The following is a 72,089-nucleotide window of genomic DNA, read 5'->3' on the forward strand; positions in this document are numbered from 1 at the left end:
TATTAAAGTGTAAGACTAGATCTGGCTAACATATTAAATGTATCACTATGCGTTTTAGGTAAAAATAAAAAAGTGACACACTTAGAATAGTGCCTGTTTTTTATTTTTAAAATACTCTTTTAACACATTTTGTTGAGTCATGGATTCCCTGAGGATGCTCGGTGCTAAACATTGTCAACGACTCCTTTGGGCCAACTGAATGCATTTAAATATATAAGTCGATCAAGGACAAGAGGGTTAACAGCAATAAGCCACTAATCATCATGGCAGGCGAGCAGATAAATAGAGTTATGCAAATGGACAAAAAATATACAAAGTCAAAGACTTTTTCCTCAGCACTGTCAGACATTCATTTCCCACTCCTCCTCTACCAGCGAGGTTGCCAGCAAAAAAGCCAACAACCACTAATTACTCTTCTTAGCAGCCTCCATCCTTCAGAGTAGTTCCATGTCAGATATTAAAGAAGAGCCAAGTTTGAATCTAAGTAAGCCTCTAACGGTTTCTTTAGAGAGGGTGCTTATGATCAAAGGCGCATGGAGGGTTTTGTTTTTAGCAATGTCCATGGACATGAGCTAGCTCTTCTTCAAGATCGCTGAGATAGAGATAGCTCCTTCTGCTTTTCTTATCAAAATAAGACAGAGTTGTATATATCAAGACTACTAATGATCATAAAGTTGATTAATCAAGAACTGCTGAAGCAAGAAAGACAAAAGGATGAAGCTTTTGTCAAGGCTAAGCAAGGGTTACAATAGGATTAAGTAGTACTTGTAATATTTGTATTTCTATTCCTTGTAAAGTTTCTTTTCTCTATAAAAATCAGCATTCCAACACTTCACTTGTATTGCTTGTATGTTCAAGAATATATTTCACTTAGCACAGTCTCCTCAGCGAATAAGGGGGGTTGTTGTGTCATGGATTCACTGAGGAAACTTAACGCTGAACGTTGTCAGCGACTTCTCAGTGATAACGAATATCTTGAAGAGTTTAAGGATAAGTTCAATGACTCACCACCAAAGCTTGTAAGTCAAATATAGGTGGAAAAATGAAGATAAGAAGATTGGTTCCCAAGGACACATGACAATAAAATGTGACCTTGTACCAAAATGGTACCTTAGTGTTTCTTTCTTATATATACTCGCTTTGGAAACAAACAAGATGAAGACACAGATGCCCACGTATAGGTCTTACACACCAACAGATGATCGACAACCTTTCTAGTGTCAACATCATATGGGTTAGTTGACCTAGCTGCATTCATGTTGGTGTGTTCCACAATTACACTAAGTGTGTGTGTGTGTGTTTTTTAACATCTATTGTAACATTGTTAAGTTTTTTGTGTGTCAAAAAGTTAACAATTATTTCTCTTTTCTTTCTTTAAACTACGATCATGTATTCACTGTTTAATCAATAAAATATATGATTAAACTTAGTTACATTCATGTTCTTTACATTTAAGTAATTTACATTAGTTGTTAATTACATTACCTTGTAAACTTAGGACTTTCACATTCTTTTTGCCTCACTGGTTTTGGCATCATACATTTTCCATGGCAACTTAATTATATTATTAGTATAATTCCTAGCAAACTACCAAAAGATCACTCCGTAAGCCAAGTTCTTTACAACCAAACTCCCGCTTAAAAGCACTTACGGGTATTGGGATGTCTTTGCTCTATCCTTTTTTTCCCCCTCGTCTATTATCCAAAAATTTCAACCTTGATCTATACCTAGCTTGCGTATAGTAGTACTCTTGGTTTAGTTGGTTATCTATTAGATCACCATGGTTACAAATGTTACGATATTGATCATTTACATTAATTTGTAAGTTTAGGGAGTCATCTTGCACGCTACAAAATTGTACAGTAAATTATTTAATTAGTCTGTTGATGATGTTCATTAGTTAAATAGATTACATTACAAGGGGCAAATTACTCCAGTGGATGACATGCAAGATCCATAAAGACCGCGCATCAATGATCATATATATATATATATATGAGTTAAATGTAAGAATGGTCCCCGTGGTTTCTCAATTTTTGCAACGGCAGTCCCTCTCTTAATTTTTTTGCAACCGTGGTCTTTAAAGATATGTTTCAGTTGCAACGGCGGTCCCTCACTAACAGAATCATTAGTTAGTGTCGTTAAGTTTTCATGTGAGTAGCACCAGTGGCAAAGCTAGAAATTTTTGAGTGGGGGATCGGGATCTAAATTTTTTTTCCTAACGTTATTTTTGAAGTAATATGTTCGGGTCAGTGATTCGATTTGGGTCGGGTAAAAAATTAGATACTATTATTATAAAAAAAAAGTTTCAATCAACAAAACTAAACATTTGTTCAAGACAAGTAAACATTAAAAAGAAGACAAACGGTTGGTAACTGGTTCGATTCACTGAAAAAATTAGAGTTCAGTCTTTCGACCTTTAAGAACCTTGAATTCAGTGGGCTAAGTTTTTCTTTAAGTAATGAGTTTTAGTTTGGGCTAAGTAATTTTGTTGGCTTATGTAAAATGTAATGGATCAAGTTTATTGCTTAGTATATAAAAAAAATTTCACAATTAAGATGGGGGTCGAAACCGAGTATATCGAAATTTTTATACACGAAAACAATATCCCGTAGATCGCAAAAAAAAAATTTCGGGGGGTCGGGCGCCCCTCTCGGCCCCTATGTAGCTACGCCCTTGAGTAGCATATGAGGGGTATTAATGTCCTTCCACCTACACAAACATAGGGGTGTTCAAAAGTATTTGTATCCAAACACATTATTTAAAAATCTAATCCAGTATTATTTAAAATATCGGATATTCAAGTTTCGGTAAAGATTTTTGAAAACTTCGGATATTCGAATATCCAAAAGTCAGATATTCGACTAATTTCGGATATCTAAAAGGGATATTATGCCTAACTTATCTTGAAAATTTTAGATATTTCAGATATTCAAATCCATTATCCGAAATTTTGAATATATGAAATTTTGAATATCCAAAATTCGAATAGCCGAATCTTAAGAAAAAAAATGAGTATCCTAGAACAAAATATCTCAAGTATCTGAATTTTAGAAAAGAAAAAAATATCATAGATATTTTCATTTTCATATCATTAGATATTGAGACTAAAGTTTTGGATACTTTCGGATATTGAAACTAGGATTTTTCGATATCTTTTTACATATTTTCGAATTTTAAAAAAATGATATTGAAATTTAACAAAAAAAAAATCTAGATATTTTCAGATATTTAACTTTTCAAAAATCACTATCCGAGTTTGAATCCAAAATTTATTGTATTCAACTTTTCAAAGAAATTCAGATCGAATTTTGGATCATGGTTCAGATACGGATACTTTTGAACACCCCTCTGTTTATGTTGGAGGAAGGACATTTATACCTCTCATGTGCTACTCACATGAGAAACTTAACGACACTAACTAACGGCTTCGTTAGTGAGGGACCACCGTTGCAACTGAAACATATCTTCAAGGACCAAGGTTTCAAAAAAATCAAAAGAGGGACTGCGGTTGAAAAAGTAACAAACCACAGGGACCATTCTTGCATTTAAGTCTCTCTCTCTATATATATATATATATATATATATAGGGGTTGGGTATTGTTTAAAGTAAAACAAATAAGACAAGATCTTGACCATTAGATCATGGTTAGATTGATGCACGAAAATTCACGAAACAATTGATGCATAATGATTTTCGTAATGCACGGTGATCTTCAGTAAAGAAAAACCTATTGTTTTATTTGTTTTACTTTAATAGTTGTTTTATTTTACCTAAAATCTATATATATATATATATTACAGTACTAATAATTTACCTATATAATTATGTTAGACTTTCTCCTTCACATGCAGCAACTAGCCCCCATGTGTATAGCTTAAGAAAACTTATATAAGTATGAAACTTATATAAAAATATACTAGTACTAATGTACCTATATATTACTATTATTTTATTATAACCAAGTAGTTTACGAAATACAATGGATTGAGACTGCTAATCCTGCGGCTTGATGCTAGCTAATGTGATGTCATTCTTATGTTTACAGTGTGACCACTACTACAAACGTCATAGTAAAGTGATTGATACGTGATCCTTAATTAATTAGAGGTTATAGTGATTCTTCAATTATCTATACTATCTTATAAATCATTTTGCCCTTTTTGAAAATCTCAATTCATGATTTAAAGTACCTAAAATACCCTATCTTCTTTATTCACAAATTTAAACATCCTTAGTTAATATACCTATAATACCCTTAAATCTCAATCATTTATTTTTTTCTCTCCTCAAATCTCAACCACTCATTTTTTTCTGTCTCCTCCATAAATCATTTTTTTCCTTTAATTCATTCAAAATCTTTTATCTCAAAAACCGTATATCGATAAATATAAAATTTGTATGGGTGTTCATCAAATTGCATGCTCTTTCATTAGAGATGTCATTCGATATACTTTCGACGAATTTTTATATGCAAAGGCAAAACCCGTACGAATAAAGCATTTGGCTATCACATTCTATGACTTATCACCTATCACCCCTACCATCTCACCGCCGCAATGCGCGGACACTTTCCCTCGTATATAATCACGATGCATGTCTGCTTCATTGTCTTCTGATTCGCCAAAAAGATCCAATAATCAATGTTTCGTCTTGCCTGCTCGATCTTGCTCGTTTGTGGTTAACAAATCCAGTCTTTTCATACGTTGGATCAACATATATACATACCCAAGGGTTACTTAATACAAAAGAGACTAATGCATATGTTATGAATGTTTTTTAATTAATGCCAACCAAAAGATGCATTACGAAGATGTTGATCGCTTTTGAAGACAAAAGCAACCTGTTTAAATTAAATTTAAAAACAAAACTAGCTAACACTAACAATTATGAATATATAAATAGAGAAAAAGTAGAAAAAGTGTACGTTCATTCGTGATTTTCATGATGCCTTAATTACTAACGTCACTAGCAAAACAACCGTGACAGTCTACGAGTGTACAACTTGTAATATAATTAACTAGGCAGAAAGTAAATAACAAGAACAATAACAAGTTCAGATGCAAAGGATCTAAGCAAGTCTAATTATATGTATCATTGATTAAACGATAAATACATTATCGATATTACAACTTGACTTACAAGAATACAAATGAACTAAGTAATTGTTAAGTCTAGACACACTACAAACTTGAACAATTACAAGAAAAGTGACACACACTTTTTTGGTGACAAACACAAAGTGTTAATGGTGCGGCTGTGTTGCTTTATGTAGAGGAGGAATTAGGGCAACACAACCTTACAATAATTATGATAGAATTGTGGTTGTTGACGTCCCATTGGCCCAAAGTACTTGCATGTAGGAGCCTTTGTCTTCTTTACCAAACAGGGTATGAAAGAGAAAACACTTGTTTTGGTCCCAACTGTACCTTTGCCATACAAGGAAAAATACAGTTGGAAGAACCACCACGTAACGTCCTGTCTTCTTCTAGTTTGAAATCTTCCCGCCTTGATCAACAAATTGGGAAGCAAACCACCCGCTGAAGATAGTCACTGGACTCGCTGACGACACACATTAGCGACCAAGTCTAGTCAACGAATCCAAAACTCAACAACCCGTGAATATGCACGATAACAAAAACTAACGAGGAAGAAATATGAAAACAACATCAACTACCTAAGAAACCTGAAAACTAATTTTAACCTAATCCAGAAAAGCAATTAACTTTCTTGTAAAGTACAAGAAATTTTAAGGTCATATTTCAACCTAGTTATATAAAGCAGGGATAATATGATAATAGTATCATTCTTTTGATACAAATATTACTTAAATTTGTAAGTTAATGATTTTTACAATATGTGTGAGATTTTAATCGATAATCGATACAAATATTTCGTTTTAGATTTTGGGGTGTGCTGTGTGCATGCCTGCGTGGTACATTCTACTGTCAACGTTTTTCAAAAAGTTGGAAAATTTTACATGGTTTTCAATAAGTTGAAACGTTTTTTGAGGATATTTCCTTTTTAGAAAACACAAATTAAGTAGAGAGTTATTATTTTTATTACCAACAAAAAGTCATCCTAAGGCTGAAATACAAAGAAAATTAAAATAAATTACAAGTTATGTCCGTTGACTATCAACTAATAGGAGCAACAATTACAATATATACATTATATATATATAAGGGTGAGTTATTTTAAAAACTCGTAAAAAAAAAAAAAAAGTGAGAACAAATCTGGAAATTCATTTAAAGAACGTGCATCAATGATCAGATATAAAAATGTACTAGTACTAATGTACCTATTTATGTTGACTTTCTCCTTCACATGCAGCACCCCCATGTGTATAGCTTAAAAAACTTATACTATAAAGTATGAAACAAGGTCTTTCAATGTATTATTATTTTATTAGAACCAAGTAGTTTACGAAATACAATGGATTGAAAATACTAATACTGCGGCTTGAAGTTAATGTGATGTCATTCTTATGTTTACAAAGTGACCACTACTAGAAACGTCATAGTAAAGTGATTGATATATGATCCTTAAATAAAGCTTATAATAATACATCAACTATATTAGCTTTACTTCAACCAAGGAGATTTGGGTTTTCTCAATTATTTTCTAGGATTGGTGATTCCTTCAGTCCTTACCTTAAGGATCAGTCCGCTTACCGTTTTTTGATTGGCAAATTAAATTTCTTCACGCCCACTCTTCCTGATTTAGCCTTTGGGGTTCAGACTTTAAGCCGATTTATACATAAACAACAACATATATATTCATTTGGATGAGGTTCATCTTTTGCTAAGGTATCTCATGCGGTCATGGTATTTTGCTCAATTATACAAATCAACTCAATTATTGAAAATGAATGGTTCACATTTGTTCTCGCGTTCTTTTTTATATGAGAGTTCTTAAAATAACCCATCCCTATATATATAATGTATATATTGTAATTGTTGCTCCTATTAGTTGATAGCCAACGGACATAACTTGTAATTTATTTTAATTTTCTTTGTATTTCAGCCTTAGGATGACTTTTTTGTTGTAATAAAAATAATAACTCTCTACTTAATTTGTGTTTTCTAAAAAGGAAATATCCTCATAAAACGTTCCAACTTATTGAAAACCATGTAAAATTTTCCAACTTTTTGAAAAACGCTGACATTAGAATGTACCACGCAGGCATGCACATGGCACACCCCAAAATCCGAAACGAAATATTTGTATCGATTATCGATTAAAATCTCACACATATTGTAAAAATCATTAACTTACAAATTTAAGTAATATTTGTAAAAATCTGAAACGAAATATTTGTATCAATTACATGTTATGGATCTGATTCGAGGTAAATGACTTTTACTTTTATTGTTTAAAACAACTCTCTTTCGATTAATTACTCGGAATTACGAACTTGATTTATTTCCGCTAACTAACTTTTAAAAGCAACGTGACAACTCGGTCACAAAACCCCAAACAAATCTTAGAATTACTTAGTCTTACTTAGTTCTTAAGCATAGTCCCTGCGAACGAACCTGGTCTTACCTAATAGCTATATTACAAATGAACGGATCCACTGTCCGTGAGTGTGTGTTTAGTTTGGTATTTCATTGATTTTATAAATTTAAAACTTGACCGCTTTTCACTATACACAAACGGCACATTAACCAACAATGTAATTTTCTCTAATAACTATTAACTCGTTTTTTGAGAAAGAATAATAAATTGAATTATAAATTATTATTATTATTATTATTGACTAGTTAATTTAAAATATCCGATATATTAGAATAAATTAATTTAATTTTTTATATAATATAAAGGGATTTGCTAACTAGTGCTCCTAGTGCACTAGTTAAGAAGCATTTAATAAAGTATTTAATGAAGTCCAACTTTCCTAAAATATGAAAATATGTATTAATTGTTTATTTAAAAATAGAAATTGTTAGGTTGAATTAATACACATTAAATATAATTTTTGATTAATAAAGAAATAAAAAGTTTATTAAATGCTTCTTAACTAATGCACTAGGGGCACTAGTTAGCAAATCTCTTATGACAATTAGTTAACAATATTAGTTAATTTTGGTATCTAAAAATAGCATAAATAAAACACGTGTCGCTTAACTAAAAATGTCGAAGTGTCGATCATGTTATTAGTAGATACATAATAAGAATTATGTAAGATATTTTGTGAGATAGGTAAAAAAAAAAGTCCTTTTTGTGAGAGCTTTGGATTTGTATAGACCAGGTTCGAGTTAAGGGGTATGGTTGTTTCCTAATATATTGTCATGTCTTTGGACATATTATTTAGGGGATTTTTTCCTCTTATCTAGCATGAACCAAGTTAAAACAACATAGTCTAGATCCTCTCTTGTGATATTCGATTCGCACATGTGAAAAAAAAAGAAGTTAGAAAAATAGGGATTAAAATCTGTGAACGTAACTAACTATAGACGAATGTCCATAGTGTGCAAAAAAATTAAAGTCGCCTTCATTGTATGTAATAATTTTCAAATCTTGTTTATTGTATGTATTCGGGTATATGTATGAAGCATATAAAATGTCACTTATAAGTTTTATTTGATTGGGTGGATACAGAGAATAGACAAGATTTGAAAGTTATTACCAGAGGTGGCTCAACAGTACTATGGAACTAGGTGGTCGCTTTAAGCCCCCAAATTTTCGAGGCCTCAATATTTTCATATTCTGTATATTTGACTTATGCTTCATTCTCGAGTTTTTATTAAAAAAAAAAAGAAAGGAGAAGATTGGATAGTGGGAAGAAAGGATAGAAGAATACATTTAAAAAACCCATTCTTGAGTTTAAAAAGAAATTAAAAGAAAAAAAAAATCATAACTTCAATCACCACCTGCAACCAGTAACCACCACCAGCAACCACCCCTCTGCACCCACCACCTGCAACCATCCCTTCCACGCAACCACCACCTGCAACCACCCTTTCCACCACCTGCAACTACGTCCACCACGCAACCACCACCTGCAACCATCTCTTCCACCTGCAACCACCCTTTCCACGCAACCACCACCTGAAACCCGCTTTCCACCACCTGCACTTTCTTTTCCCTCCAAATCAGGCTAAATATGGCCAGAAAGTTTTGGGGTGAAAAAACCCTAAGTTTTCCTTCCCTACACTTTCTTTTCTTTTGTTAGAAAAACTCAAGAATGCAAAAAGGTGAAATTACTTATCTTTTCCTTTCTTTTCTTTAAAAAAAAAAAACTCAAGAATGGAGCCTTAATGTTTGGATTTTGGACTAACTACGATATATAATTTGCATTATAGTAACGCCCTTATTGGTTTTGGTATCAACATCCATATCTTTTCTATTACTAGTAGTTTATAATAATAAAAATCGAGTTACTTTTTTTTTTTACTTTTCTCTTTTACTTTAATTTATATGGTAATGAACTAGGCCTCAAAAATTGATACCGTTTGAGGCCTCAGAAAACCTTAAGCCGCCACTAGTTATTACACATACCATAAACACTGTTAAGTCTGGGATTCGCTGAAGAAGACTTGCTCGCTGACACATGTCGTCAGCAAGTCTTTAGCAGGTCATCAGCAGATGAAGAGATGTCTTCAGCAAGTTGAATACTCCAACATGGTGGTCATGGTGGGAAGAATTCAAATCAAATGCAGACAAAAAGGTCACATGGTGGTTAACCAACTGTAATATGCCTTGAATGGCAAAGATACATGTTGGGACCAAAGCAAGGGTTCTCTCTCTCTCTTACCCGATTTGATATAGAAGACAAGGGCACATGATTCAAGTACCATGAGCCAATTGGATGTCGACAACCACCATCAAGTCACAAATCAAAGCAGGCTGTGTTGCCCCAAGTCTTCTCCTATATAAAGCAACACAGCCACATTGTATCAAGTGTGTTAGTCACCTTGAAAGTGTGTATCACTTGTAATTGTTCAAGTTTTTAGTGTGTCTAGACTTAGCAATTACCATTGTTCTTTTGTATTCTTGTAAGTCAAGTGTGTAAGATCAACCATGTATTCATCGTTTAATCAATGATACATATGATTATCCTTGCATTGATGTACAACAATTGAACTTAATATTGTTCTTGTTATTTACTTGCTTACTTACTGTCTTGTCTAATTTAATTAAAACATAAGTTATGCATTCTTGGACCATCAAACACAATTTTGGTTTTTTCACAATATAGATATTCGTTTATAGTTAATTACATTCACAGATACCAATGCCAAAAATATAATACTCCCATCATCTCATTTTAAATATCGTATTTTGAGTTTTTGAGTTTTTTTTTTCTTTAAACTTTGACCAGAATTAGTATTTTGTGTCATATTATACTTAATGAATACAATATCATTAATGATTACACTTAAAACTCAAGTCAACTATATATTTTATATTAAATGTTAGCTATATATTTTATATTAAATGTTATATATTATATGAATATAAAATTTTTCGTTATCAAATGTGACAGGTAAAAGCTTAAAAATTTAAATTGGAATATTTAAATTGGAACGATGGGAATAATAGTTAACTCTAGACACCAAGGCAGGGTATTCTTGTAAGGAGACAACATTTGACGTGGAAACAGAAATAAAGATAGTACTTGTACAAAATCCATCCGGCCCATTGATAAAACTTGCATGGGGTCTATATATATCCATTATATATACATACATGTAACCAATGTACTAAAAACATTCAACCAGCGAAAGCCTCTTATTCGTTTGTATCAAACCAAAAATGACCAGCAATTTCAACGTGGTTCAGACAGAGAGCCTGGATAGCCAAGAAGCTTCTCAACCTGGAGGACCTGGTGTATCAGATTATGGTCGTGGTGTTGTCCGTTCATTCATTGACAACAATGACAATTATTTTACTCAACAGGATAGTAGTCCTGGTGTAGCAGATTATGGGCGTGGTGCTGTCCATTCAATCATCGACTATTCTTTTACGACTCAACAGGATAGTAGTCCTGATGTATCAGCTCATGGTCCTGGTGCCGTCCATTCAATCGTTGACAATTCTTTTACGACTCAACAGGATAGTAGTCCTGATGTATCAGCTCATGGTCCTGGTGCTGTCCATTCAATCGTTGACAACAATGTTCAAAATAATCAAATTCCGTGGGGGATGACCCCCACGGAATACATAGACGAGGAAGAAAATGACATTAGGTTTTGATTGATTTGATTATCAACTACTGGATTATCTATTTCAGTTTCATCATCAAACTTCATTTATGTCGTTTGTCTTTGAACTTCACACTTAATTTATGTCGTTGTCTTTGAATTTCTGTTATATGTAAACTTTCAAATTATTCAATAAATTGCATCTACTTTGATTAGATATGTGAGAAATTACCAACTCAATTTCTGGTTACGTTTGGTTATTAGTAATTTATTATTATATGAACAAAGATCGAGTTTTGGAGATATATAGACAAGTAGACATATGAAAATTTTATGAATTAATATTAACTAGCAGGTTAGCTAGTAATTAAATGAATTATAATTAACTAGCAGGTGGCAAGTTGGCATTAAATTAAATGAATTAAAATTACCTAGCAGGTGGTGGCAGCGCTATATATCATCGTTGTATATATGTGTGGTAGTGAACGTTGGGGAATAATACGTATGTATGTGAAAATGGAGTGGTTGAGCTTTAGCTCAATGGTTGAGTTTAAGTTTTGGGGAGGACATAAGAATTAAGTCTTTTTATAAGGGCTTGACTTGGGTATATCCAGGTTCAAGTGTGAAGGGGCAAAGTTTACCCCTATTAATCGTCGTGTCTTCGGGCGGATTAGTAGGGGGTTTTCCCCATCGGGTATTTAAAATAGACATTTCTATTTCAAGGGAGCTCTCTAGCGCGGACCCAGTTAAGACAACGTATGCTAGACCTTCCGCTGTCGAATGACGATACGAAGTTTCCAGCGAAATTCATCTTTCAAAAAAAAAATTAATTAGGGTTAATGTTGAATTAAAGTAGTTTTTTAGGATAGAGGTGTTATTAAGATTTTAAATTGGATTGTGTGAAATAGATAATAACTAACATAACACGTGAGATTTATACATTTTTTTTTTCATTAAAAACTTTTAATATATAAAAACAAATAACATCTATCTAATTTTTTCACCTCCGTTAATGAGACTTGCATTGTAAATTAAATTATTAATTTTGTTAATTACAGCCCATGAGACTGTGAGTATGAATTATTTAAACGCATTAAATTTGTAATTTGTTATGAAAAAATTGAAGTGATGATTTTATAAAATATAAGTTTTTATAAAAATTGAAGTGATAATTTTTAATATACCAAATATAAGTTTTTATGCATATAATACGCTACCATTATATTTTCCCTAAATTATACACCCACAATAGTCAAGTTCGCCGATCTTAACGCGTACCCGATTAATTAGATGCTCTTAATTTTATAATTCACTGATCCACATGTATCGACGATATATATGCTCTCACCAAAACGCGGGAAACTATCTCTTGCATGTTGTAAAAAGCATAACATATTGTCAACTTGATGTTAGAGCGTTTGAATCTCGGCCATGCATGTTCTCACTTCTCAGCTTCAATTTTAACTGTAAAAGTTTTCGAGATTATATATGAATATCAAGTTGACAATATTATAAAAAAACAAACATTTAATGTCACATGTGCTGATCAACTTCGATACACATTGTCGGGCTACTAATTAAAATGGGCCACTAGTTAGTAGTCGATATATATTAAAATTGTTTAATAATTATAGTAATAAATGGAGTAACGTGTTGTGATCAAATTAATATAAAAATTTATGTATATATATAAGAGTTGGCATATTTTCTTCGAAACTAAGAGTAACATTGAGGGGCATTTGCCAATAGAGCATCCCGTGTAGTCATGTAGAGTGTTTGGTCATTTTTGGTAGGGCTGTAAACGGTTCAGTTCGGTCAGTTAGAAATTTCGAACCGTTTTTTGGGTTTCGGTTCGGTTAGTTAGAAATTTTGAACCGTTAAGTTCGGTCACTCGAAAATCGATTACCCGAAAAAGTCGGTTAATTTTGGTTTTATTTTCGGTTAACCATTTATTAAAGTTATGCTAATATAAAGTTTAAGTTTTAATTACAATAGTCAATTTACATTGTCTTAATTAATTGTTTTTATATATAATAGTTATTTAACTACATTAATATTTTGTTTTATAAATAAATATACATTTTATCTAATTGTGAATTACTTTTTTCTAACGTTTTATTTATACAATGCAAGTTTCTATCTAAGAGTATCATGATTTACTACTTAAAATGTCTTTTATATGATATTACTAATGTTTTTGATAAATATTTTAAACAAAGTTGACAACTTTTCTTTAAAAAAGTATATATATAAGAAAATTACTTATAATATTCAAAATTAATTATAGATTGTGAAAGAAAGTTAGTAAAATTGTTAATATCTTAAACAACAAATACAAAAATTTAGCTAAAGAGATATGTAAATAATGTATTTATGGAATACATATATGTGTAAATATACATATATATGATTATATGTAGGTATATATCAAACCGTTACACTTCGGTTTTTATGATTTCGGTTTTTTCAGGTTTTGGTTTTTTCCGGTTTCGGTTTTTTCGGTTTCGGATCACGCGGTTCGGACCGGTTTTTCGGTTTTCCGGTTCATTTCTTACACCCCTAATTTTTGGTTTTAGTGGGGCGCGCGCTAACTAAAAGGAAAAGGACTTACATTATAAATTTATACTCCGTAATAGTCAACTTGTAGTTAGTTAGAGCGTCCTAATCACCGAGCTTAACGCATACGCAATTATTAGATGCTACTCTGAAGATGTGGAGTCCATGGCAAGGACACTCGGGTGCAAAGCGGGTTTCCCACCATTCATCCATCTAGGATTACCAGTTGGGGCAAACATGAATTTGGAACGAAACTGGCATCCTGTGATGGAGAAGTTTCGGAAGCGATTATCCTTGTGGAAGGCGAAGACACTATCCATTGGAGGACGTATCACCTTGATCAAATCAGTATTAAATGCTCTTCTGACTTATTTTTTTCTCTCTTTTTAGGGCCCCATCCAAAGTCATCGACGCATTGGAAAGTCTTAGGAGGACATTTTTTTGGGGAGGAAACTCTGATAATTCTAAGATAATTTGGGTTGCTTGGGACCAAGTGATAGCACCGGAATGTACGGGTAGGATAGGATTCGGTTCGCTTCAGGACACAAACTTTGCTATGCTTTCTAAATGGTGGTGGCGCTTCAAAGTGGATATTGGCGGGTTGTGGAGAAAAGTCGTGTGGGCAATTCATAGTAGCTGCAGATCATGGTCATTTATTCCAAAGAGATTGTCTCAAGCGGGCCCTTGGAAACAAATTGCAAAAATTTCAAAAATTTTAAGGCACAAGGAGGTATGCATTGAAAAAGCTATTGTCGGGGTTGTCCAATCTGGGGGTCACATCCTGTTTTGGATTGATGTGTGGGCCGGAGCAGAATCATTGGCAACCTTATTTCCCTACTTGTATGCGAAAGAAAAAAAGAAATTGTGTACTGTAAATGAAAGGATAATCTTCAATGAGAATACAATTATAGTTTCATGGGAGTAGAGATCAAGCTCGCTTTCTATGGAGGAACAAGATGAGTTGGTAAGGTTGCAGGGGTTGTTGGCTCATGTAACTCTATCGGATAGACCTGACACATGGAAGTGGAAGTTAGACAAGACTGGTATGTTCACAGTAGCTAGCTTGAAAGAAAAGTTGAGCATGTTCGGGAGGGAGTCTCTTATTGACAGGTTTCATTGGAATTCTTGGGTGCCTATGAAAGTGAATATGGTGGCGTAGAGAGCAAATATAAACAGACTACCAACAAAAGACAACATTGTAAGAAGAAATATGATAGTCCACGAATGCACAACTTTTGTTTTAATTAAACTAGACAAGAAAGTAAGCAAGCAAGTAAATAACAAGAACAATGTTAAGTTCAATTGTAGTACATCAATGCAAGGATAATCATATGTATCATTGATTAAACGATGAATACATGGTTGATCTTACACACTTGACTTACAAGAATACAAAAGAACAATGGTAATTGCTAAGTCTAGACACACTAAAAACTTGAACAATTACAAGTGATACACACTTTCAAGGTGACTAACACGCTTAATACAATGTGGCTGTGTTGCTTTATATAGGAGAGGACTTGGGGAAACACAGTCTGCTTTGATTGTGACTTGATGGTGGTTGTCGACATCCAATTGGCTCATGGTACTTGAATCATGTGCCCTTGTCTTCTATACCAAATCGGGTAAGAGAGAGAGAACCCTTGCTTTGGTCCCAACATGTATCTTTGCCATTCAAGGCATATTACAGTTGGTTAACCACCATGTGACCTTTTTGTCTTCATGTGATTTGAATGCTTCCCGCCATGATGAACTTTTGGTCAGCATGCAACCCGCTGAAGAGAGTTACTGGACTTACTAAAGACTTGCTGACTATGCATGTCAGCGAGCAAGTCTTATCAGCGAATCCAGGTCTCAACAATCTCCCCCTATTCGCTGAAGAGACTTGATGAATAAGTAAGAAGAATGTAATATGAACAAAAGATGTCTTTTATATCATTAAAGTGAATTACAAGCTAAGCATAAAGCTTTTACAAAGTTGACATCTAAAGATTAGCAGCTTCTATCTCCCAAGCATCTTCCTGCTTGGCAATTCTCAGTACTGGATCTTCTCTTCTTGCTGGCTTCATTAATTCCTCATCAATCCTGCTGATTACAGATCTAGCACTAATCATCTTTGCAAATCTTCTTCTGATGCTGATCAGGAAACTAGTAGATGCTTGTTCAATTTCTGCCAGTCTAAAGAAGAGTTGATCGTTTCTAAAGTTTTGGAAGAATATGCCAGCAGGGTCTTCAAGTATTCTCCCTTCTTCAAAAGAACACCTGGGAGGAAGCCTCAAATTTAATCCAGCATCACTGGAGATAGAAGGAAGGTCAGCAGGCAAGGGTTGCATGGCACGCTTTCTTTTTAGGACACGCTTGCCTGCTGAAGAGGAGACAGCTGCTGGAGACCCAAAGACTGCCCTCAGCATGGGAAGGTCTGCCTTGAACTTTGTTTCAAACTTCAGTGCCTTTTCAAAATAATTTTTCAGCATCCCCTAAAGTTGTTCATAGGTGGCAGCCTTTTTATCCTTGATAATCATATAGATTTCATACCACTCTGAAGCCCCCAAGTTGGTCAGCTTTACATCTTCAATCTTGGTTGGGGCGCTGTGTCCTTCCCTTAGGAACTTCAGATTGGTTTTTGTTCCCATGGCAGCTTTGTGAGCTTCAACTGCTGTGATTCTCTCTGGTCTCTTCCTATCATTCATGATCTTCAACCACTTGGCCTTTTCCACCTCAAATTTCTCTCTTTTTTCCTTCAGTAGCTGCTCTACATCAGCTTGCTTTTGCCTGTAGATAGCTTCAGGCTCACCAGTGGTCAACAACATTCTTTGCTCTCCATCCATCTCATCTTTCTCCAAGAGGTTCAGCTGCTTGATGTACTCAAGATTTTTCTTCTCATTTTCCTTGTTTGCTTTCAGCCTATCTAGCTCCTCCAGGGCCTCCTCTTGAGTTTTTCCCTCAGCAGTAATTGATAATATGTCAATGACTTGAAATTGATTTCCTGCTGGGGATGTGATGGATACATTTTGTGCAGTCAGCGGCGAGGGACTCTTGAAAAAGCCAGTTTCAGTCAGCTGCTTTCTCTGTGCTGCTGTTATTCTAGAGACTTCAGCATTTCCAAGGAAGCGAGGATGGAAAATATTGAGCACTTCCCTGGATGTGTCCCTGGCCATTTCTTGTGCAAACCCGGCTTCCCAAGTTGTCCTGACTGCACGAGGACTCATTTCCTCTTCTTCAATTTGGGGAGCTTCAGCAACTATCAATTGTTGCTCCCTCTCGGCAGTTGCCTCTCCAACCGTCTCCCCCTCAACATTAGCAGGGAGAACATCAGTTCTTGTCTCCCCCTCAGTATCAGCAGGGGGAGAATCCATCTTGTCTTCACTGACGGCCACTATTGCCAGTTCATCAGTGGTCGCTGCAGTGTTTTCTTCACTTGCAACCTTGTCAGCTGAAGCTTCATAAATATCATTTACAGCTTTGTTAACAGCTTCACTGACAAGGGCCATTACGGCAGCATCAACTTTCTCCCCCTTGACTTACTAAAGACTTGCTGACTATGCATGTCAGCGAGCAAGTCTTATCAGCGAATCCAGGTCTCAACAAAATATTATATTATCGTCGGACCTATGTGTGTTTTGTGGGGAGAGCACAGATACAGTGGAACATGTGTTGCATTCATGCCCATTTACGCAAGCTGTATGGGAACAAATATGTCTATGGAATCAGATATCTTCTTTTTTTGCTTTTGGGGTATGCGATTTGTGGAAGATACATCAGTTTCATCCTGGAACTAAGAATAGAAAAAAGGCACTATATGCAGTTATTTTAGTAACAGTGTGGAGTGTATGGAAAGCAAGGAACGACGTGGTATTCAACAGATTGCAACCGAGGACCTCAACGGTACTGGAAGAGATCAAGGCGTTATCTCTACTATGGATCCGACATAGATCGAGGTTGTACAGCTTGGATTGTGTTAGATGGAGGGATAATGGCGTGTCTTGTATAGATTAAAAGTCGGCAGGGGGTCAACTCAAGGGAAGTAGAAGCAGGTGGCTAATGTGATTTTTTGTTGTTTTGTTGTTTTTTGTTGTATGTTTATAAAGGCATGAGGCAAGTTGTAACGTGTAAAATGTAATATACCTTCCCGGTAGATGTAGTGGATGAATAAAAATGGTTTTGTTGGTCGTTCAAAAAAAAAAAGATGCTACTCTGTATCTTTAATTTTATAATTCACATATCCACATGTATTGACCTACTATGCTCTCAGCAATATGCGGGAAACTACTACTCTTGTTATGAATATTTCATAGTGGACATAGATTGTAAAAAGGATACCATATTGTCATCTTGATTGATATACATGGTTGTTGAGTCTTGGATTCGCTGAATAGACCTACTCGCTGACATGTATCGTCAGCAAGTCTTCAGCGAGTCCAGTGACTCTCTTCAGCGGGGTGTATGCTGACCAAATGTTTGTCATGGCGGGAAGTATTCAAACCATAAGAAGACAAGAGTCACATGGTGGTTCTTCCAACTGTAACATACCTTACTTGGTAAAGGTACATGTTGGGACCAAAACTTGGGTCTTCTCTCTCATACCCATTTTGGTAAAGAAGACAAGGGCTCTTGTTTGGAAGTACAAGGAGCCAATGGAACGTCGACAACCACCATCTATCACCATCAAAGGAAGGTTGTGTTGCCCTAATTCTTCCTCTATATAAAGTAAGACAGCCGCATTGTATCAAGTGTGTTAGTCACCTTGAAAGTATGTGTCACTTGTAATTGTTCAAGGTTTTAGTGTGTCTAGACTTAGCAATTACCTTTGTTCATTTGTATTCTTGTAAGTCAAGTGTGTAAGATCGACCATGTATTCATCGTTTAATCAATGATACATATGATTATACTTACATTGATTTATTACAATTGAACTTGTTGTTGTTCTTGTTATTTATCTTCTTATTTACTTCTTGTCTAATTCAAATATAATATAAGTTGTGCATTTGTGTACCATCAGTGGTATGTAGCTCTACCTTCGTACCCAAACTGGATATGAAGAATCCTTCTTACTAGCAATCAAAACACGTATTTAGAATACGAAGTTCCAGTTCTGTAGCCAAAGCTAAGGAGCACGATGATGGGTGTTTGTATTTTGATTTATAAAAAATGTTATACAAGTAATTATCTCAAACTAAACACACACTAACGGGCAGAGAACCCGGTCAAGTGTAGTATAACAAGTGATAAGTTATAGGATCGTTCGCAGGGACGCATTGCTTTACCTAGTCTAGTAATATGTGTAATTCTAGCGGTTGGGAATTGTCACTATTTCCTAATAAACTAATTAGAAACTGAAAATTGAATAGAAGCCGCAAGTGCTTATTCAGCGTGAGGCTTCTAAAAATAGTTTGAAAAAGCAAATAAAAGTAATAAAATAAAAATACTTGTTTGACATCTCAGATCTCATGATACGATCGGATATTATTCTACCTACTTGCTAGACTGTTGGAAACTTAATCACGGCTCAGATTCTCATTAGATTCACCTTGCCTAAGTAACTAGCTTTGTCCCTCGACTCACGCTACTTCTTTAAACAAATTCTTGTTAGATTCATTATTTAAGCATTAATGACCTAAAGTTTGTGTTGCTAATTCATCTTGAAGTTACCCGGCTAATTCATTGCTAATTCATTGTTTAGCCTTCATGATGAGTTGATAAAGGATTGACTTCAACTTCAAATTACAGACTTCAATCCCTCTGAATGTCTAGAAAGGATATCAAATCTACGGATGTTAAAGAAATTCGAGACTATTTTAGAGGCGAATTTCTATATGTGGTGGTGGGCGTTATGGTAGCATCGGAATGATGTTTTGTTTAATGGTAGTACTTTAACTAGTATTGATATCTTTAAAGATATCGTTTCTTCATCATTTTTTTGGATTAATCGTCGTAGTAAAAAAGATAGGTTAGTTTGGACTTTATGACAGATTTCTCCTAATTACTTGTTGTAACTCATTGTGTGGTTTCTTTTAGTCTTTCACCGAAAGTCCTAATAATAATACTAATGTTGTTCTAAAAAAGTCAAAAGAAATCGGAGCATTCGAGATCGTGACAATATGTCTTTCCCTAACAATGTGTTTCATACGCTTCCATACATGTTGTACCCCCTCATATTCACCTTCTTTGAAATTTTGCATGTCCAATTTGGAGTCGGTCGTCTCAAATTCGAAGTTTATCTCATCATTGTTACTATCCGTGTATTTATCTTCATCACTCGTCTTCTCTTCTTCAACTTTGATTGATTTGACTTCGTGCTCGAATATGAGGTATAAGTCTTCATCATGCCATCTCATGAACCCAATCGGCCAATCGGTACGCGAAACTTCTTTGGATCCTAAGGATGTTGTTTAAACGTGTGAGTTTTAGAGCTCTCGGGAGCTCTGTGCGGCGTTGGGGCTCCCATGAGTGGTGCTCGTCGTCCCTTGGGGTTCCCGGTTCCTCCTTTGCTTCATATTCTGACTTCTGTTGGCCATGTATTGCTCGGCTTACCTCTAATCATAGTTTACTTTCCAGGTTTCTCTCTCCCAAGATATTCTTCACGTTATCTTGAAATCCCCTTGCAAATTGAGATCTTTTAATGCCTCATGGTTCTCATTGTACTCAAGTTCCTCACCGTTTACCTTTCTCACAGTCCACAATTTTGCACACTTATATTTAATTATCTAGACAAGAAAGTAAAGAATAGAAAGTAAAAAAGTATAACAAGTGTGAATATCTAATATAAGAATTCATGCAAGTCTAATCATATGTATCATTGAATAAACAATAAATACATGGTTGATATTACAACTTGTCTTACAAGAATAAAAGAACATACAATTGCTAAGTTTTGACCCACTAAAACATATACAATTACAAGAAATAAAAAAACAAACTTGTAGTGACAAACACGAAAGTGTTTATGGTGCGGCTGTGTTGCTTTATATAGGAGAGGAATTAGGGCAACACAGTCTTACATTGATTGTGATTGATGGTGGTTGTCGAGATCTCATTTGCTCAAAGTACTTGAATCCAAGAGCCTTTGTCTTCTGTACCAAAACGGGTATGAAAGAGAAAACCCTTCTTTTGGTCCCAACTGTACCTTTACCATACGCGGTAAATTACAGTTGGAAGAATCACCATGTGACTTCTTGTCTTCTTTGATTTGAATTCTTCCCGCCTTGACTTACAAATTGGAAAGGAAACCACCCGCTGACAAGAGTCAGTGGGCTCGCTGATGATTTGATGACGACATACGTCAACAACCAAGTCTGCTCAGCGAATCCCTGACTCAACAATCTCCCCCTATTCACTGAGAAGACTTTCTGAGTAGATTTGACTTAAAAAGAAATGCAAGTGTGATAAAAAGATGTCTTATATATCATAATTGAGAACTACATGCTAGCAGCCTAGCATTTAAATTTAGATATAAGACATTTAAAGATTGGCAACTTTGATCTCCCAAGCATCCTCTTGCTTTGAAATCCTCAACACTGGATCATCCCTTCTGTGTTGCTTCAGCAGTTCTTCATCAATCTTGCTGATGAACTTTCTGTCATTTGTGGTACTAACAGATCTTTTCCTTATGCTTATTAGGAATCCAGTTGAGGCCTTTTCGATCTCTGCCAAATGAAAGAATACCTGATCATTCCTGAAATTGGTGAAGAAAATACTTGCAGGGTTCTCCAGTACTCTTCCTTCTTCAAAGAAACTTCTGGGAGGAAGTCTGGTGTTCAACAATCCATCACCAGAGATAGGAGGAAGATCATCAGGCACAAACCGATGTTCTAGTTTTCTTTTTCTTTGATTCTTCTTGCCAGCTAACAAGGAGATTGATGTTGGAGTTCCAAAAACATGTCTCGGCATTGGTAGATTTGCTTTGAACTTCGTTTCAAATTCTATTGCCTTCTCAAAATATTCTTTCAACATCTTCTTGAGAGGGACATAGCTTTGAGCATTAACTAGCATGTAAACTTCAAACCATTCAGAAGCACCCAGATTTGTCATTTTGATCCCTTCAATTGTGATTGATTTGTTTGCCCCCTCTCTTAAGATTTTCAGGTTAGTCTTTAGCCCCATTTTAGCGAGAAAGGCTTAAGCAGCAACAATCCTTGCTGGCCTTTTCCTTGACTCCATATGTTTCAACCATTTTGCTTTTTCTTCAAGGAAAGCCTTCTTTTTCTCACTTAGTTGTTTTTCAACTTCCAAGTGCTTCTGTTTATATATAGCTTCGGCTCCACCAGTTTTTAGAAGCATCTGTTGTTCACCATCTAATTCATTTTTCTCAAGAAGAGCCAACTGATTGATGAACTCAAGATTCTTTCTTTCATTTTCTTGATCTCTTTAATTCTGTCCAGCTCTTTGATGGCCTCTTCTTGAGTTTTTCCCTCAGCAGTCAAGGCCAATATGTCAATCACTTGATGTTGATGACCTGCTGAGGTTAATGCTGCTGAAATAGATGTTTGAGCAGTTGGATGAGAAGATGGTTTCTTATGCTGAATTTTAGCAAGTTACTGACACTAAGAGTCAGACATTGGAGTTATGACAGCTTAAGAGAGATAACATCTATGGCATACTGGCCATTTCAATATCCATGCCAACCTCCCATACTTCCTTTACTGTTTGAGAATCATTTGGATCAATTTGCTCCCCCTCAACTTCAATAATTTCTAACTCCTCAGCACCAACGACTACAACTTGTTTCTCCCCTTCAGCATCAGCAGGGGCTTCTTCAACATTTACTTCTTTTTCACGCTCCCCCTCAACACCAACAGGGGCTTCTTCAACACTTACTACTTTTTCACGCTCCCCCTCAACACTAGCAGGGGCTTCTTCAGCAGTTTCCATTTCAACAACTTCAACTTCCTTTTGCTTATTATCAACTACATTATCATTTTTCTCCCACATGGAAGTTGCATCACCAGCAGCAACTTCTACGTCAGCATGTGTGGTGGATGACTTGTTTACCAGCTGGCTTAACAAATTTTTGATGCCAGCCATCTCTTGCTCTAACTTGATGTTACGTAGTCTATCTTCTTCAGTAAACGAGGCAATAGGCTTGGGAGTTTTAGCAACTTGTTTTTCCAAAGAAGTGATAGCCTTGCCTTGTTCTTCAATTTTTGAGACTAAAGGAAAGATAAGCTCACTGAGCTTGTGAAACTCTGAGGCAACGTTTGAGCTGGTGGAGGTTGTCTTTTTGGCTAAATAGCTAGTAGTCTTTGCAAGTTTGAGGAGCGAGATGGCACCAGACTTGAGGATCTGCTGATCACAACGAATGGCATTTGTTGTTAGACGAATTTGGTCTTGATCGGCAGCCATGGAGATAGATTTGTTTTTATTTGTCTCAATGTGAAATTTCATTCTTTCCTTCCAAGATCTAAAGTCATCAGACTCGAATTTTGGAGAAACAAACACGTAACCAAAGTCACATGTATTCACAAGGGTGGATAAATCAGTCATACTTATGTTTTAAAAATAGAAATAAGAAGATTTAGATAAAAAAAAAAAGAACAGAACTTAAGAAGAATACAAGTAAACAAACAGATCTTGTTTCAATAGATTAGAAACAATGGCTCTGATACCACTTGATCGTCCACTATTTTGCACACTTGTATTTGATTATATAGACAAGAAAGTAATGAATAGAAAGTAAAGAAAAATAACAAGTGTGAAGTTCTAATACAATAATCTATGCAAATCTAATCATATGTATCATTGAATAAATCAATAAACAGTGAATATATGGTCGATATTACAACTTGGCTTACATGAATAAAAGAACATACAATTGTTAAGTTTATGACCCACTAAAACTTATACAACTACAAGAAAGAAATAAACACACTTGTGGTGACAAACACGAAAGTGTTTTTGGTGCGGCTGTGTTGCTTTATATAGGGGTGGAATTAGGGCAACACAGCCTTACATTGATTGTGATTGATGGTGGTTGCCGAGATCTCATTTGCTCAAAGTACTTGAATCCAGGAGCTTTGTCTTCTTTACCAAAATGGGTATGAAAGAGAAAACCCTTCTTTTCAACCCCAACTGTACCTTTGCCATACACGGTAAATTACAGTTGGAAGAACCACCATGTGACTTCTTGTCTTCTTTTAATTTAAATTATTCCCGCCTTAGACTTACAGATTGGAAAGAAAACCACCCGCTGACAAGAGTCTTTGGGCTCGCTGATGATTCGCTAACGACATACATCAGCGACCAAGTCTGGTCAGCGAATCCCTGACTTAACGCTTTCTTTCAAGGAATTGGAAGGCTTCTCTAGGCTTGTTCAAAAGTAGATGCATGCCTTGCAACCTCCTGATTAAGTCTCGCCCTTTCTTCGTCGTAAAACTAAGGAACGTAGTCTACCGGCTCCAACCTTTTATATATCCTCAACCATTTCAACCATGTGAAAGTTGTGTTTGGTGGGAATTTCATATTATAAAAATTGTAAAACTTTTCCATGTATATATTAAAGTGTGTTTGACTGCAAGTTATTTGTTTCTCACCATTGTCATTCTTATTACTGTACAACTTATGGCAATATGTGACTCTCAACGTATATACAGCATTATTAATTCTACTTTGACTTTATTATATTAGCTATAGTTTGACTTTGAGTTTTAAGGGTTAAGATTATTTTGTTTAATGAATTTATTTGTTTAATGAATTTAAATGGTTAGGATCAGAAGCTAACATTATTATTTTCTATTAGTTACGTTGTGGTGCCAATACATATATATTTATAATATATGATTACATGAATGGTTTATATATTGAGCTTCTTGCATAATTCTTGGACTATTGCACTTAGCATAATTTATGTGAAATAACAAACTATTGTAAACCATAATTAATTCATAAAATGTAATATCAGAATAAGTGCGAGTCATTTCATTAAGCAGCTGAGTACATTATAAATTCACCAAAACTACAATACACATCATCGATCTCTTTATACACGCGGTGGCTTCCCAAACGTACTACTTGTATGATTGCATTGGATCCAAAGCTTTGAATTTCTGTCATTACCAAAACCGATTCTAATTTTTTAATTCTAAAAATAGACACAATACTATACGTAGCTTTAGAGATGAGAGGATTGATAATAAAAAAAATACCTAAATTAAAAACACCATTGAAGTTGGTGGGTGGAGTAGTTTTAGAGAAGAGAGGCAATCGATGCTGAAGTCGATCGATCTGTGATAGGGTTTTTTATTTGGCCTTGTTATCGATCTAAACACATACATGTTGGTCATATGTGGCAGTAGATTAATTTATGCATCATTTACACGTCTTTGTAGTTTTTATATATGGGTTTATACTGAAGGTACGTAGATATATGCAAAATAAATAATGGTACAGTACTAATTAAATGATCGAGTGTCATCTTCTCTTTGCTTATGTTACCATTCAACAGAACTCGTGAAAGCATGAGCTAGAGTAGTGACGGGATATATAGTGACGTAATTGTTTCTAGAAACCGGAGCCTAAGAGAGGCCACATGCATCGGATTATTTTTAAAAATAATAATAATAATAATCAATCTTTCTTTATATAAATGGAGTAACGTACGTGCTGCATGTGATCAGATATAAATTTTTTTGTGTATAAATATGCAACCCACTGCGCGCTAGCTTTTCTAATTTTCAGTTCTTATAATTACTTACTACAAAGTACTTGATAATTAAACAAAAATATGGCATCCACAATTCCGGCGCTTACACGCTTACAAATCCCACTTGAAGAGGTTAAAAAGGCCACCGAAGACTTTGATGAAAAGCATGTCATCGCAAGAGGTGGTTTCGGAAAGGTGTATAAAGGACAACTCTCGGTGTCCGGGAAGACGGTGAATATTGCTGCTCGCAGATTAGATCCAGAGATTGGATCACGGGTGAATTTTGAGTTCGTGACCGAGATTAATACGCTTTCTAGCCTCGAGCATGAGAATATATTGTCTTTGGTTGGGTTTTGTGATGAGAATGGGGAGAAGATCATCATAAATGAGCGTGAGGCCACCAGGGGAAGTCTCTCAATGCATCTTAGCAAGCCAACCCTCACATGGATTCAAAGATTGAAGATATGTGTTGGCGTTGCGCGTGCATTGAGATACATCCATAATGATGAGGGGGGGCGAGGTTCTAGTATGATACACCGTAACATCAACAGCTACACAGTTTTATTAGATTCTAAACTTGAAGCCAAGTTATCTGGTTTCGAGTTTTCTAAGCCTCAATCGGTAAATGACATGGACCGGGATGTCCGTTCGGATCCTATTGGCATAACAGGGTATATGGACCCATCAATCAAAGAGACAAAAGGTGTAACTCACAAGTCGGACATCTACTCTTTTGGAGTGGTTTTATGTGAAATATTATGCGGCAGGAAGGCTTTCCTTCCTGATGCAGATGCGGATAATAGATATTTGGCTCCATTGTTCAGAATTCATTATGACAATGGATCGCTGAATGATATAATCCATCCGGATCTACGACATCAAATGACCCAGAAATCACTCGCCGAATTCTCTCAAGTAGCTTATTCTTGCTTAGAAGAGAAAAAGGAAAAACGTCCAAAAGTGAACGACATTGTCGTTGCACTTGAGAAAGCACTGGAACTTGAAATTTTGGTAACATCTCCTCCTCGATCTAGCTTTTTCTTTCCTCGTAATTCTTCTATCATAGTGTGTTTACTTTAATACTTATTTATATATTTATTTTATTTTATTTAACTGTGTATGTTACTAAATTAATAATGGAGTTGATGTAATACCTATCAAAAGGGACTGGTTCCGCTAGGTCGGTTAAGGTATCTATATTCGTAATCGAACCCAACAATATTATTTGTTATAAAATTAATTTCTTTTCTTCTCTTTATATAACTAAGGGGTATTTGGTAGGATGAAATACGAAAGAGGGAAAAGAAAAGAGAATTACCTCTCTTGTTTGTTAAATGTAAAGAATCCCTTTTCCTGATAAAACAAGATCCCAAAACAAAACCCCTTCAACAAACTGCCACGTGGCAGCTGACACATATGTTTTAAAAAATCCACCACACAAACCGTATCCATCTACCTTTCTTAATTCCTAAAATTTTTTTTTCTTCTTTTTTCTTTTTCTTATTTCTTATTACCTACTTCTTTTCTTTTAATTTATTTTAGATCCATATTTAGGTGAAACCTATTATTTTTATGAACATTGCAACTTTAGATCCAGAGTTTGAATCTGTATGAACATGAAATTAAACAAATTCATATTATCAACTATTTATTTCGGATCATTCAATGAAAACATTGATTCGTATCTCGATCATTGACGAACGGAATTAAAGTTGCAGGTTTTATGCTACAAGGTAAGTCAATCTATCTGTATCTATCTATATTATGGATGAAATAGGGTTATGGTAATGATTTGATCGGAAGGTAAAAAAAACCCTAAATATTGGGATGATATAAAAAATTGATACTGTTTTCGTCTTTGAGTATGAAGTGCTATCAACACTTTTAGTCTAAATCACTAACCGCTGTTATACGTGAAGTCATGTGACTTGCACGTGATGAAGATAATAGTCATTTCTTTTGTATAAGGACCAAAAGTGTAATTCTTATTTCTATCCATATATCTATCTGCATCCATCATGTCATCGTCGATGACAACGGACTAAAAAATGCTTTTGGTATTTTCAATCATCATCATTATACATAAAAGACAAATGAACAAATATATATGCATCTGCCAATCCTCTAACATTTTTTTACATAATATGATGATTTCCAGTCGTTCATAGTATATTATTGGAATAACACAAATAAAATGAAGGGATTAAAAGTTATTTAATAAAATTAGCACCTACGTTTTTATTCATCGGAAACTTTATATTTCTTCACGTAAGTCACATGATAACGTCCACCTTTTTTTTCAACTTATTGTAGCTAAAAAAGTCAGAACACTTGAAGATTCCCCTGAGTGATATAACGTTGGCCACCAAAAACTTTTCCAAGTCATGCCATATAAGGGATACCGATTACTATGAGATATACACAACACAACTCGAGCATTTTGATGATGAAGAAAATCCTTCTTTCAAAGAAAGGAAGAGTAACGGTGAGCTATCCACGAGACACGACACTGTCGTTATATACCGCTTCTCCCCACGACAAGACAAGACAAGAGAAGAAAAGTTCTATACAGAAATCAAGATGCTTCACACTTGCAAGCATCCAAGCATAGTCAAACTACTTGGATATTGTGATGAAGGTTCTGAAATCATCCTTGTCATTGAGCATCTTTCTAACGGATACCTTGATGATTATTGGAAAAACAACCTCCATAGTGAAATGCCCGTGCTTACGTGGGAAACACGTTTGAAAATATGCATAGATGTTGCAAATGCATTGAACTACCTCCATACTAAGATGGAGGACCAAAAGATGATATTACATCATGATATTAAGAGCAGCAACATTGCTTTGGACAAGAACCGAGGGGCAAAACTTATTGACTTTGGGGTCTCACTGTTACTGCCTCTGAATCAAGATGATGAAGCTCGTGATGAAATTTTGGGAGAAGAGTTTTACATGGATCCAGAATATTCAGAGACTGGTAAGTACATAAGAGAATCAGATGTATATAGTTTCGGGGTAGTTTTGTTTGAAATTCTATCTGGGAGATTAGCCGATGACTCGACATACCTAGAAGAGAGTGACCAAGGGTTGGCGATTAAGGCACGACGATGCTTCAAAGAGGGAACACTGATAATGGAAATGATAGATCCAATATTAGGGGAAGAAAGTGGTGAGAACGACTTAATTCTAAAAAGAATACCAAACAAATATTCTTTGGAGAAATTTGTAAAAATTGCACACCGTTGTATAGCCGAAACTCATGACCAACGTCCAACAATGAAAATGGTCGTCCAGGAACTTCAGACAGCCTTATTCTTTCAGGTAACTTTACAACTTAACTATTTTTTTACTATCATGCATTAAACTAGATTTTAGACTCTTGTACACATTAAAAATGACTATATTAATTAAGTACTAGCTTGTCACTTCCATGCGAACCGGTTCTAAGCATTATTAGTACTGAAAATACCGGTATATCGAAACCATAACGTTGGTAACGCATTCAATATCTACTTTTGAAGATAACATGTTCTAGTATCAACCGGTTCGGTACGGTACTGAAAACCACCCTTAATACACACAACTTAAACTTTACATATATAACTTTATATAAATAACAATATTTGTTCAAACCTTTTAATTTCCGTACTAATTTCACCATATTACTCATATTTTATAAACTAGCTAGTAGTTAGATATGGTGCTTAGTTTCTGATAAAGTCTAGGAATCAATGGAATATAAGTTCACATGTGATATTCTGTTAAGTCCTTTTATTATCAAGAGTTTAATTATTTTGTGTTTTTTCAACATATTAATATATGTTTTTCACCGTACTATTTCTTAGATGGAGAATGAGACTCAATGCCTAGACATGGTTGAAGATGTCAATGAAGTCAAGAAATCCGTGGAACTTAGATTGAGAATTGCAAATTGGGTATGATCCTCACTAGTTTTCTTTTATTTAGACCATACGTTTTGGATATTAATTACTATATAATAACTATGTTAAAAAACTAGTAATATTTTCGTCATAATTAAGAATTACAAAACATAAGTTATAGTCCAAAGCGTTACATAACTCGGCTATGGAAAAATCGCTTTTACCATTAAGGCACCATTTCCAAGTGTCGCCAGTATCTAGAGGCATCTCAGGTTTTACCTAAGTTCTTGAATTCGATCTTTAGGGATTGTTAGTCTTGGGGTTTTTTTCTCCGAATACTTGTAACGGCTCATAGTCAACATCTCGTTGTCTAGGGTATGTGCAAGGCTTCACCATTATACGGTGAAGTTTCTCTGATGTTGCATACCGACTGAATGTTCAAAAAAAATATCCAGATTTGTGGGAAGTTGATTTATCAGCTGATTGAGCATGCTTTCCTCTCGTTCATTTCTGAGTCCTCTTAACACCATTCCCACTCTCCATCGTCTCTTCTACTATGAACGGTGCAATCTTTATCAACATCTAAAGCGAATAGACGAGGATAACAGGTTGCGAGAGGCGAATCACAGCACCAAATATCCTTCCAAAATTGTGTTTTCCACACCATTTCCCACTTTACGCGTAATAACTCTCAAAGAAATGTTTGGTTTCTCATGAAGAACCAAAACCAATTTATTTAACGTGTCCTAACCGAAAATCACTCATTTAACCTAAAACAAACTTATTTGACATGCCAACTTCCAAACATGTATTAATCAAGTCGAGTAAGGGTTAAAAATTTTCAACCAACCAACCCGACCCTAGTGAACGTGATTAATAACCTCAGAGACGTTATAAATAAAAAGAGTTGTCCCAGTTATGATACTTCACTACGTCTTATTATCCATATCCCAAGGCTATAAATATCAAACTTTTTTTTTCTTTTTTTACATTTTCAAAGAATTTAAGATAAATTATAATCTAAATTAGATTTCTACAATAAATAAAAAATTTTGAAAAGTGGGCAAATAAATTACTTTATAAGAAAGTGATATAATCAACTCTTAAAAGTGACAATTATGTAAATTTTTCATCTGAATCACCTGTAACGGCTCTACAATTAATCGTCTTAAAAATTTATAAATATCAAGTGTAAACATATTGTAAATTTATCATAATTAAAATAAGCTTTCTTTAGAGTTCAAATTAATAAGTAAATTTTTATAATAAATAAGCAGAACTGTTTTTCACAACTATTTTTGGAAATTTTATGATATGACAATTCCATAGTTTTTCTTAAAAATCTTCATTTTATTCTTGATGTCATTGATTTTTTATATTTGTTTAAAAATAATTAACCTTTTAAATGCTTAATAAAAATCCTATCATTTTATTGGAATTAAACTGATTTTATTATATATATATAATGCAATAGTTAATCTTATTTATATATTACTAAGTATTACATTATTGTATCAATAACATAATATATTTTTTAAAGTATTAATTTTTTTAATGTATTTAAAACTTGTAATTTTTGACATAACGTTTTACATAATCTATTTGAATAGTAAGAATACTCACATAATGATTTTTCTAATTAATTGGAAAATTATAAAGTGATTTTTTTTTCTGATGCTAAACATAAATTATGATGTTGAATAAATTTACAATGCCTTACAACACTTAGCCCCTGCCAACTGTTCATGTTTTTTATTGCATGGCTAGCTCATAACCGACTGGTATAAAGGTCTTTTCAAACCGAACCACCCCCGATCTAAAAGTGTATAATTTCTAGCCATAGAGGTGAAAAAGACACCTTTACATTAGGCCCATAAAAGTAAGTCATTATAATAAAATTCTATTTTATTAACATTTATTAAATGGTTATTGTCTTTGACATTAGATGTATACATGCAACGATATATGTATACAACAATCGAGAAAAAAATACGATTGAGTCCTTTTCAATGTTAAATCTTAGCTCCATCTGCTCATTAGCATACAAGTTATCATGAATCAAGCAACTCACAAATAATAAATGAATTCAGTCTCAAATTAATTAATTGAAATGCTATCAATTACGCTAACGATACCACATAAATACTTCCAATGATCAAGTTCTCAATCGATAAACTAACACATAAGTATCATCGAGTCTGAGTCACAAAAGTGTTACAAAAACTCTCGAGAAAACAAGTGTCGGGAGAAGCCTTATCATATATGCTACCAAAACCAACTAAACCATACACACCCTTAATTATCACCCAGGATTAAATGTTAAACGAATATAAGAAAGGTAAAAGTTGAAATCAAATAATTAAGATTTTGAGAATGTAAAAATTTCTTGACCATCCCCATCGATGGATTGTTAGTCTGGTCGGTCACAATATTTAGGTGGACCCCGTCTAAAACTTCGCCAACTTGTTCGTTCGGTCCAACACAAATCGGTTCATATTCTATTAATTTTGATAGGGACAGCATGCACTACTCTATAAGTCCATATAATCATGTGTCATTTTGTAAGATTGTGAGTTTATATTTACAAATTTTTTGACCTTTTAAGTTTATAACTTAACTAGATTATAACCCGTGTGAAATGTGGAAAAAACTTATGAAAAATTACATTTTATACCTATAAAAAGTTAACATAATGGTATAATAAATACTTAAAAGCTATTAAAATTTACAGAATAATAAATAAAATAAGAATAATGAAAATGAACCGTTTGATTTTTTCATAAAACAACCATACAATAAATATAATTTCAAAGACTAAGATTTGACATTGGTTTCTCATCCACTTGACAAGTATTTTTTAGTTTTATGTAGTATCACAAATGATTATATTTTTAAATATTACAACACACATTTTTTTTCCAGTGAATTAAAGCTAAAACGGTTGGTCCAATGCATGGAGGTAGTTAACTACGTATAGTATAAAAAGTTATAAGGATTCACGGTATCCACAAAATAATTAAATACACAAATAGTAGTGGTTTTGTAGAAGCTGATTTTATGTCTATGATCCACAAACATGTAATCTCCTTCATTAAAGCTATAGCAAAGTTATTGACTTTCCTAATGCCTCCTTCATTAAAGATGGGCTCAAATGGGACAATTTTTGGGTTGTACGTATACGTCTGCTTCTAAAGTAAGACAATTTTAATCCAGATGTTCCAAGATTCCTTGAATGCATCGATGTCAACCATCCTATCGCACAAAACTTGATCAGCTATGATATTGTATATAGTGATATGGAAGCAACTATGTAATCTTTATTATGCTAATGTGTAGTTGATGAATAATACTCATACATTTTTTATATCACGGTAATAATTGTTTGTCACAATATTTCAATTCCTACAAGCTCATTTAAATGATTCACTATAAACAATAACAACCTTATAGTCCAGCCTTAATCATATATTATCAAGTGTTTAGTTATACTTCATAACATAAGGTTAATTTAAACTATACAATACAAAATTAATTGCTATTAATTATTTGCAAGAAAATCAAATACGAAAAATAAACTATAATGGAAGATGGATCATAATATTACTTGAGGCAAGTTAAGCAACTGCAAATATAAATGCTAATACTTATTAAAAAATCAATTATCAAAAAAGTTATAACATGGATCGACATAGCTTTTTGAAACAATCATTATTTATTAACAAATCAAAAATCGTATTTTTTAAAATAATGTTAATCTATAAAAAGATTTATAAGAAAATCAAAAATAAAATCAAAATAAAATGAAAAGAACGATAGATGATGATGTGAATCAAAAAGGGTATCCAAAATGTTAGAATTATTAAAATTGATATGATTAGTAGAATATTATTTATTAATATGTATTGTTAGAACATTTTATCCATAGTTGAAGGACTAAAAGAGTATTTGATTATATGTTGAGTCAATGATGATGTCATCATCTTGATCTAAGGGTGGGGAAATAAGAAAGAAATTTAATAAAGGGTCTAGATTACTCCATTTTTGATTTAAGGGTTCTCTTTTAGTATTTATTAAAAATTTATATATATATTCTATATAAAATTTTTACATCCATATTAAAAGTTGTAAAAAATAAATAGACAAATGACTTATATATCTAACTATGTAGCTTAAATCTTAATGGCTTTTGCTAAATATATTGTGATTTATAATTTATAACTTTATTTTTATTTATGATGATAAATAATATTTTTATTTAAATAAGTATTTTAGTTAGTTCTAAATAAAGAAAATATTAATTATAAATTCTTTTTTAATTAAAAAATAGTTTTGTTGGGTTGTGAATGGGAGTGTTAAAATTAAGTTTAGTTGGGTTGGATAGATATAAGAAAGAGAAATTAGTTTTTTAATGAATAGTGTCGGATGATTGGGTTGTGAATGGAGTTGACCTAAAAGTTCAAAAATTAAAAGCGAGCCACTAAAATAGTAAATCAATAATAAAATACATTATATTAAATTTTTTCGACATTTACCCCAGCGGTATCCCTGTCTCCCCATGAAGGGGTTCCTTCCTGTACACGCATGTTCGAATCTTGGAGAAAGCAAAGGTTTTCTCCCAATTAAGTGTAGTGCCTTTGGGCTGCTTGGTTGGGAGTTTTCCCTCCCCCGTGGTTCCCTGATGCACGGTCGCTGTTCCTTGAGCACATCCTGCACGGTGGGTGTAGAGACCACATATGGTGTCTAACAGGCTCTGAGGTTCAAGGGCAGTCGTCCCGTTAACGTTAAAAAAATAATAAAAAAAAAAAAAATCAGCAAGTGTATTTTATGTGGAATTGATTATATATGCTAAGGGTCGAATATTTGTAATTTTAGTGAACCGAATGAAATATAACCGTTAAGATTAGCAATGAATCTCGCTTCCAGCAAAGAAAAAGAAACGTGCACATGTATATTTTTATTTCCAAAACATAACATACAGCAAAATAATCAAACCACATGTCGCCAATATATTTTCCTATTGAAGCCACCGAAAAACAGTTTGCTAATTGTAAACTACGAGTACTATTTGATTAACTAAAATTATAAATGACGACATTAAAGTCTTTGAATAAAGTTAACAATTAAATTTTAGGAATCAGGGAATTTATATTGATTTTTTTTTCAAGTCAGTCACATAATAAGCCTCTTTTCTTTTTCAAATTGTTACAGCTAAAAAAACTAGAGCACTTGAAGATTCCTCTCAGTGATATACTTTCAGCCACCGAAAACTTTTCCGAATCATACCATTTAAGGAATTTTGGATACTATAATTCATACACAGTAGAACTCGAGCATTTTGATGAAGGGGAATATTCTGTCAAAGAAGGAAAGAGTGAAGGTGAAAGACCCAGAAGACGCAGCAATGTCGTTATAAACCGCTTCGTCCCAGATGAAGATGAAATGTTCTATACTGAAATTAAAATGTTTGACACTTGCAAGCATCCAATGATAGTCAAGCTACTTGGATTCTGTGACGATGGCTATGAGATGATCCTTGTCGTTGAGCATTTTTCTAACGGATATCTTGATCATTATTGGGAAAACCACAACGGGGACGTGCCTATTCTTACATGGGAAAAACGTTTGAAAATATGCCTCGATATTGCAAATTCGTTGAATTACCTTCATAATGAGATAGGGGACCGGCAGAGTGTAGTACACCGTGATATACAGAGCAACAAAATTGTGTTGGATGAGAATTGGGGGGCAAAGATTGCTGACTTTGGATTCTCGATAATCCAACCCCATAATCAAGATGATGATGAAGCTCCCTATGTTGACAAAGATGATTATTGGGAAACAGATGTTCACATGGATCCGGAATATACAAATACTCATAAGTTGACAAGAGAATCAGATGTATATAGTTTTGGAGTAGTTCTGTTTGAAGTCCTATGTGGGAAATTAGCCAATGACTCTATATTCATAAAAGAGAGTGACCAAGGACTGGCGTTTGTGGCACGACGATGCCTCCTGGAGGGAACACTTATGGATTGGATAGATCCAACATTAAAAAGAGGACCCAACAAAGATTCTTTGGATAAATTTGTGATTATTGCACATAAGTGCATAGCGGAAACTCAAGACCAACGTCCAACAATGAAAGTCGTTATCCAGGAGCTTCAGGAAGCCTTATTCTTTCAGGTAATTTAATTACTTTATAATTAATAAACTAAATAAAAAATAGACTATATATATATAATCTCTAAATATATATATATATATATATAAAAGAAACCTTAGTTCATAATTGATTAAGTATAAATCTTTAAATGAAGTTTAACTTTTAATTAAAGTCATCAAATCAAATGATGATGTCTTATACCTTATTTAACTTTTTAAGATTTAATTTTATGTTAATAAATTTAAATTATTATTATTTTCTTATTTAATTTTGTATACATTAATAATTAATGTTTTTAATCATATAATTATAGAAACTTATATTTTTGTATTTTACATCATTTTTTAATCTTTAAAATTAACTTTTAATTTTTTTACAATGAAATTTTCTTTTTTAATGTAATACATTTTTATTAAATTATAATTTTGTATATGAATATAAAATATAAATATTGGTTACAAGGATTTTTGTATAGGATTTTTATCATATAACGTTTTCATTAAATCAATGTTTTAAAACTAGACCGGATGTCAAATCGGTCTTCTTAATAAAGAATTAAAAAACAAATATGGAGTTTATAGTAAGCTATCACAATTATAAATAATTGTATGAAAATTGCAATGATATTATGCATAGTTTTAAGTTAGATGAACACAACATGCGATATATAAAATGCTAGTTAAATTGCTTAGTAACGTTAGTGTATAAATAAATTATTCGAGTAGAACGTTAAAACATAAGTACAATGACAATGCATATATATCCGGATGAATAAAAAACATTAAAAAAACGAAAACCTTACTTAGCGAGACCTCTATAGATGATGTATCCATTTTTTAACTGTCTCGTCATTGTTAACCGAAACCTAAACAACCATTAATGTATTTTCATGTTTTTAGTGATTTAATTATTCCCTGGTTAAATATTTGTCAACTTACAATATTATAAAAATTTAACATGTCATTTATTATATACGTTTTCCGCGTATTACGCGGATAATAATCTAATTTAATGTATAATAAGATTTAAGTGTATAAACTCTTCTCTCATAAAGGTACAATTTTCCACATTTAGTCATCTATATATACGAATAATGTTAGTTTAATACGATATAGCATTTAACTTTATATTCTCGACTTTTGTGTGTATATATATATATACATGAGAACTTTTATATTATAACTTGATGTTCATATGTGAATGATATATGTGAACATATTCGTTCACATATGAACTATCAAGTTATACTTATAATTACCTATGTTCATATGTGAATAGTTCTCAAATGAACTTTCTCACATATATATATGAGAAATGTGAGTATGAGGCTGTTATGCACCCAACTTGGGTGAAAAACCCCTTACATACTAATATTTTAATATTTTGAATAAATGTTTGGCCTCCGTGATTTTTATGGTTTAAAAAAAGGTGTGTGAGAGGTTTTTCACCCAACTTAAATACGTAACAGCCTCATATTCCCTTCCACCATATATATATTATGATACATAAGCTATAAATATTAAATTTAGGGGAAATATATTAAAAGTGAATCATTAACACAATGTAGCTTAAGGACTATGCTAAAAGGAGTTTTTTTTAAAATAATTATTTTGCAAAAATAAGTCATTAGTATTTAAATTAATTGTGTGTTGAAATTTTTCCCATTGAGGAAACATTTATTTATAGTTAATTTAAACATATCTTTATGCTTTACGAAAAGATTGTAAAAGATTAAAAATATATCTGCGCAATGCAACACGTTGAAATCAATAAAATAACACGTTGAAATCAATAAAATAAACAGGGGTTATATATACATAGTTACATTTTACACTTTAATAGTTTTACAATAATAATAAATTGTGTAATTTAAAAGATGTTGCACAAATGTTGCTTTCATATATAATACATCATGCATTGGAGTGTATTTGAAACTTAAAAATTACTAATTCTACCAAAAATGAGTTACTCGTATTAATTTATACGTAGATATATATGTATTAACAAAATGTTACTTTAGTTTATATATGAAGTTTTAGGATCAGATGTTATAAAATTATATGTTGTTGATTTGATGAGTCTTGAAACTATGGTGGTTGTCTTCCTTTTACAGTTTCAGTCGTTGAACATATTTATCTATATCTATATTTATACTATATTATAAAGTAGATTCTCTGTCTAAATTTTAAGTTTTAACATTTACTTTTTCAAAATGTCTCTTCTATCTATTCTATATTTACCTAAAATAACTATATTATCGATTCTCTCTCCTCAAATATCAACCAATCATATTCTTTCCCTCTCTTCCATAGATCATTTATTCCTCCAATTCATTCAAAATCTTTTATCTCAAAAACCGTACGTCAATAAATTATAAAAATTATATGGGTGTTCATAAAATTTCATGCTCTTTCATTAGAAATGTCATTCGATATACTTTCGACGAATTTTTAAATCTGAGTGCGGAGCCCGTACAGCTAAGACATTTGGCTATGACTCTCTATGACCTATCACACACTATGACCTATCACTCAACCATCTCACCGCCGCAACACGTGGGTACTTGCTCTCGTAATTCTTTATAACTTTTTGTATTATGTTTTATGCTTTTTTTTATCCCTCTTTTAAATAAAACCTATAGTTTAGGATACAATTTGGATGGGAGTAGACCTTTGTAAATATGTTTTTATGACCAAACTATATATACTTTCTTAAAAAACAATATTAATTCTTTAAAAACTTTATAATTAAAGTATAACATCTTTATATTAAATAAAATAAAATTGTTATGACATCACATTTTACAAAAATAACTAATTTGTCACCTTCAAATTTTTTCTTAAAATTAATTCTTTTTTATTTAATTTATTTATGATGTCAAAAATACCTTCCTAATTAAAGTTTATTTCATTTTTATTTTGTTATTTTTGATGTCTTTTTTTTTATTTTCTTTTAAAAATTCTAATATTTTATACATGGGACTTTTATATTTTCATCATATAATTAATTTTATGATAACATAATTTTAAACTTTTGGCATATAATACAGGTTAATAAACTAATTAAATTTATTTGAAACATAAGATATAATATTACGAGGTTATGAATACCGTTGGACTGTCACAACTTAAGTATCAAATATATGTTTTTACAAAACTTTTATTACTATTCCCATGTTAAACCCGGGATACTTAGCTAGTATACTGAATAACTGACAACTCAAAATTTCTTAAATAACATTTGTTTAAACTTTTTAATTCCCTTACTTATTACATCATATTATTTCATAAAGCTGAAGCAGTTAGATGGGGTGTCTGTTGCCGATGAAGTTGAGGTAAGATCCTTTAATTTTATTGTCATGACTCATGAGTTATAATTATTTTGTGTTTTTGTAAAATTAATAATTTTTTGTCCCACTATATTATATATATTTCTTTTTAAGGAGGATGAGATTGACTGTCCAGACATGGTTGAAGATGTCGTTGAAGTCGAGAAATCTGTGGAACTCGAGGTGAGAAATAGGAATTCATAAGATCCTCTTGTTTTATTTATTTTAACTATGTTTTGGATATTATTATATTAAATAAAAACGCTTTGTATTAATAAAAAACAAATATAAAAACATTCAAAACAAAAAATCATATTAATAAATAAAAAACATAAACAAAAAAAAAGACGTACTTTTTGCAAAAAAAAAATATTTAAATGACGTTTCATTATAAAGTCTTTTGTACCCTTAAGTAACTAGAACAATACACATTCGTTGTTCGGGTTACACTTAATTATCTATACTTCTATACTTATATATTATTATATAAAAATTATAATTCATATGTTGAAAGTTTACATAAATGGAACATGCGAATTGACCAAAATATTCTTAAAGAATTAAATCATCATCAACTCTTAATATTAAATTGTACTATGATTATTGTACTACAATTTGCAAAATATAACACTTAAAACCGTGTTTTTTTTAAAAAAATTGTAAGCTTTTATGACTTAAAATGTATGAAGATCTAATATTGTTAATATCGTAAATTCCGTGTCCAGTGTTGGACACGGGTCTAAAATCTAGTTTTTGTCTAAAAGCATTGACCATATATAAAACAACAAAACACCCAAAATTAAATACCATCATTAATTAACAATTAACACACTGAAAATTTTAATCAAAATAGATGACCAACTTAATTGAAAAATTAAGATTTAAAATTATAAAAAATAAATCAACATAAACCAATAAAAAATAATGCAAATAAGTAAAAATCTAGTTTTTAAGCAAAATAATGCAAAAAGTATATATACATCATCTATACTCCCTTATAAAAAGTATTGAATTTCTTAAATTCAGCATTTTTTTCCTTCCCAAAATACCCCTACTTAAACATAATACCATTATATACCATCCTTTCCCCCATTATCTCTAATCATTACACACTCTCATCGACTTTCTATCACCCTCTTCCGCCGCTGCTCTTCTTCTCCACCGCCTACCTCGCTCTCCACCACCGCCCCCCTTTTATACTGTCGTCGCTTTCTAGCCGCTGCAACGCGCGGGCACTATGCTCGTTCTTAGTAAGTAATTTTTAAAAAAAATACCATTTGAGTAAATATTTTTAAAAGTACATTATTTTGGTAATTATTTTTCTCACATACAACATTTTAGTAAGTAATCTTTAACTCCCCCTTCTTTTTTGGGTTTTGCTAATTATTTTCTCACATACAACATTATTTTAGCAATTATTTTTCTCACAAACAACATTTTAACAAATTCCCACTATACAATATCCAAAAATCATAGTTAGTTATTTCTATAGACAATGGGTCATGGTTAGTTACATTCCGAGATATTTATCCAATTTGTTTTTTAAGTAAGTAACATATTGATCAACTCCGGAATACTTATCTCATTTATTTTTGGGCAAATTAGTTTTAAAGATATATAACTTGTCCATTTTTTTGCTAAAATAGGTATAAACCAAAATTTCTCTCAAATTTAACCAAAGAGTGTGTAAATTCCTCCTAAAGTGGTGACTAAAACCACCATCCGGTTTTAGAAATGCTGAATTGTGTGTTTACGCCATGTCACAACATTGACCCGTTGACCAAAAATATATACGAGTAATATGATTTCTGGAAACGAGGTTTTATGCAATATATGCACAATTACACATAAACCGAAAGCCACCATCACTGCATCGATCTCTCTGCTAGTTTTGTAGATATATACGTATTTGTATATATACAAAATCATCATCACGTTAAGCAAACAATCATCGCAACATATCTAAATTAAGCACTAGCCAACATATATCCATGAATCACTACCCAACAGCCTCGATCTCTTCTGAATCACTGTCTCGTATTATTAGGTATTTATAGATATAATAATATTAGATTGAAAGAAATTGATGATATATGGATTTTGGTGATAAACCCTCATCCCCAAATCTCACACCGGCCTCTAACCTAAGTAACTTTATATTGACCAATGTTACAGGTAAAAGAATTGGATCACTTGAAGATTCCCCTCAGTGATATAGAGTGGGCCACTGGAAGCTTTTCCAAGACATACAATACGAGGGATACTGAATACTACAAATCATACACTACAGAACTCGAACATTTTGATGAACAAGGGGCGAATGAAGAAGAATTGCCCAGGAAAAGCAGCACTGTCGTTATAAATCGCTTCAACCCAAGTGCAGGAGAAGAAATGTTCTATACAGAAATCAAAATGCTTCACACTTGCAAGCATCCAAGCATAGTCAAACTACTTGGATTCTGTGATGAAGCTTCCGAGAACATCCTTGTGGTAGAGCATCTTTCGAAGGGAAGCCTCTACAATCATTTGTGGTACAACGAGAAGCAAATTCTTACGTGGGCACAGCGTTTGAAAATCTGCCTTGATGTTGCCAATGCATTGACTTATCTTCATAATGGGATAGAGGACCGACAGAGTGTAGTACATCGTAATATACAGAGCAACAGCATTGCATTGGACGAGAATTGGGGGGCGAAGATTGTTGACTTTGGGTACTCGGAATTCCAGCCTCCGAATCAAGATGATGAAGCTTCCTATAATGAAAATGTTTGGGTTACAACTGTTTGCATGGATCCAGAATACACAAAGACTCATAAGCTCACAAGAGAATCAGATGTGTATAGTTTTGGAGTAGTTCTGTTTGAAGTCCTATGTGGGAGGGTAGCCGATGACGAAATATACACAGAAGAGAGTAAAGAAGGTGGGTTGGCATTTGTGGTACGACGATGCTTCCGAGAGGGAACACTGACGGAAATGATAGATCCAAAGTTAAAAGATGAAAGTGATGAAAAGAGCTATATTTCAAAACGAGGACCCAACAAAGATTCTTTGGAGAAATTTATAAAAGTTGCTCTCGAGTGTGTAGCAGAAACTCAAGACCAACGTCCAACGATGAAAATGGTTGCCGAGAAGCTCCATGAAGCCTTATTGTTACAGGTAATTATTATGCAAACACCTCTCTTACACATCATACTTTTGATCCTGGACCGCTAGTAATTATCATCATTTCAAACGAATAGTTATCCATTTATTAACTTTTTGTTATACTTTATACCCTGCCCAAATATGTGTTTAGTTTTATGTTAGAAATATCGACCTATAGAGCACATAGTGAATAGGTGATTACGATAATATTATAATCTTGAAAGCTGACATTGTTATTGATGTATGTCTCGTGACTGACAGGAAAACAAAGACTCCCTCGTAATGTCACTTCACGACATTAAACAGGCCACAGAAAACTTCGATAAAAAGAACTGCATTGGTGTAGGAGGATTTGGGAAAGTCTATAAAGGAAAAATACCACAAGTTGATGGGTATATTGTTGCGAAGCGATTGGATACAACGCATGGTCAAGGGGAAAAAGAATTTAAGAGTGAGCTCCAAATTCTGTTTGAGTATAAACATGAGAATATCATTTCTCTTGTGGGATACTGTAATGAAAAAGATGAAAAAGTCATTGTTTATGAGTATGCGCGTGGAGGAAGTCTTGATAAGTGTTTGGAGGATGCTTGTCTTACATGGATGAAACGGCTTAATATATGTATTCAGGTTGCAACTGCGCTGGCTTTCCTTCATGGAGGTGCCGGAAAACAAGCGATAGTGATACATAGGGACATCAAAACTGAAAACATTCTACTTGATGCTAAGTGGAATGCAAAACTTGCTGATTTTGGGCTTTCCTTGATAAGTCCAATTAATCAGGAAACAGACTATGTCATCGATCGTACATGTGGCACACCAGGCTATTTGGACCCCCTTTACCTAAAGTCATATTTCCTAACCATAGAATCCGACATCTATTCGTTTGGGGTGGTTTTGTTTGAGATCTTGTGTGGGATGTCAACTTCTGAGATTCTTAAACAAAAAGGTCAGCATCTACCAGGCTTCATCAAGGAGATCTCTGAAAAGGGGAATTTTGATGACTTTGTATTTGATGCTATAAAGAAACAGATCGAGCCGAAAGCATTGATTGCATTCAAAACGATTGCCCACCAGTGTTTACATGACCATAGAGAAAAACGGCCAACAGCAAAAGAAGTTCTAGAAAAACTCAAGGAGGCACTGCAATTCCAAGTAAGTAGTTCTCATATATAGTTCGATTTGAAAAAGCCAATTTCTTTTCATATCAATTTGTACAAAACAAACCGAATATATGTATTCGTTAAAGAAACAGTAGACCAAAAGATATACAAGAAATAAATTAACTATATACAGGTACATATAATTTCTTAAAATGCATATGATGAAAATTCATTTATATGAGATATGTTGGAGATGATATTTGGTACAAATTAACTATATCATAAAAACCCCCTACATGTTAAATAATAATCGTCTTATATTTAACTATATCATACAAAGAACTACTCGTATTTTAACGGTGTCCAAACCCCCTACATGTTAAATAATAATCGTCTTATATTTAACGTGTGCTGGATAACATACCAAAGATGCATCTATATATATAGATGAATAGAAAAACTAAAAAAGCTTCAGATGTTGAAAAATTACTAATCACATGATTATGATATATTGTATTGCAGATTTCAGGAAGTGATTAAGCTTTTGCAGGTTGCGGATATCCTGAACAGAACATGGATCGATTAATTACTTTCAATTCTCTGTTTCTTAAATAAGAGTCCAGACTTAGTCTGGCAGACATTTCCTGTACGTTTTTGTTGCCATTGCAGTTATTTTCTTTTTTTTTTACCTATTTGTATACAGTAGTATTTAAGGATGGGAGTGTCATCCAGTTAATGAAAGTTTGTATAATCAAATTAAGTACTACTCTTGACGTGCAACAAAACCCTTGTGCTTTAGTTGTTATCCTGATCTATATTTACTTATTTACGTACTACTCGTAGTATTTAAGGACGGGGGCCAGCTTTAATACACATACTGTACGTATAATACTACTTTCAAACAAATTTGGATAAAACTACACTAACTAGAATAGAACTACATTGAGCGAAAAATAAAAACACGGCCCCCCAATAATCATTTATATTTTTACGTAACTTTATTTTATTAATAATAAATAAATAACTAAAATAATTATTTTTACAATGTTATTAAAATTGGTTTCTATTTACAGTTTCACACACGAACAATTATACATTATTGATAATATCGTCGGATACGGGTCTAAAATCTAGTTAATTACTAGAGAGAAAAGATACCCGATTTACAAATTTTCAATACATGATATAATGGTCTTAATTTTTTTTTTTAAATACGAGGAGAAGTATAAATGAAATTAACTAAAATAAATTTGTAGTTACAATTTTTAAGGCCACGGTCAGAAAAAAGAAAAACTAGTTGTAGAAACCAAAAATTAGGTTGATATTCTGGGTCTTGCACCCATCAATCAACCCCACTTGTTTTCTGGTTTTGGGTTAAAGACTGCGTTCGAGGTGTTGGTACATACAACATCCTTCGGGTTTTATGCGAACCAGACTATTCTCAACGCTGAAGTAGAGAGTAGTATATTTGAGGTTTGATTATCTTCATCATAATAGGATGCCTACAAAGTGTTTGATAAAATGTCTCTAAAAAAATATTCTTTTTTTCAAAGCAACCATTTAAGTGCAATGGATGATGTGGAGTTTAGGATTAGGAAGGACTAGGAATTTAGTTGTACACGATTGGCACCATCTTACCCAAAACCATCATTAGATGGCTATGTACAAACATATATGGTTGGACGCGACAGAATATATATATATATATATATATATGTTTCAGACATTTTGCCAAACCTACAGATGGTGTCCCTTTGCTCAAGCTCCCTGTTGCAATGAATGAGAAGCGATGATAATATACACATCAGGTAGCATTAATCTCTATTTCCTTCAGTTTATGTTTTTTTTTTTTCTTTTTTCCCCTCTAGGATTGAAATTGAGTAAATACCTTCTTCTTTTTTTTTTTTTATCATCTAACAATTCATGTACCATTTGGTTTTTTTTTTTAATCTAAATACTTATCACAACTATGGGTTCCAACCTCATTCGGGTACATCTTGGGATGACTATGAAAACCGTCTCTGAGATGGCATAAAGAATATCCGTAAGACTGCCACATACATTAGAACCAAAGCCTGACTTTTTTTGGATAGCTTGAACAGGGATCCCTCTCCATTTGCCCGTTTACTAGAAAATAATTAGAAGCTTTAAATTTAGTTTTGCAAGTGCCTGGTAGGATACGATCCTTTTTCTTATCGCTTTAGAGGTAGCAAAATGGTTGCTGCAACATCTGTAGTGGTCAATTTGCAGAGGCTGAAAAGGGGTATCTGTTTTCCTTTCCATGTATTATTTGATTACCGCAATAGGTTTAAAATATTTGAGATGCTCTAGGTTCTTTTTTAGATAGCAATCTATAGTTTATGTTATTTTATTGTCTACTTTAACTTAATCCACTATACAATTGAATTTGAGTAACTACCTTCTTACTTAGATCAAACAATTCATGATGTACCATTCGGGGTTTTTTTAAATACTTCATAACTGCCGGTTCAAACCTCATTGGACATCCCACGATGACTAGCTATGGAAAAAGTCTACCCATTAAGCCACGTAATTAGAAAAAAAAAGGCTCCACTTTTTAAGGATAGCTTGAACAGGGATCCCTCTCCATTTTTACCATATGCCCGTTTACTAGAAACTAGACTCTTAAGCTTTAATTTTAGTATTGAAAGTGCCTAGTAGGATACCATCCTTTTGTTATTGGTTTAGAGGTAGCAAAATGGTCGGCACAAGTGCACAACAAATATAGTGGTGAAATTGCAAAGGTCAAAAAGGGTATATTAATGCAGTAGGTTTAAAATGTTTGTGATTCACAAAGCTCCAAGTTACAATTGTTTTGCATAAGTGAGAGAGTTCTAATTGGTGATTACAAAATTGCCGTCGTTGAAGATGGCTTTGTACATCTTTATTTATTTTACAGATCCCTGAGTTCAAACTGCAGTGTTTAATGATCCTGCAAACCCCTAATATTATTAGAAAAAATACTATTCAATATGAAATATCATTGGATGCTTTGAATCTTTGAATACTGTAGTTAACTATTTCAATATTGTTATCCAGTCCAGCATATGATCTTTTTTTAGTGTTTCATACTAGACTTTGATTATAAAATCTAATAGTCAAGTTTTAGTTAGAGCATCATAATCTCCAGCTAATGGCATACGCAATTTTATAACTCATAGGCTTACATATAAATCAAGTTGACAATATAAGACGATAAACATTTAGGGGCACGTGTTGTTGACCTTCCAAAGACATTGTCACATTGCCCACAGCTCGCTACTAAATAATTACTAGACTCATGTCCGCGCGATGCGCCGGTGATGATGGTAGCGGCGACTAGTTGCAATGCCACAGGTGGTGGTGCGAATAGTGTAGTTTCATTAAGGTAAATGGGGTAGTTTAGTTATTTTAGGAGTTGAGGAATCGATCTTGTAAGTTATATCATTAATTAAGGGTGAGAGACAATTTAAATACGTTAAACTTGTAATTTGAGAAAGGATGAGGGATTGATGATGCTTTGTATAGCAGACTAGAAATATAATATAGATATAGATATAGAATATTAGTCGATGATAATGACCTAATAAATAATCATGCAATATGAAGTCTACAGTATTGCTTAAACAAGTTGATTAAATTATGTTTATACGTAAGGGCTTATTGCTTAAACAAGTTGATTAAATTATGGTTATACTTAAGGGCTTATTGTTTCAAAATAGTAATGACTTTATCAAGAAAAATACTCCGTTATCTTTTTACGTAAAAATTAACATTACTCCGTTATCTTACGCCATTTTGTTGATCCCTTCCAAACCCCATGGGCTTCCAGTAAGTCTCGCACCGGCCTGAAAAGGGAAAAAGGGAAGAAGATGACACTATTGGACAATGTGTCATGGCAGATTTCTTGAGCAAAACTGCACATACTAAATAGATGTAATGTAATTCCATAAGAAATCTGTGGTTGCAAGTTACCCGCACTAAAATGCGTGGAACGACTACCTCTCGTTATCGAACTTGTAAGTTAGAGCATCGTAGCTAATTAGTTTTAGATACTATGATGATTTCATAAATCATAGACCCGCATGTATCGGCATGTTCTCAGGTTCAATATAAAAGTTTCTGAGATCATACATGAATCTCAACTTGACAATATAAAAAGAATAACATTTAATGCTCACATGTGTTGACCCTGGCAACACATTGCCCGGCTACTAGTTGGCTACTAAAGTACTATTATTATTACCATTTTTTTTCATAATAATTATAGTAATATATGCAGGAACGTGTTGTGATCAATTAGGAATATAAATTTGTGCATATAAATTTTACCAAACTTTTGATTTGCAACCAATTGCTAGCCTTTCCAGTTCTTATTACTGCTTGATGAACAGAGATATGGCATCCGCCATCACTATGTTTACTCACTTAAAATTCCCACTTGAGGAAATTGTAAAGGCAACCAACAACTTTGATGAGGAATACGTCATCGGAGGTGGTGGTTTCGGAAAGGTGTATAGAGGACAACTCTTGGTGTCTGAGAAGATGGTGAACATTGCTGCTCGCAGATTTGATCGAAAGCATAGACGACAGGGAGACGTTGAGTTCTGGACCGAGATTACTATGCTTTCTAGCCTCAAGCATGAAAATATAGTATCTCTAGTTGGGTTTTGTGATGAGAATGGTGAAAAGATCATCATAAACAAGGATGAGGCAACCAAGGGAAGTCTCTCCATGTATCTTAGCGACCCAACAACCCTCACATGGATTCAGAGACTGAATATATGTGTTGGAGTTGCGCGTGCACTAAGATACATCCATAACGGTGAGGGGAATTCTAGTGTCATACACCGTAACATCAACAGCTCCACAGTGTTATTAGATGCTAAATTTGAGGCCAAGTTATCTGGTTTTGAATATTCTATCAAACAATCGGTAAATCGAATGGACCGGGTTGTCCTTTCAGAAGCTGTTGGCACAAAAGGGTATATGGACCCATCAATTTTAAAAACGGGAGGTGTAAGTCACAAGTCAGATATCTTCTCGTTTGGAGTGGTTTTATGTGAAATACTATGTGGGCGGAAAGCTTTCATTCCAGATGTGGAAAATAGATTTTTGGCTCCATTGTTCAGATTTCATTATGAAAACAATGGGTCACTGAATGATATAATCCATCCGGATCTGCGGGATCAAATGAGCTGGCAATCGCTGACCCGATTTTCCAAAGCAGCATATTCTTGCTTAGAGAACAGACTACACCGTCCAGAAATGAATGAGATTGTGATTGAACTCGAGAAATCATTGGAACTCCAGCAGCAACTTGGAAATATGGTAAGAGATCCTCTGTACGTCTTTCAGTTCCTTCTTAATTTTCTCATAATTCTATCACATATAGAATGCTTAATTAATATTAATTTAATTTCCCACTCATCCAAACTGATGTTTAAAATATGGAGATGATGGTTCCCGACTGGGTCTGTTACTCTGTATTGTAATAGTTATTCGTATGTGCGATGTGGCGGTGCAGTGGCGGGTGGTGGTGGCGGCGACGGTAACGATGATAGCCGTAACGGTGTGGTTATTAATATAAAACTATTGATGTATGAAGTCATGAATAGTTGATAGTTTTGCATTTCCGATTAGTTGTTCATTGAATGATTATTTAGTTAGACTTTTGATATTATGCAAAAAAGTTTACTATGAGAAATTTCTTTTGTCATGCTATGATTTTCGCACATATGAATCAGAAAAAAAACCAATTATAAACCAAAAAAACAAAAACCAACCCACTCATGCGGAACACTAAACCGCTATAAACCAAACACAAATGATTTGATATCTTAAAAACCCAAATGATCCGTTTGATTTTCTGGTTTTAACCAAAAACCGCACCAAACTGATCCATACTTATCTCTACAACTAAGTAGTCAATTTCAGTTCGGTTTTTGTTCATTGACGGGGATCCCAGTCCGAATTTCGTATATGGAATTTTCAAAGATATCGGTCTAAGTTCCGAAATCCCACTGATTCTGGTCCAAATTTTCAATTGGATTTCGTTTTTTAGGTTCTTTGTTTTTTCTTGCCAAATTTAAACAAAACATAATAAAAACTAATTGTAACTAGTATTATCAGTAACTACAACGGTACTCGCGCGATGCAACAGTGGTATGCGGTGATAGAGGTGGTGGCGATGGTGACGATGTAATGGCGGCGATGGTGATGGTTGTGACAGGTGGTGGTGGCGCACGGCGGTGGTGGCGGCGGCGTTGGCGGGAGTAATATATGTTATTAATGTAATGTGGTTTAGATGCATTGTACATCGTTGAAAACCTTATTTGCTTTATATAATAGTGTAGATAACTTTCGAAATCCCATTGATTTTGGTCCAAATTTCAATGGGATTCGTTTTTCCGGTCCTTTTTTTTTTTTTGCCAAACTTTAACATAACAATTAATAAACACTAATTTTAACAAGTATTATCATTAACTAGAACGGTACCTACAGGATGCAGTGGTGGCTTGCGGTGCTAGAGGTGGCGGCGATGGTGGCAATGTAATGGTGGCGACGGTGGTGGTTGTGGTGTTGCGGCGACCAGCGAGTAGTGTAGTTATTGATGTAATGTGGTTTAGATGTATTTTATATCATGTATTGGCATATATACATTGTTGAAAGTTGAATGTTGAAAGTTAGGAAACTTTATTTGCTTTATAATATTGTATATAGATATAAATACAGATACTATATCAATATCAATCTTGAGACTTGTAAGTTTGACTTTTCTATTTTGTAAAATTCATATTTTCTGAATATTAAATTAATTTACCGAAGTTCCACCGAAATTCCACCGGAAAAATAAACGTATTTCATATCCAGCCCTTTGGAGGAAACACTCGAATTTTGGTCTTTCAACTACATAGGTTGCCAATTCTTTTTTCTATATATTGAAACTACCACAAATAATTTGCAAAGTCTATGCTATTTGATTATTAATAGCCCGAGGTTACATATATAATCAAACTATCACACTTTAAATAATTTTTCAGAGACTTTATATTTCTTAATTTTCATGTAAATCGCCTGATAACTATCTATCCCACCATTTCTTTCTTCAATTTGTTACAGCTAAAGAAATTGGAACACTTGAAGATTCCCCTAGGTGATATAATGTCGGCCACCGATAACTTTTCCAAGACACCAAATACCGTTTACCGGAGACTATAACTTATACAAAGCAGAACTTGAGCATTTTGATGAAGAAAATCATTCCATCAAAAAAGGGGAGAATAAACGTGAACTACCCAAGAGACGCAACTATGTCGTTATAAAACGCATCCTCCCAAGAGAAGATGAGCAAGAAGAACAAGTGTTCTATACCGAAGTTAAAATGCTTGACACTTGCAAGCATCCAAACATAGTCAAACTACTTGGACTATGTGTTGAAGGTTCTGAGATGATCCTTGTCATTGAGCATCTTTCTAATGGATACCTTCTTGACAGTTTATTAAACACCGGCATCGGGCATACTCTTACTTGGGTAAAACGTTTGAAAATTTGTCTCGATGTTGCTAATGCATTGAATTATATTCACACTCATTCTCAAATGGAGGGAAAAATACGCTATAATATAAAGAGTGCCTACATTGCATTGGACGAGAACTGGGGCGCAAAAGTTATTGAATTTGGGTTGTCGGGGTTCTGGAATCAAGTTGACGAAGGTGTCCACCCAACTCTCGATCATATTAATAGCATTTGCATTACTAGTCAATCCTATGATCCAGAATATATCATGACTGGTATGTTTAAAAGAGAAACAACTGTATATAGTTTTGGGGTGCTTCTGTTTGAAGTCTTGTGTGGGAGGGAATGGTCTGTCTCAAGATACTTTAAAAAGGTTGACGAAGGGCCGATATCTTTCCTATCAGGACGCCGCTTCCAAGATGGAACACTATCTATGGAAAAGATAGATCCATATGAAACACTAATAATGGAAATGATAGATCCAATATTAAAAAAAGAATCTGGGGAAAACAACTTTATTTTCAAAAGAAGACCCAACAAAGATTCTTTGAAAATGTTTGTTGAAATTGCATATAAGTGTATAGCGGAAACTCAAGAACAACGTCCAACACTGGAATTGGTCATTCAGGAGCTTCAAAAAGCCTTGTCCTTTGAGGTAACCCTATTATTAATTACTATATTATCTTTAAACTAGCTAGATTTTAGGCCCTATATTAATATTTAAAATGTTTTTATATGTAACATTTCGTTATATATATAAACTATAATAAAATAATGACTTGTCAAAAATAGTCAGCCAAAGCCAACAGCTTAAAAACTTACAAATTTATTTTAGTCATTTATATATAAGTGTTGATAATATAAGGTTGTCGGGTATCTAAGTTTTAGGTATGGAACAATCACATACTAATTTTTTAAACCATAAAATTAATAAGGGGCTAAACATTTATTTATTAAACAAATATTATAATATTAATATGAGAAAGATTTCACACCTAAGTTTAAGTGCTAAACCACCTTAAATTCATTTTCCCCTTTATATATACGGATAATGTAACTCGATACAATATACCAATTCCAAAATGTTGAATTTTTTTTTTCTTAAAATTTTTTTAACTTTTTCCAAATGTTGATTTAACTTGATATTCTCAGCTAATATATTATGATATACACATGGTATTAACTAGGTAAACATATATTCTGTTTGGACTAACGATTTTTCAATAATGTGCATAGTAGTATCAAACAATACGCTATAAACGGTTTATATGTATTTGTTGTTTATTTTTGTATGTTATGTATTCAAATCATATATTATCAAGAGACTAGAGGTATTTCTTTTTTAATTATTATTATAGGTATTTTGTAATCTAAAATCACACAATGACAATGTCTTACTAGATAAATACTCGGTCGGTGACCGGGTTACCAAAGAAATTCATAAGCCTTTTTATCTAAAAATATAGTTATTATGAAATTGAACATAATGTTAAAATTAATTCTTAAATTTTTTGATATAACATACATAGAGTCAATTTAATATATATTAAGCTAGTATCTTACCTGAACTTTGACTTGAAACCGACCTAAAAAACTGAGTTTGGGTTATGAAAGGTTGAGTTGGTAACCCTGTAACTTGATTTTTGGGGGTCAGGGTCAGGTTGACCTTTTGGTTTAATAAGCCAATCTGCCAACACAAAAATATTTAAACTTATAAAATGTTTTTTAATAGGTCGACCTGTCAACTTATTTGATCCGACAACCCACAACCTTTGACTTGAAATCGACTTGTCGACTCACCAAGCCACATGGCCTAAGATCAATCCACCAACCCATTTAAACCCATTTAACGTGTCAACCTACCTACTTACCTACCCATGTGACCTAAGCCACAAACCCATTCCCAACCTGATTGTTTGTTGTTGTTGGCGGTTGGGTTCGACTGACAAGTTTTGATCAAGATTCCCAAGTCGATTTTGATATCAAGTCGGGTTCTGGTTGAGTATTTTCCACTCGTCAGCTCGAACCCGTTAGTCTATTCATGTTATAATTATATTATAATTATAAATTATATTTATTTTAGTTATTGTTCTATATAAAATTATTTACCCGTGCATTAGAAATTTTAAAGTCGACAGTCGATAAAATGGATTATCGTTACCCTCACCCTCGCCCTCGCCCTCGCCCATTCTCATAAGATAAGTTTATAAGGATCATTTTTTAATTTGATTGAAGTCAGAAAATCTAAATATTTTGATAAATCATTAATCACGTTACACATTGTTTATAGTTTGATTGTTAAACTTAAAAATAATTTTGCCGGAGTCTTTTTCTATAGTTGTATATGTCGTGTTCTTTCTTAGTTGTATACTTGTTTTGCTAGTCGTATAGTTATATTGCTATATATAAATAACTTACCATATGTATAACTGACTTTAAATTTGAATGGTTTGGATTAAAGTGTTATTTATTTTCTTAACTCTTTTAAATTAAAAGACACTAGTCTATCCTCACAATCTAAATTTTAATATATATACTTTTACTTTTACTTTTACTTGAATAGTAGTTCAATTCAAACATTTATATAAATTTCTTATTTATTTCACCTTATTACTCTATTTCTTAAAAGGAGGGGCAGTTAGATACGATGCATGCTGGGGATGAATTTCAGAAATCGATGAAACTTAAGTTGACACGTGAAATTTATGTAAGATCCTTTTATTGTTAAGAACTAATATTATTTTGTGTTTTTCACACAATAATATTTTATTTCCCACCATATTATTTCTTAAAAGGAGGAGATTCAGCATCAAGACATGGTTGAAAACGTTGAAAAAGTCAAAAAATCGGTGGAGGAGTTGAGAAATGCAGATTCAGTAAGATTTACTTTTTCTTTTTATTTGAACTATGTGGATGGAGTAAATTACATTTTTCGTCTTTAAAATTGACACGTTTTTTACTTTTGATTCCTAAACTTTAAAAATTATAATTTTGACTTTAAAGTTGGCCAATTTTTCAATAATCGTCCTTTGGTCATACGGCGCTGAAAAATGGTCGTTAATGTACGCACGTGCTAGACACGTGAGGGCACTAATGTAATTTCATCTTACACTGAGGGACGAAAAGTGAAAAAATAGATACTTGAGGGACGAAAAATGAAAATCATACAAATAAATTTATTCTTTCATTCTTTCTTTTCCGGTCAAAATTTAGACACAAAAAAAAAAGATGACTGACATGTTTGAACTATAATTTGGTTGATTGGTTGTGTTTTGAATGTCATGAATTTGAGTAAATGATTTTGTTTGTGGTTTAGATTTGGATTCAAAGTCGAGTTTTTGTTAGGTATCATCGGAAAATAAATGTCTAGTCGGAAAATTCCATCGGTGAAAATGATCGGAGAAGATGATTGGAATAGAAAGAACGGAAGAATAAGTTTACTTCTATGATTTTCATTTTTCGTCACCCAAGTATCTTTTTTTTCACTTTTCGTCCCTCGGTGTAAGGTGAAATTATATTAGTACCCTCACGTGTGCGTACGTTAAAGGCCATTTTTTAACGCCGTATGGCCAAAGGACGATTATTGAAAAAATTAGCCAACTTTAAGGTCAAAATTGTAATTTTTAAAATTTAGGGATTAAAAGTGAAAAGGGTGTCAACTTTAAGGGCGAAAAGTGTAATTTACTCTTTTGAATACTATACTAATTAACATATTATATTAAATAGAAAAACACATTTAATTAATAAAATTAAAAATACTAATTCAATAACGCATAAACCAAAAAAGACCATTATAGGAGTGAATTCTATATGAATTGAGTTTGATGATGATGTATTAATGATGGAGTGTATGTTTAACGAGAGAAAATGATAGATACAAGTTACTATAGAAGTATAGATTAACGAGAAAATGATGGATACAAGCTGTCTTAAAATTATCAAAAAGGAAAAGTTGTTTTCAAATTAAGGATGGGAACTTGGGAAGCGTATTTAAAAAAGAAATCCAATATGCGAATTACCACATTGTACATTCAAAAGTTTTTAAGGGATTCTCTCATTGGTGTCACTTTCTCTCCCAACCAGTATCATGAATATTTGTGTGAGTTTTGGTACACTCCCACTTTGAATCGTGACTGTCCATCCATATCATTTACTCTAAAAAACTCCACACAAGCAAATATGGCTTACTGCTTGTGGTACGTATTGAGAGTGGACTTTGTTGAGATATTGTTTAGAAACTGAAGTACTCCAGAGGACTATACATACCCTTCTCCATGTATCTCTTACTTTATTTTAGACTTATCTTGGGGAGTGAAGAATACAACAACACAACATCTTTATTAACTGACCCAGATTTGCTAAGGAATCTTTACTCTCAAGCTGGAGAGGTTGAGATTCCTTCAAGCATGTTGTTGGCATTCGCAAAAAAAACCGAAGACATTCCTTCAAGCTGGAGAGGTTGAGATTCCTTCAAGCTGGAGAGGTTGAGATTCCTTCAGGACAAATAAGGGAATTTGTTAGGTCCAGTTTACTAAGAATTTGGAGTGTCTCTACTTGCATCTAGAGACCAGAAGATTTGTCCAAAAAAATAATACGAAGTCCAGTAACAAATGTAGAGTTAATGCCACTAGAGCTTCACTCCAATTGAGATCTGACCAAGAACTGAAGACATTCCAGTTGAAGTCTAAGATAACAAGTGGAAGATAGAAAACATACATGGAAGGGAAGCCAAGTGGATGTTTTACCCAGATCAAAACCAGAGTGTAAAGTACTTACAAAGCTTTACACTAATTACGAGGAAGGCCTTTATACTTTACATGTTATTATTCGGACAATACCTTTTGTCTGTGATTAAAGTACAAAAGCACGGAAAGTAGGTTGGATAAAGTGACTTTATGTCTTACTTTATCAAGCATGTTCAAGGAATTAAATACACTTCCTTAAATGCTCTCAACCATATTTGTACGGCAATATTGACATTGACATCTCAATGTTAACCTTTGCCTATAAATAGAGACCTTTGCACAACTAAGAATACACTTTGCATATTTAGCCATTTGCATATTCTTGGTGAACTTGTGCAATATTCTCTCAATCGCAAAAAGGAACATTTCACAACTTCAAGTGTTTCCATTGACAAGTGAATTTCCAAGTATTAATCAATAGTATTTCATAGGTTGGTAGGATATTTACATCTTTGTATTATCTTGGTTCTGCAACAACCTTGAAAGTTGGCTGGGTAGCTGACCCTGTTAGTCCGTTCTTGCAAGATGGGTCTATCTAAGATTTCCTCCGCTTAATGGATAACCATTTGCTACCAATGGAGAATTACTTCTCATGGTTTTACACCAAAAGAAACCATAAATTTCATACACAATAAAAGGCCCATTTTCTTATTTTTAGTTTTAGATAGTAAATGTAGTTTGTTTTTCCGTTCTATCCTATTTGATCATTGATATTCGAACATTGTTTTCTTTCCTTTGTTCTAGTTTATAATCTCAACAAGTCGCACATACACCCTAGTACATGTTCCTCGATGCTGAGGGCATCCCCGAAGCGCGGGGCTCGCCGCTACTACGGGAATCGCTTTTGCTTTCTCTTCCTCTGGTTACTAAGATGTTTCGTCTCATGCCTGCCCATGGATCAATAAAGTTATAACTTGATCTCACCAGATTTATATTATTGCATTTCATACTTGCATTGTCTTTATTTATTTACTTTTCTCACATTATAAGTAATCCTCCACTTAACCTGGTATAACCTTCCCTTGACCTGGTATAACCTTTACTGGAGCTGGCAACTGTCGAGTCCAGTGAAGTTATTGCAATGTAGCTCACCATTAACGTAGAGGTGTCTTTAGGTGTACCATCTCTTGAGTTGGGACTTATACGAAATGTATTCAATAAATCAAGAGCAGGTATGAAAAGCAAACAGATGAAAATGACCAAAAATCAGTAAGTATTTCCCTCATTACGTTCAAGGAAATTGCTAGAAAAGATGAAGGAGGCACACACGCTTAATCACGCACACAAAATCCGAGAAAATGAGGGATTGGGGCTGCCTAATCCCTATTAGAGCCGTCCACCCCTTGCACAATTGACCAAAGTGCCCTTAACTTAGACCAATGACCGTTAAGGCTCAAACCAACGAACCCTTTAATGACTGATGATATACCCATACGAAGCTCTAGCTCCGTACCCGAAGCAGAATACGAAGTCACCTTCGTACAGCTAAAGCCATAATGGAGCTCCGTCTCCACTCAACATAGTTACCCCGAAGCTCCAAAGGTAACAAATACCAAGCTCCAAGGAGATATACAATAAGGGACGGATATAATCTCTTCGGTAATTAATTAAAGATACATATCTAAGCTCCGATATACTCGGACACAATTAGGTAACAAGATTACCACAAATCTCCTCAAGAAGGAAACAAGATATTCACAAAGGAGGAAGAGATTTACCCTAACTCTCTTACCCTCCTCTCCAAGTTATCTACCCTCTATATAAATAGAGGAAGAAGCCTTACGGCAGGGGTCATTCACATTCATTCAACTCGTACGCATCATACGAGTAACACACATAAACCCTAAAAAGAGTTTATTCGACCTCCGAACAAACCCCAAAACAAACCCTTCAAACCCTAAGTCGATCTCGAACGGCTTGGGATCAACAAACCAACCGGCGTAAAGCGGTCTCTTCTACCCTCTGACCGTAATGGAATCGCCGATAAACACCCACAAACAATACTCACACCTCCGGTTGAGCCATAGTGCGATTATTTGATCAAACAAATTGGCGCCATCCGTGGGACAATCAGGCACATAAACAAGCAGAGTAAAACCCTGACCACTATCACAATAATCAAAACAGAATGGCTGACGGAGAACAATCCCCAAGAACACCCAACTCGGGGATGCCAAGAGCAGCACAAGGAAAGCCGGATCCCCAAGACGGGTTTTCTTTTGATACACCGGGGCCAAGTCACCACTCTACCATACCAGGTGGTTACGGTGCGCGTGTTGGCGAAACATCGAACGTTCAAAGCACCACAGGAAGATCTGACTTCCAGAGCCCAGATCGGAATAGACCTGAGAGGGTATTTCCAGAAAGACACCAAGACAGGCCTCCGTCGCAGGTGGGCGCATTCATGAGGGGCCTCCACCAGGGGCGGATGGACTCACACCTCCGTAGAGAGACTTGGGGTTCGAAAGACCGACCCAGCAAGGTCATGGCCTATTCGGAGCCCCGTCGCGCCCTCAAAATCCAAGGGGACCAGTAGCCACCCCTCTAGGAAACAATGGGTCCGCAGCCACATCTCAGGGAAATAATGGGTTCACAGCCACCCCCCCCCCCCCCGGGAAATAGAGCATTCGTGGCAACCCCTCTCCAAAGGCGTGACCCAGAGCAGAGCAGGCCAGGTTTCGTCCATATAACTCAGAGAACGCAGATCCCTACGGAGGGAGACAACAGGGCTTCGGCATCAGGAACGCACGAAATTGATGACGCGTATGTGCGGGAGAATTACGATGTACTAAATACAATTATGAATCGCCTGAGGACAGCAGGACAGATTCGCGGTGTCACTAGGAATTTGGAGAACGAATATGACTCCGATTCGGTAGATGAGCACATTGAGGCAGAGTTACCACCAAGAAGAAGGACCACTGGTGGAACAACCTCCCTACAAGAGCAAGAGCCTCGTATAAACATGACCCCGCCTAGGAGAACAGAGTCACGGGTAGAAGAAAGGACGGCCCCAACGATTCACAGGGAAAGGGCAACACGGGAACAACCCCACCAACGCTCACCCACAGTCAACAGAGGTTCGGAGATTCATCCGGAAGCATGGCAGAACGAAAATAGGCCAAGAAGGAACCAACCGGGATTCCCTCAAGCCAGAAGGAACGTAATCCGGCAGGACTACGACACCCATGAACAGGAAGACACAGAACCAGTCGACCTCTCCCACTTGGTCAATCCGAAAAGTCCATTCACCCTTGCCATTCAAAGCCATCATCTTCCAGCAAAAATGAAGTACCCACGACACTTGGGGTACTATGATGGGAAGAGCGATCCGGATGACTTCCTTAAAAAATTCATCGGAGCAGCCCTGATTCAGAGATGGGATATGCCAACTACGTGCCATGCATTCTCGTACTCGTTAACTGATGATGCACGGGAATGGATCGATGGGTTGCCAAGAACCAGCATAGATAGCTTTGAAACACTAAAAAATAAATTCAAGGCGCAGTTCAGTATGCAGAAGAAGCATAGGAAGACCCAACAGGTACGGGGACTAGCAGAGAGCCAAAGGATCTCGGGATTCATACATGGGTTGCGGGCAGTAAAGCTCATTGAACACCTAAGCACTGATCTACCCGAAACTTATGACGGGTTAAAAGCAAAGCTCACGTCTAGTTGGACGTCAGGGAAACGACAAGTGGAGACTCCTCCCTGGGCAGAAAAAGGAAGGAGTATGGCGAAAACGGAAGATTCCCTCGCTACGGGAAAGAAAATAATCAGTGGGGTGGTAGAGAAAAAGATACCGGAATTGATATCTTGTCTAACCTCACCAAAACCCCGAAGCAGATGCTCCTCATGGAGCAAGTCGCTTCAAGCTTCTCGATCCCGACAAAGCTCATAACAAAAAAGAAAAACATGGAGAAATACTCTCAATACCATAGAGATCACGGACATGACACAAACAGTTGTAGAAATTTGAGAAGAGCAATCGAAGAAGCTGTGGAGTCCGGAAAGCTAGACCACCTTGTTAAAGGGATAAGGCAAGCAGCCAGAATCAAGAACGAGCCAGACAAACCCGAGAAAACACCACCGGCACAGATCCTCACAATACGATCTGAAGTTTGTAAATAAGCCCCGCACGAGGAACTTTACCAGCTCCCCTCGATGAAGGATATCATTCCTTCCAGTGAACCAATAATGATCGAAGCAAACATCGGGGGGCTAAAGATGAGGAACGTTCAAATAGATGGCGGTAGTGAATGCGATATCCTCTACGAAAAGTACTTCTCGGAATTACCGAAGAATGTTAAAGAGAAATTACGCAAGGTAGACAGGCCACTAATAGGATTCGCTGGAGAGTGACCATGGCCTATCGGAGAGCTCCGGATAGAAGTCACTATCGCAGAATACCTGAACTAGAAAACAAAAAAAATAACGTTCCTAGTCGTCACAGCGAACTCCGGAAACAATGCAATCCTTGGAAGGTGTTTGATCAAATAATCGCACTATGGCTCAACCGGATGTGTGAGTATTGTTGTGGGTGTTTATCGGCGATTCCCTTACGGTCAGAGGGTCGAAGAGACCGCTTTACGCCGGTTGGTTTGTTGATCCCAAGCCGTTCGAGATCGACTTAAGGTTTGAAGGGTTTGTTTTGGGGTTTATTCGGAGGTCAAATAAACTCCTTTTAGGGTTTATGTGTGTTACTCGTATGATGCGTACGAGTTGAATGAATATGATATGTGCCGTGAGGCTTCTTCCTCTATTTATAGAGGGTAGATAACTTAGAGGGGAGGGTAAGAGAATTAGGGTAAATCTCTTCCTCCTTTGTGAATATCTTGTTTTCTTCTTGAGGAGATTTGTGGTAATCTTGTTACCAAGCCGTGTCCGAGTATATCGGAGCTTCGATATATCTTTAGTAGATTAATTACGGAATAGATTGTATCCGTCCTTTGTATATCTCCTCGGAGCTAGGTAATTATTTCCTTTAGAGCTCCGGGATTGTTATATTAATCGGAGGTTGGGCTCCGTTATGAATTTACTTGTACGAAGGTGACTTCGTATTCAGCTTATGCTTCGAGTACGGAGCTAGAGTTCCGTATGGGTACATCATCAAGCCCTCCAGTCTGATGGGAGATGCTATCTTTAGGATGTCGCATTGGACTCAACTGCTAATTCTGCTCCGTCAGGGTCGCCCCTAACGGAGGTCACACAAACAATGTGCGTATATTGGGTCGAGATTTTATGAGATATGTATCGCGTACATTTTCAAAGGTGAGGATTTTTAAGTAGTGGGTTCTGCTGAAATACTCTTATCCCTCGCATATAAATATTGAATACGATTAAATAAATAAAGAAGATAATACCTTTGTCCGGCGGCCGCGATTTTTTGCTTTGACAAATCATCCAACGCTCCCTTTCTCTGAAACTTAAGGTACGTATTTCTAACTGATCCATTTGCGTGTTGATCTGAATCTATTTTTCCTGAAACCCTAATTGCGAGTTATTTCTGATAAATTACAACGTTCATTGATCCATTCTTCCTTCTTATTTATCGATGTTCTGCAAATAGGTCTCTGTTTTCCGTTTTTATAGATCCTTTATCTCTTGGTTTGTGAGATTCATCTGCAGTTCCTGCTCCCGCGTATTGTTGAAGTTTTATTTATTTCCTGTGATATTGTTATAGGATGGCTTTTAGGCAGATGATAAACAGGCAGTCGTTTCTTGCGCAATCGGTTGCGAAACCTGCTCCTACCGTTGATGCTTCTAGGTCAGGGGGATCCGGTGATGGCGATCCACAGGCTAGTGATCGGTCAGGGCTAGAAGCCATATGCCAGGCAGGTGAGGCCATTTCCCACGAGACTCTTTCTACCGATCCTCCCGTCGTTGAGGTTTCTGACTGCCCTTCCAGTGGGGAGCAAGGTGATCAACCCGATGATGAGCATGGTACTGTTGTCGGACGCCTGAGAAGTAGGAAGAAGACTTCTTTGAGGGGGTCCGGTGTTTCGTCTTCCAGGAAGAGGGCGAGGAAATCTAAGGAAGCAAGGGAGAGTTCAGGTAGTCTTTTTGTACTTATGGTCGTTTCCCCCTTCTTTCCTTCCCCTTTTTTTTTCTTTTTTATGCGGATCTTCACATTTGCCAATTGAATTATGTTAGCTGCTGTGTAGGTTTTAACCCATTGACCCAGGCTCCTGACGGGTCGGCTTCTCATCATAGCCTTAGCTCCATTGTCCTTTCTGAATGGGTTGTAAAGCTGGGGAATCTGGATGTGCCACAGTTGTCCAAGTTTTTATAACATATAATATATATAAGCCGCATGTCCTAAAAATGTGGCCCATATTTAAGTTAGAAAGCTCCGGCAGCCAAATATGCGCCGCACATAACCCGAGTGTGTCGCATATCGCACTTTCGAAAAACAATTTCCCCCAAGACTCCTGTCAAACGAATCCCAGACCCAAACACAACTTTTTACCCATAAAATCACATCAAATAGGACCTGATTGAACCTTTAAAAACATCAATGTATCATTGAATCAATTGCAACCATAAATCCCCTTTTAATCATCAAAACGACTCAAAACCGACAACATTTTGTACGAAAATCTAATTACACACTTATGGCTCTAACTAAGTCCCTGGGGGTTTGCTTATAATCATTATTAAAACAAGTTAAATGAATTAAGTTAGAAACTTGATCCCACAAACTCAGTTAATTAACAATTACTTATATTAATTAGACAATTAACGAACCAAAACAACATCCTTTGACCCAATGATTCGTTCCCAACCTTTATGGCCAGAATCGTTTAGTCACGAAATCGCTGGACACTCCAGAAAAGCAGTTGGGGTTTTGTGTGTGAGAGTGTTTTGTGAATTATGACGAAATTAGGGATATAACTCATGTATATTAAGTCCTATATCTTTGGGACCTACTTTCTAATTACGAAATCTAAGTTTCTACAATTCTTCTGGAATTAGAGTTGGGTATATGAAGACTGAGCCCAAATTTACCGTTCAACAAAAAAATAGTCCCTACACTTCCATTAATCTGATATATTTTTCGCTTAATTACCCTTTAATATCTAAGGAACACGTATTTCCTAGTTAGCTCAAGTGGTTGAGCACCTGCCTTACAAGAAGGAGGTCTTGGATTCAAGACTTAAGAGAACATAGGAAGTCCTTCTATGAAGGCTTGGCTTGGGTATACTCAGGTTCAAGTCTGAGGGGGCAGGGTTTACCCCTATTGATCGCCGTGCTTTCAGGCGGATTAGTAGGGGGTTTTCTCCCATCGGGTATTTGAAATAGGCATTTCTACTTCGAGGGAACTCTCTAGCACGGACCCGGTTAAGACAACGTATGCTAAACCTCTCGCTGTCGAACCGCGACATGAAGTTTCCAACGAAATTCACCTTTCAAAAAAAAATCTAAGGAACACTTTATGGCTTGCTAATCACTTAAATAATCACTTTAATCACCGTACACTTTATCATAAGGCACATTTATACATTCAACATTTGAGCACATTAAAACGCATAAAAATATCTCTACTACTTTATAAAAATTATACCCCTATGTTGAAAAGTTTACATTTTTTAGGTATGCGAAATTACCATTTTACCCTCAATTAATTAACTTATACAATTATTTCATTATCTTTTAAAAGATATTCCTTTAATTCCTTTAATTTAAATATCTTTGTGTCAATTACCTACCCTACTTGATGTTGGCGCCGCCATCACCATCCGTCGAAACCACCACATCGCAACTATTATCGCCGCCGCATTGCGCGGGTACAATGCTAGTTTATTCACACATTAATCAACGGAACTGACGAGTGACTAAAACTAACGATGGTCAACGGTCAAAGCAAAAGGACTTGGGAAGTTACAATAAAGTAGGATGAAACACAAAATGTCACTAGAGGGGGCTTAGGTGATCTGGGTAGCATATACTGCATTTACTAGTTTTTTCTTATAAACCTTCTTTCACAAATTGCACGGTAAATACTGTTTTGCCAAAAAGATCGACAATAACCTCCCCAACCCCTTTTTCACAATGTTACAGATAAAGAAATTGGAAAACTTGAAGATTCCCTTAAGTGATATAAAGTTGGCCACCGATGACTTTTTCAAGGCATACCATATGAGAGAATCTGAATATGATATCATCTACACAGCAGAATTAGAGCATTTTGATATAGAAAATCATCTGAAAGAAGGGAAGAATAAAGGTGAACTACTGAAGAGACGCATCGCCGTCATTATAAAACGCTTCCTCCCAGTAGGAAAGTGTGTAGAAAATTGGTTTGATAAAGAAATTCAAATGTTTGCTACTTGTAAGCATCCTAACATAATCAAACTAATTGGATTTTGTGATGAAGGTTCTGAAATGATCCTTGTCTTTGAGCATCTTTCTAATGGATACCTTTCTGATTATTGGAGAAACACCGACATGAGGCGTTCTCTTACTTGGACAAAACGATTGAAAATCTGCCTCGATGTCGCAAATGCATTGAATTACATTCATTCTGAGATGGAGGACCAAAAGATGATAATACACCGTGATATTAAGAGCTTCTGTATAATGTTGGACGAAAACTGGAGGGCAAAGATAGTTCAATTTGGGCAGTCGGTGTTCCTAAATCAAGAAGATGACACTATCTGTGACACTCTTATATATGGCACTCCTTGTTACATGGATCCAGATTATGCAGCGACTCATAAGTTGAAGAAAGAATCGGATGTATATAGTTTTGGAGTCGTTCTATTTGAAGTCCTATGTGGGAGGTTGGCCAATGACCCAATATTCGCTAAAAGGAGTGACAAATACAGATTTGAGCTGGTGTATATGGCACGACAATTTTTACAAAGGGGAACACTAATGGAAATAATAGATCCTTTATTGAAAGAAGAACGTGGTGAAAACAATTTTAGTCTAAATAAAGGACCCAACAAAGATTCTTTCGAGAAATTTGTAAAAATTTCACACGAGTGCATAGCAGAAACCCAACAACAACGTCCAACAATGAAAATGGTCGTCAAGGAGCTCAAGAAAGCCTTATCCTTTCAGGTAAGGCCTATATAATATCGAAAAGCAAAACCTTTCTTACACATCATACTTATGATCCCTGTCTGCTGGTAATTATTATCATTTCAAAAGAAAAGAATAATGTTTTTCGAAGAACCACTACAAACAATATCGCATTTGTCCACACTTTTAATGGAATGTGAACAAATTAAAAATTTTGTCACACTTTTTTGTGTGTAAAAATATATAGAAATAAAAGTGTGTATAAATTTATCCACACTAAAAAGTGTGTAGAACTAAAAGTTCACACTTTTTAGTGTGGACTTTCATAATTATTTTGTAACACCTCATTTGTCCACGGTAACTAAAAAGTTAGCGTGGAGAAATGAGTCGTTACAAAATAATTATAAAAGTTCACACTAAAAAGTGTGAACTTTTAGTTCTACACACTTTTTAGTGTGAGGAAATTTATACATACTTTTAATTCTATATATTTTTACACACAAAAAAAACGTGACAAAATTTTTAATTTGTTCACGCTCATTAAAAGTGTGGACATATGCAATTTTGTTTGTAGTGAACACCCAACTATTCAAAAAAATTTCCTCCCTTAATTAACGGCATCCATTTACTAAAACTTTTATATAGATCGTCCAAATGTGTATTCATTTTGATCTTCACTATAATATTGACTTCTACGCTCACTTATTATGATATTAATCATATTATAATCTTCAAATTACTATGAATGTATGTGTAATAAGTTCTGTGTCTCATGGTTGACAGGAAAGCAAGGACGAACCCATAATTTCACTTGAAATCATAAAATTAGCCACACAAAACTTCCATGATGACAATCGCATTGGCAGAGGTGGATTTGGGAAAGTTTATAAAGTAAAAGTTCCAGAAGGTGATGGGTTCAATACCGTTGTTGCAAAGCGATTAGATACAAGGCATGGTCAAGGGGAACTACAATTTAGGACTGAGCTCCAAATACTTTTTGAGTATAAACATGAGGATATCATCTCTCTTGTGGGATACTGTAATGAAAAAGATGAAAAAGTCATTGTTTACGAGTATGCCTCTCGAGGAAGTCTTGATAGGTATTTGAAGGATGCTCATCTTACATGGATGAAACGGCTTAATATATGTATTAATGTTGCAACTGCCTTGGCTTTCCTTCATGGAGGAGCAGGGAAACAAGCAATAGTGATACACAGGGACATCAAAACTCCAAATATTCTACTAAATGATAAGTGGAATGCAAAACTTGCTGATTTTGGACTTTCCTTGATAAGTCCAATAAATCAGGAGACAGACTATGCAATTGAACATCCATGCGGCACAGAGGGGTACTTGGACCCCCTTTACTTAGAATTGGGTTTCTTAACAAAAGAATCCGACATTTATTCATTTGGTGTGGTCCTGTTTGAGATGATGTGTGGGAAATTTCTAAAAGGTGTCATTGTCAAAGAGATCTTTGAAAAGGGAAAAATTGATGACTTTGTACTTGAGGCTATAAGGAAACAGATCCAGCCGAAAGCATTGATTGCATTCAAAACGATCGCCTACCAGTGCTTACATGACGATAGAGAAAAACGGCCAACCGCAAAAGAAGTTCTAAAAAAACTTAAGGAGGCTCGGGAATTCCAAGTAAGTTCTGATATATATATATATATATATATATATATAGTTCTGCAAAAGTATAGTTCTGCAAACCAGTATTATGTATTCATTGTGAAGAAACAGTAAATCCAAAGACATCAAGAAATAAAATAACTAAATATATATATATATATATATATATATATAGTTCTGCAAAAGTATACTTCTGCAAACCAGTATTATGTACTCAATGTGAAGAAACAGTAAATCCAAAGATATCAAGAAATAAAATAACTAAATATTTAGGTTGATATTAATTTTCTGGAATATTTGATGAAAGTTAATATTATATACTTCATTGAAGATGATATTGGGTCACCAGCATTGTTTATTATTCTGTAAATGTTCAATTCAATCTATACATGGAAGCATAATGAAATATGTGAAAACTGCCTAGAGACTACAATTCTACTAAGAACAAATCACGTTATTTACGTATAATGTTTTATGAGATACAAAAAGATGCATTAGTAGATGAATGGCCAAAGTTTCTGATGTTCACTATAGCTATTTAGAGATACTATATATGTAGGATTTAGTATCTGTTAATGTAACTAACTGTGCACGAATGTTTATAGTGTGAAAAAACTAAAGTTGTGTTCATTGTACGAAATAACCTCTAAATCTTGTCTATTGTATGTAATCGGGTATACGTGGCAACCATATAACCTGTCACTTGTATATTTTTGATTGGTTGGATACATACAATAGACAAGATTTGAAAGTTATTTCATACAATAAACACAACTTTAATTTTTTCACGGTACAGACATTCGTCCATAGTTTACCACATTCACAAATACTAATCCCATATATATATATGAATAATCACATGATAATATATTGTATTGCAGATTTCTGGGAGCAAGTATTTGGTGCTCAAGTGAATGATTGAAGGTTGAATTTCTGGATCAATTGATGTTCAACTCGACATTTGAGCTTAGAAATGATTGTATTTTGTGTGAGTTCAAGATCAGCAATGAGCACATGTATGTAAACCCATGAACTAATTCTTACCAAAAAACAGTGGCTTAAGGGACCAAGTCGTCAACTCTTTTCATTTAATTGTTCACATATGTATAGATGGAGGTACAACAAAGACCATCATGTAGCCTGAATGCTTCTGCCCAACACATATAATTTGTAACTTGCCAATATCTCACATGCCTTTAATAAACTTGATCAGCTCAAAGTTAAAACTATTGTTTTCACATAAGATCATTAAAACTGGCTGCAAGAGAATTGAGAAACAATACTTCAATGTTTATCATTTCTAATGATATTCTTACTACTTTAATTGGGCCAATTTTGCTTTATACTGTATAGAATATTAAACTTACATAGTTACTTCTTTTTAAAGTTACTCGTACACTCTGTCATATTTATATATGTAGATTTTAGGTAAATAAAATAAGTATTTGAATAAAAAAAATACAATAGATTTTTAATCATTGAAATCACCGTGCATCATGAAAATCATTGTGCATCAATTGCTTCGTGAATCTTCGTGCATCAATTTAACCATGATTTAAGGGTCAAGATGTTGTCTTATTTGTTTTACTTAATATTTATTTTACAATACTCTCAACCCTTATTTATGTATGTTTTTTTTCCATTTGTGATTGTGAACCGAGTATATATTAAGGTTAGCTACGTAGGTAAGTAGTTCTCTCTGTTTCAAATTGATAGCAAAATCAAAGGTATATTATATATTGTGTTTAATAACTGATTATGGAGTGCCAATGATGACTAGTCCAAAGAGTCTATGGCATCCCAGGTTTTACCTAAAGTCTTGAGTTCGATTCTTAGGGATAACAAGTTTTGGGTTGTTTCCTCAGAATATTTGTAACGGCTTATGCTCAACATCTCGTTGTCTAGGATATATGCAAGGCTTCACCATTATACGCTGAGGTTTTCCTGATGTCGCATACCGACTAAATGTTCGGAAAAAAAACTGATTATGTAGTATAAGAGTTAATTATGGGTTAAATATGCTTGGCTCACCGTTTTTTATGGACTTAAAAATTAAAATGGAAGAGATTTTACACTCAAGTTTATGGGTTTAAGAGCCACATACTCTCAAACCTCATACAAAATACAAAGATAAAGAGAAAGAGACGTAGATTTATAAATAGATGCAGGGTCGGTGTGCGTAGGTGGGTGAAAAAAAAAACAGCGAAGTTTGTTTGGTATGGTTTAGTAACTTTTGGCTAAAATATGAAATATATAATCGTCAACTTTTGGGTTGTTTTGGTTTGTTTTTTTTATCACGTGTCAAATTTTGATTTGTTATAATTTTACCAAAAACCATCCTTACCCATGAATATATTGAAGAATATTTGTGATTACAACTGAGAAATTGACAAACATTTGTGATTACAACTGGAAAATCACTACAACAAAAATATTAATTGCTTACAATTATTTCTTCCCATTTCTAAAAAATGTAAAAAAAATATTAACTTGTTCACATTTAAAATTGTATAAAAAAATTTCACACTTAAAAGTGTGAAAAAATTAATAAAGTCATACTTTTTTCACATGTATTGTAACACCCCGGGCTAGAGCCCGAACTATCACTGAAATTATATAGCACACGGTGGAATTATCGTAGAACATAAACTATATGAAAATTAAGGATTCGATGAATCCAAGCCAACATTTAAGGTATAAGATACAAAGTAAACAAGAAGTCATGAATGAATAGAACGAGTCATTACAACTAATTTCATAAATACATAATATAACCCTAAATGGACAACGGATCACGGATCCATGGAAGTCCCAAGTCAAGCTCTAGCGAAAACAACAAGTAGTGATCAATACTCCAACTTCACACGAATACCTGAAAAGTGCACTAAACAAAGTCAACACTAGGTTGGTGAGTTCGTAGTGGTGGCTCTCATGAAGCCACCGTCAATAATCACAATACTTATAAAGAAGATTAGGCATACCAATAGCCTTCACATGCCACACTATTAACACGTCAAGCCAAAATAGGAATCATATGCATGTCCATGTCATATGCCAAATAAGAATCGTATGCATGCCAATGTCATATGCCAAATAAGAATCGTATGCATGCCAATGTCATACGCCAAATAAGAATCGTATGCATCCCAATGTCATACGCCAAATAAGAATCGTATGCATGCCAATGTCATACGCCAAATAAGAATCGTATGCATGCCAATGTCATACGCCAAATAAGAATCGTATGCATGTCAATGTCATAATGTGTATGATATGCATGCCAATGTCGTGATGCGTATGATATGTATGACCAACATGTCATCTATGCAACGATACCCACGTGCCATCACCATGACCAACGTGGCATCTCAAAGTCGTCGGCGTATATACGTCTATATACCCGGAGTCATGAACGTCTCATCAAATGAACCATATGAACATTGAACAACCAAATGCAATCCCAAAAGCATCCCATATGAACATTAACCAGTATCCATGTCAAGGCTTAAGTGTGTTGCCTCTATCACAATTCCATCGATAACCATCCATCAATCCAATCCAATCCATTCAACCTAACTATACGCACATTCACTTAGGAGGACTTGCTTTCAAGGGGTTCTTAATGTATGTATACAGGGTGTACCAGCGGTTAACCCTCCACATCTCAAACCCTTTGAAGGCGAAGCCGACTTCCATGAATGTACATCTATCCTAATATAACAATAATCCACACATATGCATAATCCATCAACAATCCATCAAACAATCTATCAAGCTAGTCATCAATCAATCCACATTTCAATCAACATCCAATTACACAATATTTAATCATAACGAGTGCAGATAGATTAATTAGAATCATCAAAACATCAACAAATATCGACTTGGAAATCGAAGTGTTTGGAATTGTGTTTTAACAATTTTGTTGACCTTAGAATGATGATAAAAGACTAATAAACAAGTTTTGGATCATTAAAAGTCGACCGGTAACCGGACGTAAACGTCAAAGAAAAGACAGCGAACGGCGGATGATCTGGCGGATGGTAAGACGATATGGCGGATGCGGATCATCCGCCAATCTGCACATCATCCGCAGAATTGAAGAACACATACGGATTTTGACCTAAAAAACGACAACCTTAAAAGCCAAATCCGGTTACCAAACTTTAACACAACCAAATTCAAGTATAACCATGACATAAAAACATACCAATTCACAAACCTACTTCCGATTTATCAAGCTTTGACTTGAAACCCGTTTTTGAACAAAAACAACCATTTTACACTCGAATCGACCACAAATCGTTTAGATTCACAACAAGGAAATATTCTACAATGTAAGAGGAACATTTTGAGCTAAGAAACACTTACCGATTCGACCCGAAGCTCAAAATCCCGTTTTTGAAGCCTTAAAGGGGATGAACACTTTTATAATCCAAAATCCTTGAAGTTTTGCAAGATATTATTGTTATATATTGATTTACTAACACTTTTGTTACTACCACAAGTTCAAATCAAGATTTTTGAAGAAGAAAAGAAGGAGATGATGATAAATGGGGGTGTTTGGTCTTGCTTTGGAAGAATGAGGGGAAAGAGATAAGATAGAGAAAGAGAGTGTGTGGAGAAATGAGAGGAGGGAAGGGAGGTGGGAGGAATTTTGTTCCCCTCATGGGCTCTCGCAGTTCCTACCGGCTTTTCCCAAGAAATGATTCGTTTACTTAAAACTTTTAACCCGAGTATTGTTCAAATGTTTCGTTCACCTAATAGTACATATTTTCGAATTACGTTTCTATCGACCATTCATACGCCTACTTATTCATTACAAGAGTTTATTTACTTAAATTTGACTAATTTCTGTTTTACGAGTTTGCTAGCGTTGACCGGTCAAATGGCGGGTGTTACATTATTCCCCATTTAAAAGAATTTCGTCCTCGAAATTTCAACGATACCTTTTCTCAACGAAGTTTAAAAATCCTTAGTGTATGAACACTCATCAATTGTAGTATGTTCTCCCGTTAACTAACACGTAAGAGTCTATGATTCCACTCACATGTCGTTCCAGGCATTGATGACCTCCGCAACAACCATCAAATGAAATATTACGGCCTTTTCAATGTCCATCGTCTACAACAAGGCCGTTCCCAGATTTTTTTTTTTTAGAAGAAAAGAATACGAAACTTGAAACTGACCTTTCGAGATTAAAACCGACTCTTCTCACTTTACCAAAAGTCAATAAAAGTATAAACAAGGTAAATAACATCTCGTTTAGTATTACATGAGATTCTAAGTGATACCCAACATCGTTCACTCCGAGCCGTTTCGCTTCACAAGCTTCTTGGTTGATTCCCCAGTTAAGGGAGAACCTTCCCGGATTGAGATACTACTTTGACGTCCCCAGGGAAATTTTCAGTTAAAAGATTCCCTCTCGCTTCCGAACTTTATTTTATTAATCAGATTTGTAAGACTCCAATATTTACGTTTACTCTTGCCAGTATTCACTAGTTTTTAGGTTTTGGTTCGTTCTTGGTTGTTATCTCATTGTTTTGTTCAAACGGGGATTTTTAACGGTTCTTATCTTGTCGCAGTTAACTTAACATTGACACACTCTATAAGTTAAAATCGATTCTCATATAAAGTCGAGAATCCTCAAGTACTTGGAATATGATGTACTTAATAAAAATCTTTTCATAAGTTACAATTTGATTTTGAAATTCACTAAGGACATTTACCAAGAATTCATCGGTCTTTTCATTTAAAATTCCTCACATATGTCTTAAAAAATATCTTACTATTATTTTAGCAAAATTCATACGATTATACGAGCCGTGTTATGTAACAAGTTGTTATTTTATAACTCGTTAGATTATTTAAAACCGGGTGACGTCGCACGCATCTTCATACCAAGTGTTAGAATCTTTCGCCATGTTTCATCGATCTCCGGGTTATAATTCCATTTTCTCAAACGAGTTTACTGTCGGCTTCTAGTAATTTATTATTATTTATTAGCATATATATATACATTTCGCAGTTGACATTAAGTGCAATTTGTTGTAACCAGGTAACACCTATTATGACGATTTGACTTATAGTCAGCGCACTCGTGACGGTATTCACCCATTGGTCGGCGGCTCATTCGCTGAATCACATGTTTGCTCCCACTCCTGTTCATCTGTCTGGCAATTGGAGGGTTCATGTCCACG

The 72,089-nt window shown here is 34.6% G+C and overlaps 2 protein-coding genes and 1 pseudogene across 2 annotated transcripts; all 3 read left to right on the forward strand.

Moving 5' to 3' along the window:
* The first annotated feature begins 25,423 nt into the window (after positions 1 to 25,423).
* LOC122583758 lies at positions 25,424 to 41,712 on the forward strand. Its single transcript, XM_043756132.1, has 8 exons — positions 25,424 to 26,353; positions 27,656 to 28,669; positions 29,194 to 29,283; positions 34,438 to 35,412; positions 38,685 to 38,726; positions 38,835 to 38,903; positions 40,896 to 41,657; positions 41,701 to 41,712. The coding sequence occupies exons 1-8, from the start codon at positions 25,424 to 25,426 to the stop codon at positions 41,710 to 41,712; spliced, it is 3,894 nt and encodes a 1,297-aa protein (XP_043612067.1).
* A 5,650-nt stretch (positions 41,713 to 47,362) lies between these two features.
* LOC122583759 lies at positions 47,363 to 51,176 on the forward strand (annotated as a pseudogene).
* A 12,103-nt stretch (positions 51,177 to 63,279) lies between these two features.
* Positions 63,280 to 66,803, forward strand: LOC122583760 (probable receptor-like protein kinase At2g39360). Its single transcript, XM_043756133.1, has 3 exons — positions 63,280 to 64,293; positions 65,038 to 65,904; positions 66,771 to 66,803. The coding sequence occupies exons 1-3, from the start codon at positions 63,280 to 63,282 to the stop codon at positions 66,801 to 66,803; spliced, it is 1,914 nt and encodes a 637-aa protein (XP_043612068.1).
* The last annotated feature ends 5,286 nt before the right edge of the window (positions 66,804 to 72,089 follow it).

This window comes from Erigeron canadensis, chromosome 9 (genome assembly GCF_010389155.1).
Source record: "Erigeron canadensis isolate Cc75 chromosome 9, C_canadensis_v1, whole genome shotgun sequence".
NCBI lineage: Eukaryota > Viridiplantae > Streptophyta > Magnoliopsida > Asterales > Asteraceae > Erigeron > Erigeron canadensis.

Bases quoted from the DNA above. Each gene is read 5' to 3' on its own strand.
- LOC122583758 (XM_043756132.1), top strand. From the start codon at position 25,424: ATGGCATCCACAATTCCGGCGCTTACACGCTTACAAATCCCACTTGAA. The intron at 29,284-34,437 runs GTATGATCCTCA...AAATTGTTACAG, and splicing joins GATTGAGAATTGCAAATTGG to CTAAAAAAACTAGAGCACTT. The intron at 35,413-38,684 runs GTAATTTAATTA...TATTTCATAAAG, and splicing joins AGGAAGCCTTATTCTTTCAG to CTGAAGCAGTTAGATGGGGT.
- LOC122583760 (XM_043756133.1), top strand. From the start codon at position 63,280: ATGTTACAGATAAAGAAATTGGAAAACTTGAAGATTCCCTTAAGTGAT. The intron at 64,294-65,037 runs GTAAGGCCTATA...CATGGTTGACAG, and splicing joins AGAAAGCCTTATCCTTTCAG to GAAAGCAAGGACGAACCCAT. The intron at 65,905-66,770 runs GTAAGTTCTGAT...ATTGTATTGCAG, and splicing joins AGGAGGCTCGGGAATTCCAA to ATTTCTGGGAGCAAGTATTT.